The sequence below is a fragment of the Bactrocera neohumeralis genome, chromosome 2 (assembly GCF_024586455.1).
Source record: "Bactrocera neohumeralis isolate Rockhampton chromosome 2, APGP_CSIRO_Bneo_wtdbg2-racon-allhic-juicebox.fasta_v2, whole genome shotgun sequence".
NCBI lineage: Eukaryota > Metazoa > Arthropoda > Insecta > Diptera > Tephritidae > Bactrocera > Bactrocera neohumeralis.
Window position 1 is genome coordinate 11,073,283 of NC_065919.1, and position 72,089 is coordinate 11,145,371.

Consider the following 72,089-nt stretch of genomic DNA (forward strand, 5'->3'; position numbering starts at 1 on the left):
TTCGGCTACTAAATAAGACTGAGTCCAGCAACGAGTTTCGACATGAACAAGCTCTGATAGTGGTAATCAGGTTTCGGCGTCAAGCATCACGTACCATACCCCCAACTTGAGTCACAATTTGATTGCAAGCCCGCAGTATGTGTGTAAGCGTGTAGCCAATATAAGCGCCAATGCTCTGATAAGGATACCGTGAAGATAGGGATAGTCGCGCGAAGTCAATTGATACGACATCGGACACTGATGACGAACGAAGGCGTCGAGCGAGGCGAACATATGGTAGATTATAGTGGTTTTTTGTTGAAGTCGGCTGAAATTAGTGCAATCCCAGCGTAGTCCAGAGCATTTATCGCTGCGTTTTGACGCGACGCCTTGTCTGGGCATGCACACATAACAAGACGATGAGCCGGCAATAGGGCTTCCGGCAACTGATATCTTCCAATGGCCGATCAGTCAATAGGCCAACCACTATCGGCTGAACGGATGATAGGGCTGTGAAGTGTCAGCCAATGTTAGTTTGTTATTGGCTATAGCAAGTATGTATGTATGTATGTATAAATACATATTTATTTACTTTTTAAAGGTGATATGAACTTTTGTGATAAGTTTTAATCAGGAATTGAGCACTGCGGTTTTAACATTGGAATTTGTATTAGTTATTTTATTTCAATTCGTTATGTTGTGTGCGCTCCATCGTCACTTAGTTAGTTGTTTGTATGGATGATAAAAATGAAAACGTGCTCGTTTTTTATAGATTCTTTTCCCGGGTGGTAGGCGGTCATAAGTGTTTGCTGTTAGTCGTTGGCGTACAGTAAGCAAAGTGGGTAGCGTCGCGCCGTACTACCAAATAATTTAACTTGCATTTGTATGCGCTCGTACTCGTCGGTGATTCCGTTTAAGCAGACCAATCGCGTGTGTGAAGATTTATGTTGTTGTTGCGTATGCTGCAGCCAGCTACATATCCTCGTGCTGTTGGCATATGTGTTACTGATTTCGAGTGGGAATTCGTGAGTGTTTAATCCCGGTTAGCCGCATGATTATCGAGCACACCGGGGTGTGAATGCGGCTGGTTGGGCGTGATGCTGTAAAACCGAACCTAATTTGTGGGTGTGACGTGGAAAACGCCTTTGGGCTCATGTTTGCAATATTCATGCGAATATATCAAAGCACTTACATATCTGCACACATATGTTGTATACCTTGATACTTCGAGGCGTTGCATATGTAGTTGTATGTGTGTGAAGTTATGTTTCATTTTGCGTTGCACGTAACGCGGTGTATTGGAATTCAGTGGCGGCTAACGCTAACTCTAACTTTAACCCTTTATGAGGCACACGTTCACGTGGTTAGGTTGTACCAACACAGCTGTGGGGAAATGCCAATACGACAGCCAAGTCGAATATACTGACGATGCGCAACGAAGTGAGTTGACAATTATTGCCAATAAACACCGTGTACGCCTTCTAAATGCGTGTACATAAATGTAGAAATGAAAAAAAAAATGTGTGTTTGTACGTACATATGTATATATACATGTACATATGCGTATGTGTATATTTAAAGCGGCTAGTATTGTATTTAAGCACTTTTAAAAGTGTACACGTGAAATATTTTTTTGCTACGTTACTTGGTGCCACAGTCGTTCGGTTTTCTGCTTTGAGTCTCCAGATGCCCACTAAAATGCAATTACTTCGGAATTGTTGTGTCGACATGTGGTGGTGCTCAAGCCACAAAATTACCCGCAGACGCCCCCAATTATTGTGAAAAACGGAGAATTATGTGTAAATGTTTTGATTTAATGCATATAAATATGTCATACTTACATATATACATACATATGTATATAATAAAGTATGCACCTCTGTATGTACATATTGATATTGTAGTGTGTAAATATTAGTTCACTCGAACTTAAACTTGTGAATTTTGAAGCGATTTTAAGCAGTGGTTTCAGCTTTTTCCAAGCTTCTCAGCAGGGTAGCGAATTTTTTTAAAAAAAAATTGTTTAAAAAAAATTGTTTAAAACATTTTCTTAATTAAAAATTTGCAAAAAAAATTTAATTTTTAATTTCAAAATCAGAATTAAAAATTGACAACATAAAGTATTGAATATATGGGGTAGAACACGCAGTTCAAAAATTCAAATTCAAAAACTATTTTTTTATATTACTTTTAATTATAAATTTAGAATTGACATTTTTTTTTCCAATATAATATCTTGGTTGAAAATTTTAAAATAAATTTTCGGTATAATATTACAAAAATTGATCCCGTAGTCGATCTTCACTAGCACCTTGGAAAAAAGTGACTGAGAAGAAGAAGACTTTTCTGCTTCAAATTATGCCAATCTAAGGACTAAACAAATTATTATTACAATAGATTAATACAGGGAGAATGATCAAAGGATTAGTCAAAATTTTGGTTTTTGACAAAATCTTTCGCTTTCGCAATAAAAAGGCACTTAAGCCTTAAAGCTTCAATAGGGTTAAGAGGTCGATTCTAACCGAAACTGCTTAGAACGCCGGTACGTTGTGGTATCTTAAACTGCTATATAATAGATTTGAAGATCCTTGAAAATGGACAGGGTTCGCCGAAATACCGAGATTCGTCAACGTCATTTTTGCAAAGGCTGGACAATGAAGGAGAAAGTGTCTGGATGTTTCCAACTCAACCTACTCCTTACAACTTTTATAACTAGCCTCCGACAAGATTTTAAGCCTTAACTCATGAATGCCTATTGGACAGTGCTCTGTAAGAACTCCTACATTTGCGGCAAGATGAACTTTGCTCAAGGCATGAAGTACAGTAGATCTTGTGCGGGTCGTCAACCAGTGCCTGATAAGCACACGCGAGGTCCATAAGTCCAAACGCAAGGTGCCTCTATACCATTCTTATGTAAGCGGGGCCTGGTCACTCTACAGGCACTCTAAAGCTAAGATTGTCGGAGAGCTTCTTACAGAAAACTCCCCCTCTAACATTCCCTCCTAACTTTAACCTATCCTTGAAAAAGCGCACTTTTTTATTCCTATGAAATGTGCCTCAACTCTAGCGACCTCTCCCCATGCACATACCAGAGTAGGTTTATGTGTTACATGGGTTTCCTCGGGCAAAAAACAGCCTTTTTTTAACAATTTTTTTTCTCACAAAAATGAAATATTTTATTAGAGTTTTTTATTGTTACAAACATATACTATTAACAAAGAAATTCTGAAATTTTTGGAAAACAATACTTTAATCACGACCATTGCGACGCCATTTCCGGTGACCACTCGGAAAAAAGATGCTCCGCGTTGGCAGGATAACTACCTACTGGATCATCTAAAGTGAAAAAATACGTGTTAAGCCCTTAACTTAGAAGATAGACGAAGAAAAAAACAGAAAATTGGATTTTTGGCAAACATTTTTACAAAAAATTAAAATTTCTCGAAATTTTTTTTAAATAGACCTCTATAAAATTTCATGAAGATCGGTTAAGTAGTGCTCAAGAAATATAGCCAACCGACTTCAAAAACACAGTTTTGAGAAAAAGTTACGAGAAAAACGCGTTTAAAGCTAGGCTTAGTAGTTAGCCCCGAGCGCACAAGTTCTCAAGGCTGTATCTCTGAAACTACATATTAATCGGATCGACTTGAAAATTTAGGACAATATTCCAGAGAAGTTTGAAATTTTAATAAGATAATAAAAACAAATCCATTTTTTGAACCCCGTAAACCCATGTAACCCCTTAAAAAATCGAAAAATATTGTCAAAATCTTATTCTTTCCATCATTACCTGAAAATTTTGCCAATATCGAAGATGCTCATTAGAAAATTTCTAGTCTATCTTTCTAGACTTTTTGAGAAATTATTTTCACTGAGTCAGAAAACCAGTTTAAAGTTTTGGCAGCCGATTACACGAAGTTAAAAAGTTCTAAAAAATCGCTCATATCTCGAAAACTATTTGCCGGATCAAAATACATGTAAATTCCACATAAAGTTTTTTTTTTTGATTCACAAGTGGATAAATTAAAATGTTTTCTCGAGACCAATACATATTATGTAGATATTAATGTTTTCGGCAAGTGGAACATTTTCCTTGGCTCTGATTTGGATCTGGCTGTGATGTCTGCATTACCAAAGTTCATTAAAATAGAATTAATTGCATTTTCTGTTATATCTATGTATGTATGTATATATGTTTATGTATATTTTGACCTTGAACAACAGCGGAAGCATGGCGTTGTTTAAGAAAAGCACTCCAAATAGTGTTTATGTACCATATGGAGTAATATGCTAAATGTAAGGAACAACACAACTACAAAGAAACTGGCATGAAAGTAAAACAACAAATATGAAGGACATAGTGACTAAGCGAAAACATAAAACAAACGTCTTCTCGTCCGCATTTAATAAAACAAAAGATGTGAAAATATTGTACATATAACAATACAGCAGAAATCAAAAACATATACCGCAAAAACAAAAATGTTTAAATAAAACAGAAAATAAAGCCGAAAAATAGCATACAAATAGCTGAGTAAAAGTAAATTAATGAATCACAACATGAGGCATACACACGCTCCAACTATTTTGTGTGGATACGACTCGAGGGTGTTCGTCAAAGAAAAATAAAAAAAAAAACAAAACAAGAATCGTAACAACACCAAGGCAAACAAGAGCAAACCAAACCAAATAAACGAATTAATTGTAAGTGAAGTTCTACAAAAGAAGGAATGTGTTCATAAGCACGCTAGGCTGTGTTCACACACAAAGTGTTTATCGGGAACTTCTCTTCTACTGTTGCACATTGGCATTGTGTTTATACGAGCGATTTTTTGCATGCATTCTTCTAACAATTCTGAAAATTTTCTACGCTTTATATTACGTAACTCAAAAGTATCTTTCCTGTTTTCCTATACTTCATTTTCTAGAAGATTTCTGTTTTTGTATCCTGAACAGGGTAACATACATATATTAAGGGGTTACATGAGTTTCCTCGGGTAAAAAAATGCCTTTTTTCAAAAATTTTTTTCTCATATAAAAAATTAAATATTTTGTGAGAATTTTTTGTTGTTACAAACTTACACTATTAGTAAAGGAATTCTGAAATTTTTGGAAAAAAATATTTTAAACTCGGCCATTGGGATGCCATTTCCGGTGACCCCTCGGAAAAAAGATGCTCCCGCGTTGGCAGCATAACTCTTTACAGGATCATCTAAAGTGAAAAAAAATACGTATTTTAGTTAAAACCTTAACTTAGAATTTGTACGAAGCAAAAAAAAAAACATAAAAAGTGGACTTTTGGCAGACATTTAAAAAAACCAAAATTTCAGTGAAAATTTTTTTTCAAACAGTTGTAATCGAAAAAAATCCTTCGTCCAAATCTTTAAGAATTGTATCTCAAAGACCTGTGTAAAATTTCATGAAAATGGGTTGAGTAGTTAACGAGAAATCTTGCCAACCGACTTGTTGTGTACCAACGGTTTCGAGAAAAAAGCGTTTAAAAACGGCGCAATTAGCCTAGCTAGCCTCAAACGCACAAGTTCTCAAGGCTGTATCTCCGAAACTTTTACTCGCATCAACTTTAAAATTTAGGACAATATTCTTGCGGTGTTGTAGAATTTAATAAGATAATAAAAAAAATCGATTTATTGAAATCTTTAAACCTATGTAACCCCTTAAATTTTCGACGAAGATTCCAGAAGGTAATGTCGAAGAATCTGTATAAAATATAGGGTGACAAGCTCAGCCGATTTAGACATGTCCGAATATGCGCAAACTAGTCCCTTAATTATTGAGTTGTGGATCTGAAATTTTGCACACGTTACTTTATGCCTAAGAAGCTGCTTATTTGTCGGAATCACTGAAATCGGATCACTATAACATATAGCTGCCATACAAGCTGGCCGATGAAGTCCTTATATGAAAAACGTTTTTATTTGACGACATATCTTTCGCAGTCTTTCCTACAAACTGTGAGTTGCCGCAACAAACGTATCCTAGTATCAACCACCACTTATGTGTATTCATCCATATATACGTATGTATACTTATGTATAAGTGAACACACCTAAATATCTATAGGCATGTTTACTAATTTCGTATATATTCATTTACCAAGTGCGCATGCTTACACGCTTATATGTATGTATCTAGTGTCATGTATACGAATACATACATACATATGTACATAGGGATAACTAAGCAATTGAACATTTTATACGAAGAATTTTTAGGAACATTACTGAAGTAACCCCAACAACCACAATAATTAGCACATAGCGGACGCATACTTATGAACTCACGTACGCCTGCGCATTGGCTCAACGAGTATCGAGTGCGACGCCTGCACGTGTCGCCTCTACCTGTGGTCATTAACCATGTTTATCGCTTATTTGCCAGGATATGTCAGGTTCGCTTTCCATTTCATTTGTCCTCCGTCACTTGTGCCTATCTATTTGTCTGACCGTCACTGTGTTTGCTCACTAAACGTTCGCCCCGTCATAGTTAATTGACGTTTGTGTCTTGCAATGCGTTGTTTGTTGTTATTACTTAAACAAGACAACAAAAGCAGTGTCCTTTTTTTTTGCATGTAAGGGACCTGCTTGTGGCAAATGCAGGAAACAAGTAATAAACGGCAGAAATTAAGTGGTGAAGGCTTGGTTGAATGCAATGACCTAACTAGTATTTCATCTCATTGAAAAGTCAGTAGCTAATAAAACCCCAAATTGTTGTTAATTATAAAGGATTTGCCGTAAAGTCATTGCTTTTGGTACGGAAATAGTTTGTGACTGTTTTGTGAGGAAGTGTGTACAAAGTGTTCATATGAATCATGATCTTGGAATTTGTGAGTTGCACTATTAAAGCCCAGTTCCGATTTTCATGACTAATTTCCCATAATTTATTTTCTTTTTAAGTGGATATATGTACATATATTGAAACGTAGGCGTACTATTTATTCGTATGAAATAGAGAGCTCTTAATAAATATTCTTAGACACCATTTTCAGAATTTTCATTAACATTGCTACTGCTTAAGGCTTTATACTCACTTCTGGACTTCAAGAAATCGATTATTCTATTTGTATCGTTTACATGTTCCACGAAAATTTCAAGTAGATTCTTTAAAGTGTTTCGAAGATATGAGCGCATTCGTAAGAATTTTTCAATTCAGCGAAACCGATCAGTAAAATCGGCTCCAAAAATTATAAACGCGTTCTTCTATGGTTTTAGAGTCCACTCCAGCTCTGGAAGTATTCGACGCTGTACCCGCCGGGGAAGCAGAGGAAGAGGAAGACCTCCACTCCGTTGGAAGGACTGTTGGTTTTAGAGTCGGTGAATGGACGAAAGCACTCCAGCTCTGGAAGTATTCGACGCTGTACCCGCCGGGGGAAGCAGAGGAAGAGGAAGACCTCCACTCCGTTGGAAGGACCAAGTGGAGAAGGACCTGGCTACGCTTGGAATATCCAATTGGCGCCACGTAGCGAAAAGGAGAAACGACTGGCGCGCTGTTGTTAACTCGGCTATAATCGCGTAAGCGGTGTCTACGCCAATTAAGAACAAGAAGAGAAAATTTTCACCGAAAAGGGCTGAATCGATCGATAGATGTAAATTCGAAGAAATAATCTTTTCACAAAAAACGGCAAATACAAAAAAATCAAAATTTTATCAAATTCTTCGAGCATTGTCAGTATTAGTTTACTATAATAATACATTTCTTTTTGGTTTTTAGATAATTTTAAGAAAAAAAGTCTTTGTACCCTCAGATAACTTTTTTAGTACTATAGAAGGGCTACGGAAACAAGGATTCCAAAATATGGTACAAATGAAGGAAACGCAATTTTATTTTTAAAAATAAATGAAAGATTATTAAAGTAAATTCTGTAAAAGTGTATTATGTTTATTATGTCTGGTTAGCAGCCATCTATCGGTTAAGGGGTTACATGGGTTTACGGGTTTAAAAAATCAACTTTTTTATTATCTCATTACCTCTAGAATATTGTGCTAAATTGAGAAGTTGATCCGAGGAATAGTTTCGGAGATACAGCCTTGAGAACTTGTGCGCTCGAGGCTAGCTTGACTAAGTGCGCCGTCTTTAAACGCGTTTTTCTCGAAACTATGTTTTTGAAGTCAGTTGGCAAGATTTCTAGAGAAGTATTCAACCGATCTTCATGAAATTTTGCACAGGTCTTTGAGATATAATTCAATTTTTCCCTTCGTTTAAGTTCTAAGTTAAGATTTTAATTCAAATAAAATATTTCATTCTTTATGTGAGGAAAAAATGTTGAAAAAAAGGTTGTTTTTACCCGAGGAGACCTATGTAACCCCTTAAGTGTTAATGAAACCTCCTTCTTTCGGTAAGAAACTTTTTTTTTTGTAACCAGAACTTAACCGACAGATGGCTGCTAACCAGATATTGAGAAACGAACCTTAAATGATAAGCCGATATCTCAAATAGCTAGGGTGAAACCGCCCATTTCAATCAGATCCATAAGTTTAGTCTTTAAATGCTTTTCAATTAAATCCATCAGTTTTTCGAACGTTGTTCAAACGGCCATTTGCATAGAATTCTGTTTTAGACGTCACCATATTGTCAGATTAAGTTTTTCCACTGTTAGTCATTGTACCAACAATATGTATCTTCTGGAAAGGTTTCGGTTTTATCCACGACCGGAATCACTGAAGCAGTAGAGGAGCTTTGTTTTATGCGCACTCGAAAAATATTTAATTTCTTTCTTCAAAAATTTTACTACATTTAACTTAAAATATCTATAGATATACCTTTAAAAAATTGAAAGCAATTGATACAGTTATTTTTCAAATTAAGAAAAATAAGTTTTAGTTATGCTGTCTTTTGCCTTTTGTAAGGCAAACTGATCGAAATCGGCCAATTTATGATGAGGCTCGTTTCTGGCTGAATGGCTTCGTCAATAAGCAAAATATGCGTTATTGGTCAGGCAGCAATCCACACGTACTCCATGAGTCACCATTGCTGAATATAATTTTTGTTTGATTAAATCCTAATTTTCATTCGAGTATGTGTAATAGTGCGTATTACATAATGTTGGAAAAGGCTTACGGTGCTTTTGATTGATATACATAAATTACTCAAAGAGGGTCGAGAGCGCGTTGACGACGAACCACGTCCATTACGGTCATCAACGTCAACTGCTGATCAACACGACAATAAAACAAAGAAATTGGGGCTTGAGAATCGACGATTAACAATCAGCTTCTAGTGGCGTGGTTGGAATATCGGAAGGAACAGTGAAAACCATTTTGAAAGTTCATTTGGGTCTAGAAACAGTGAAAACACGATTGGTTCCAAAATCACCAAATTTTTTCGAAAAGCAGCGTTACGTTTACGTCAGTCAAAAAATGCTTTCCGTTTACCGAAATGTCATGGAACTATTATTACTGGCGATGAGCCTTAGAAAAAACGTTGCATCGAATGTATTAGGGTCAAGGGGGATTACTTTGAGGATACGACATAGATTTTGAAGCGTAAATTAAGAATTTTAAAAATATGAACAAAGTCTTACTACTTTTTGCTCATAGTAGTATTTACATACATACATATGTACATATAACTTATATTCAGAATTGAACTACTTTTACGATTATAGTACATTATGGCGTCGCCATTTTAAGAAATGGAAAAATATAATATATTATATACACACATGTACATACACATTATTTAAAAGTATTTCTTGCTTATATGCTGTTTTCAAGTGAATAATTGAAATAAATTCTTATTTGCGTGAAAAAAATTCTTAAAAAAATAACATTATATTATAAATCACTTTGTTTTGCAACAGCCAGTCGCCTGTTGCCTGCCTCTGCGCAGCTCGGCTTTTTAAAACGCTTACAGTTCAGTACAGTTCATTTCAAGCAACTAAATGCGAGTATTAAAATGAAATATAAAATACATATTCATGTTTTATTAAATATGAATATATTTTTTCAAGTAATTCTGTTTGCTTGTGTATTTAAAGGCAATTGTTTTTGTTGAACTTTGACAGGAAATCGCACGACAAATAAGTTTAATACGAAAGCAAGCGCCTTTAAGTGTATGTATGTACATATGTATATGTATACATACAAATATAGCAATGTACATACATAACTGTGTGTTTGCTTGCGGGTATACATATACAGCGCTAGTGGCAAGCGCAATGTTACAATTTCTTTTGTTTTCCAAACCCAACCGAAGCAAAAAGGCGAATCACTCAAGCTTCACTAAAGCCTGGACGGCTATGATTCTTTAAGAAATACTGTATTTATACACTTTGTGGTGATAAGCTGAAACTTGCGACCAGCAATTATTATATTGCGCTTATGTGTGTCTATACACACACATACCTACAGCTGCATTTACATATGTAGTGCACTTAAACTTACTAGACTATTTATATGTATGGTGGCAGTGACGTAGACGAAAGGAATAGGTGCTGTGAATTCCTCTCTAGGACCACTAGGAAGTCGAATAATACGTAAAATATAGATAAAAGCATGAACATTGATTACCGAAATACCGAAAATTATTCCTAAAAATCCATGGGCTTGGAATTAAGGGGTTACATGCGTTTACGGGTTTCAAAAATCGATTTTTTTTATTATGCTATTAAATTCTACAACACCTTTAGAATATTGTCCTAAATTTTCTAGTTGATCCGAGTAAAAGTTTCGGAGTTACAGCCTTGAGAACTTGTCCGCTAGAGGCTAGCGCCGTCTTTAAATCCGTTTCCTCGAAACAGTGTTTTTGAAGTCGGTAGGCAAGATTTATCGAGAACTACTCAACCGATCTTTATGAAATTTTTTTATCGATTACAACTATTTAAAAAAATATGTGTAAAAAATATACTGTAATTTTCATATTTTCGTAAAAATGTCTACCAAAAATCCAGTTTTCTGTTTTGTTTTTCCTTCGTCCAAGTTCTAATCTAAGTTAAGGTTTTAACTAAAACACGTATTTTTTCACTTTAGATGATCCAGTAAGGAGTTATGCTGCCAACGCGGGTGTATCTTTTTTCCGAGCGGTCACCGGAAATGGCATGGTTTAAAATATTTTTTTCCAAAAATTTGAGAATTTCTAATAATTCTAATAAAATATTTAATTTTTTATTCTTTTACTTATAAAAGTAACTGTTGTATATTGCCGATTGGCGTTAATTTGTTAAATAAATAAATAAATAAATAAGTAAAAAAATTGTTGAAAAAATACTGTTTTTTACCCGAGGAAACCAATGTAACCCCTTAAATACTTTTATGGGGATCAGTTCCATAGTCGGTTGAGAGGAATATTTTTTTTATTATAATTATGCATATATGTATATGTCATATTTATGCATATAGTATATTTTCCAATGTACATGCAAATATGTATGATTGGGCATTTGGTTGACTTGTTGCTGTGCACTGACCGTTGTAAAGCTACATATTGTAAATACATATGTAAAAGCGTGTATGTATATGGTATGTGTGGTTAATGCCTTGCGGTATTGTGACCGTCTTATGCGTTATTATTTACAAGTTTTCCATGCCATTATGGCACTGAACAAATGTTATAAATAAAAATATTAATTTTCATATTTAAATATAATATATATATGTGTATGCACCAAGGCGTGCTGTGGTTTATGGCAAATAAGTTGCTATGAAAAATATTACACCAACGGCGTTTTAGTTCTCAGTTAGTTGATATAATGACTGTATAATTTTCAAATTTTTCGAGAAAAAAATCTATTGCTTTCTTATTATATTGTACTATGGCTTTTCTAATGCATGCATGGATTTTTTCCTCCATCAACTAAGAATGCGTAGGGTATATGATTTATAAAGCTTTGTGGCCACATTTAATTTAAGATCATTAGCAATGCACTCAGAATTTATTGTAACTACGAACGTTTTGAAGTGGCTATTTATTATATTATTGTTATTACTACACACCAAGAGGAATATTTTCTAACTGCGTGTACATTTCAAAGACAATAAGTCAGTTTGACAAAAAAATATATACAATATTTTGAAGATGTAGGTTAATAGGGTTCGCTGTGAGAACTTGCTGTCCATTATATAAGCGCCATTCTTGTATAAATCAGTGACAAAGGAATTTTTGTTAAAGAAACAAATTTTATATAAAGCAACACCAAAAACTTTACTATATTTTCAAGTATAATGAATTTGGTTAACAGTTAAGGGATTTTAAATATAACATTCCTACGAAAAAATTTATATTAAAAAATTCTCCAGCGCAAAGCTACCTGTTATATACTAATGAAACGGATCATATATTTTTAAAAAACATAAAAACGGTTAAGGCGTTAGGTAGTTTCCTCGAGATAAAAAACGGCTTATTTTCAATATTTTTTTCATTTAAAAAATTAAATATTTTATTTAAACTTCCAAAAGAGAAATATTTCAAAACGATTTTGCGAAAAAAGGAAAATATTCAAAAAATTGTTCCTCCACGTTGACAGCAGAACTTCTTGGAGAGTTATCTGAAGTAAAGAGAAAAAATATAGGTTTTTGTTAAGACCATAAACTTGGTTTTGGACGAAGGAAAAACAAAAAGTGAAAATTGATTTGAAATTTTGGTTTCTTCGCACCAGAATCGACAGTTTTTTTTTTTTTGAAAGTGAGCCTCATCGAAGAAGCTGATTTTCTTCATTATTTGTTACTATTTTTATAATAAAATTTAATAATTTGTAAACGTTGTTCTTGCGTACATATGTATATCTTTCCATGAAATGAAATTGTAAACATTACTGAATACAACAAGAAAAATTATAGATCGTGGCATATTAAAAATGGCCGACACTTAGAAATCATATCTGCGCTATTGGAAAACTCGATAGCTGTATGTATTTCACCACAAAAATCCTTCGTTCGAGACCTTGTAAACTTTTGAGGTATAGTGTAAAACTTCATTAAGACCAGCTAAGTACTTCGCGAGAAATCTTGACAATCGACTTTCAAAACACAGTTTCGAGAAAACTTCTTCTAAAGTTTTAAGATTTTCAAGGCTATGTCTTCAAAAGTAGTGCTTGAATCAACTTGAGCATTCATGACAATATTCTGGAGATGTTATAGAATTAAATAAAGACTATAAGTTTTTTAAGCCGTGAAACGCATGTAACCCCTTTACTTCAAAGTGGAATAGAAAGTAAAATATTAGTGGGGCTTGTTCGATATTCTCCATTAACAAACAGATTTGGCTCAATAAGTTTAATGTGAGCAATTTAATAAATATATATCATGATATACAGTTTTAAGAACTTATATACACCTGTGAGTTAGAAAAAACGCATGTTTTGGTGAATGTTTTTGAAGAGAAATAAATTAAAAATATTGCACATTTACAAAATTGATTGTACTTAAGTAAGCGATGAGGAATTGAGAAAAATTTCGGATTCCCTTGATCTGGTAGCCAATCTAGAGGAAGATCTCCGGAAAAAGGAATATAAATTTGAAGAGACTTTTTTGCTTAAAATTATGTTAAACCCAAAAACAAAAAAAAACCATAGATGAATATATATGTATGTATTGATCGAATGAATAGTCAATATTTTGATTTTTGATACTATATAATGGTGGCTACCAAAAAAAAACAGCAATTTTTTTGGTAATGTTTTGAGTATGACTTGAATTCAACTCAAAAATTCTGCTTTTCGTTCAATATCAGACAAAAATATAAAAGACGATTGTGTGAAAATTTCAAGTTGCTCGGTTAAATCTTGCTCGCCGATTCTGAAACACCTTTTCGTGGAAAAACGCTTTTAAAGCTTTGGCAACTGATAGCACTAAATTTAAAAATTGTCATAAATACGCCCACGGTCGGAAACTTTTTGTCATATCAACTTCAAATTTTGGAGAATATTCTCAAATATGTGTACATTCGATATAAGTATATGCAAAAAAACTTGCTTTTTTCAAATTCACAGCTGGTTCTAATTTATTATGCTTAAGAAAACAAATAAAAATCTACAGCTTGTAATTGAGTGCTGCAAGCAAGTACATTAATTTTGCTGACCCACAGTCAATAAAAGTTGCCGACATACATAAGTACCTTCCGACCAGTATAAATATCCAGTATAATTAGAATTTAATGTCCCACAAACAAAGTTTTTAATACTCTATATATAAGACTGCACACTTGCAAAGTATTTTTCTCACCATTCTGTGGGGCCACCCAATGGTGCGCCACTTTGTTCAACAGCCATGACTTCAATTACCAAAAAGCATATAAAGTGCCCGCAATGGTTAACTGAGACAATACCTGTCCGAACTAATCGACTTACGGGCATTTTAAAGTCAATGGGACGCGCCTTTTGAAATGTTTACAACGAATGCGCAGAGTCAAGTGCTTCATGCTTGCCTACTTCTAGGCAGATAAGCATACATAATGTAAAGGCAGTTAGATGACATATCTAAGTACATATATACGCAAATACATAGTGTATTTAAGTGTGCGCTTTGAATGCGAATAGAACTTTATCAGCTTGGATATACATATGTAAACACGTTTATTTATGTAATGAGAACGTAGTCAAAACGGTAAATGACCTTTACCGTATGCGCTAATTTTATATGGAATGTTTTTATACTTATACGTAACCATGTGTGTATGTTTGTTTCTTGTGGTTTTTGATGTTGTGAAGGTTTATAGTTTGGAAGGCGGCATGAATTTCGAAAAATTGTAGCAAAATTTAAAACGAAAAGAAAAAAAAAACAAAAAATAAATTAAAAAAAAAAAATCTATAATTTCGGCTACACCGAAGCTATAATTACCTTCAGAGGTGCATTTTTTTTTTGCATAAAAGGGTATGAAAAAGTTTTTATATTCATTTGGAGCAGACAATTTGTATGACAGCTATATGCTATAGTGGTCCGATCTGAATAATATATTCAGGACTCATAAACATTTTTTGGACAATAAATTGTGCCAAATTTCGTGAAGATATCTTGTCAAATAAAAAAGTATTCTATATAAGCACTCGATTTCGAACGATTAATTTCTATGACGGCTATATGCTAAAGTGGTCTGATCTAAAAAATATTATAGGAGATTATAGCATGGTCTTGAAAAATAATCCGTGCCAAATTTCGTGAAGATATCTTGTCAAATAAAGAATATTCTCCATAAACAGTCGATTTCGACCGATTAATTTCTATGACAGCTATATGCTAGAGTGACCCGATTTAAAAAAAAAAATATTATCAGAGATTATAGCATTTATAATGATTTGAAATCGATAATTTTGACAAAATGAGCAGCTTCTTGAGGAGAAAAGAACGTGTGCGAAACTTCAGTTTGGCATCTCATCTTTGGCATATCTACGGACGTTCATGACTCAATCGACTCAGCTTGTAGAGCGTTCATTTAGGTTTATATTTATTTAATTTTTGGGGTCTCCGCTACTTCCTGCTAGCTGTTCCACGTTCAGTGGCCAACTTACTAAACGCAATAATATAATATTTTTCTAATTGCTAGTAAAATTTTTTGATTTTTTGTAGGAGAAAGTGTGAATAGCAAAAAATATGTTTTTAAAGCGCGCACAATAAATCATCAGTGACGCATGTTAAAGTGTCAACTACAGCAGGATACTCAAGAACATTTGTAGTTATGTCCATGTAAATGTATGCGCATGCGCAGACGCAGATTAGTCTCTCGAGATGTGCCTTGCATTGGTGCATGTTTGCCAGTCAATCGTTTGATTTATTATACGAAAGGATAATGTGCTGCTGTTGGTTGTTTGTTGTGGATTTGTTGTCGTTGGATTAGTTGTTTGTTTGGTTAGGTTAATTGTTGAACTTCACACTTGAGCTGAGATTATTGCTGAAGCATGGCAGTGGTCACATGGTCACATGGTCACACGATGGAATAATTATATACATATGACATATGCATATGACGAGTTTTAGATATATATATATATATATATATACACAAACAACAAACAACTGTGTACTATAAGTTATGTATTTGCAGTATGAAAATCTAGACCACAAAGTGTTGATATGCAAATACAGCTGTGTGTACCTCAATAGGTAAGTTGTATATTTGTATCTACATATTTACATATGTGAAAATTCTTCTACTGAGTTCTACAATTTTTTAATTTACATTTTAACGATTTTGTTTTAATTATGTAATACAAATCGTTTTTTATGCTGCATTTTTAAATCAACTCAAGATTTTTATATGTCCCCAGAGTGTGCCACATTTAATATTTTATGTGTACATATGCATACATACTTATACACATTCATGTGCTGATGTGCGTGCTCATATATGAACTGTGATTTTTTAACTTTTGCTCGCCTAACAAAATCTTACTGCAGTTCAGTAAGAGGATATATGTTTTGACATATTTATGGCTGAAGCCGGGCGTTAACGCCTCGTAGAAAGACACTTGATGAGTCTAGGAACATGTATGCGCACGCATATACATACAAACGTACATTCATACATACATACCGCTTCTAATTGTCTAAGAACTATACTTATACATGCTTATACACTTGCGTGCAGCGTCAGCTCCTTTGGACAACGAGGACGAGCTGTAAAGTGTCATTGGCGATATGCTTAAACGCTTGCTCATATCTCATGTCACGTTGACGTATTTATGCGTTTTCCAGTGATTGTATTTAGTACATATTGGAATTTTGGTTTTAGATTGCAAATGTAAACGCCAGTAAAACAAAAAATGAGCCTCAAATAAATACTCGTATTTATTATTTTATGAAGAGCTAAAAATTTTATATTGAGGTTTTTCAAACGAAACTGAAATTATGGGTTAATGCCGCGCGAATGGACAAAGAATTGAAAACCTGTGGTTTCAAATGAGATTATATTTATATTGTACAAGGACATTAGCCGCAAACATGCGGTTAAAAATTCGTAGTGCCATATGAAGAACGTGAAATGCACGGTACTTATATTAAAAACGGTACTTAAGAATGATATATCAGAGAAAATATATACGAAGCTCTCTGTTAAAGGATAGACATAAATTTGGAATATGAAATTAATACCAAATAATAATAAAGTCGTCGCCGACGTTCAAATCCAGCCTAATAAACAAAGCAAGTACAGCTTTTAGCTCACTGATAGGTGAAATCGATTTGAGTTCTCTGTCATAGGAACATTTTTGACAACGAAAACGCAGACGAGTTGGCTAAGTCAGGAGCCTCTCTAGACGAATCGGAAGCAGAGACAATAGCCGTAGCTGCAAACTCGAAGGAAGCAAGGAAACCATTCTACATTTTCTTTCTCAGTGCCAAGCTCTATCAAAATCAGACATCGAAGTTTTGGAGATCAGCAAAATCAGCCATCAGCAATACTTTGATTGTCTATCTACGAAAAAGATAACGAAGGTGGGTAAGGAGTTTCATTGAGAGCACCAAATGGTTTGAACACAACAATGGAATGTGATATTTGGTTAAAAGTCTTAAGGTATCAAAATGGCGTTTCTCCAGATAATATCTACCACTAATTAAGCACTAAGGGGCAGCACCTTTACTCTCCTTACCTATATTCATTTAGCCCAGAAAAGTTCACACTACAAGAATTGACCACAAAACCCTTATCGGAACCGATTAACAAAACTAACACTGATGCATCAGCGGATTCATCACTACAAGGATATGATGTAGTTGGACTCCCTTTGTCCCTTTGCGTCGGGTCACTCCACGATGGCCCTTCCTTTATCCAAAGTAACATAGCGAAGGTTGGCATAGGCGTGGTTGGATATCCATCCAATTTGGCGAAGAGCGCTTCAAGCGGCGTCAGATCCATAGCTTTCTTCTGCAGCTTAGTCTGCTCCGATTAATGTGGACATTGATTAGTTGCCTCTTGGCTTGCTCGGTGGTCGCTGCTGTGTTGCTGTTGGTGTAGGGGCAGAAAATATTCCTGGAGTAATTTCAAGGAATGGTACCGGATAACAATTCGGGTCCGTTCCGGTTCCTTTGATCCGACTACTGAGAATGGCTGGTCGCTGTCGTAATGAACGTGATATTCGTCGATATCCCTTTCGCTTCGATCGTTTATCTGGCTCTCAGATTCACTTTCAGCAGACAGCTGCCTTTTAAACACAATCTTCTCCGGGCGAATCTCGGATCCGTGGATGTAAATTGCAGTCGCGATGCATAGTAACCCCGTATTTTCTAATTTGTATCTGTAGCTCAAGTCAGCCTTTCCATGAAACACATATGACACTCTGCCCATGACACATCCACGTTGTAAAGCGGGTTTGGCAGTAGCACTATAACCAGTGAAAATTGCTCCCTTCACATCAGAGTTATAACCGCTGGTGACAAAGAAAGTAGGCTCACTGTGTTCGTAGGGGGGAGAAGTGGCTGCTATATTTTGGACTGATATTTCAGTCCGTTTTTTAAATCGTTTACTTCCATATTTAGTTTTATTTTCAGGGAGCTTCTACTTTATCTGTTTCATTAACAATGACAGATATAAATCCCAATTCCTCAGAATCGTATGCAAAGTATTACCAGGAAGAGAAAGTTCGCACCTCTTTGAGCAGATCCAGGGCCTTGCTCGGAGGCATACTCTTCTACTAGGTGCGATAGTCGAAAAGGAGGCAAACTCAACTTTCTGTCTTTCATCTTATATGATATTATATTTTTTGTACACAGAGGATAAGAAATGAGTCATATATGTAACCACTTATGTAGATGTCCTATTATGTCTGGTGGCATAAATGTACATACAATACACTTACACGTATGTATGTATGTTATCGTTTCAATTTATAATTATGGACTTGCTTTCTGTAAGTAAATTTATGTCTCTTTGTATTTTCTTATCAATTCGCGTTCAAGTATGCTTGGCAACACTTCAAGCACTCAGAAATCCTTTTCATTCAACATTAATATGCTGCAACTATGCCGTTATTTCCATATGCATTTAAGTACTAGTCGTAGCTCAAGGGCCTGCGGTTTGACGCCTTCTCACTAATAGCCGAGATGATTGAATGCAAGTATTCATAAATACTATTATCAGCATCGTTATCAAGTAGTAAATTAGCCAATTAACTCTACTGGTTTAAGATTTTTGATAACAATTTTCTCGCGCATTCAATCATTTGAAGTGAAAACAGTTATTGTTTGGAGAGGACAAGTGGATTTACTTCGGTTATATACATACATATGTACATAGTAAAGCTGTAAATATGTAAGAAGATATATGCTTCGTATATGTTAAGCAAAATGTTGATTTGTATGGTATTTTACTATATATGAATATAAATGTACTTGTATATACATATGTGGTGAATGCATAAGGGTTCATGCCACTTTCAAGTAAGAAACAATTTTTTTAATGAAATTTTTTTGAAAAGTCATTTTATTTTATACTTAAATAAAAATGTGAATTTACAGTATTTTATGTATTTTTGCATTTTTAAAACTTTTGGATTCCCTTGTTCCAGAAGTACTTCTGAAAAAAGTGCCTGGAGGTGGGAAAGATGTTTCTGATTAAAATTATTTGAAATCGGAAACAAAAGAAAATTATTAATAAAGATGTAGATGTAGATGTAGATGTACATCATAGTGGTATGAAACTCATTGAGAAGAGGAAGGGGTGGACCGTGCTTGAATTTTTAAGTGTTAAAACGGTCAAACTCAATTTCCGGCAAAATTAAGTGTCGTATAGAAGTAAGTTATATGAGAAAGTTGCTGGTAATAAAAATATCTACAACTTTGGTATTAACATCTTTTCCACATAACCTGAAAATGTATGTGAAAGATTCAAATATGCAAGTTTTTGCGCTTTTTATTTTTGTCGAGTACAAAAAAATTCTCTTTGATGTAGTTTTGAGTAAACTTACCTACCTATATCCCAAACATACTGAATTTTTCGGTTTAAAATATTCAGGAAGAAATCTTATTTCGACTTAAAATCGAAAAGACACCTAATAATAAGTTAAAATCATGTAAAAAACGTTCCGTTGAATATTTTCGAAGTTACACGCAAATTAGAAAAGGCTTTTCAGAGTGCTGGGAAGTGCACTGTAAACTTTAAACGCGATTTTCTCAAACTGGTGTTTTCAGAGTCGGTGACTAACATTACTCGAAAACGGCTAAACCAATTAGTCTCAAATTTTAACACGAGCTTCTTAAATATACTTTTTAGAAATTAATCGAAGATTTTTTCTCACGGAAAAATATTTTTTCTTTTAAATTTAAAGCCGAAATTTTGGCGAAAAATCGATTTATTTCAGAAACCACCATTTTGTAAAAAAAATTTATTTTACTAATTTCTTCGATTAATGACTAGATTCAACATTACTTCCACGAAATCTGTTTAGTTTTATAATTTCAAATGATCCAGTTTAGAGATATAGTGGTCACCGCAAAATGCCTTTTTTAAAAGGAGTTCAGCTGTAGCTCCTTTCCAAATAAATACTTTTGCTAATACTAAGTCTTAAAATACAGTTAGAAGGTACCACAGTATGTGTACAAGTTTTGGATCAATAACTTTAAAACTTTTCTAAGAAAAAATTCTAGAAAATTCGCTTTTTATCGGCCTACATTATACAGTTAGTATATAACCTCTTAAAAGTCGGTGGACTTCATGTTTGTTGTAATCTCTACTTTTTGTTGGTATAAAAAATATATGCGTTAATATGTTAAGTATTTTCAGAGAATGCGAAAAAAGACCCCACTGAACAGCTGAAAAACGAAGCAAACCTGCTTTTCGTCTTATCAATTCAACCATGTTCCTCCCCATTCTCTTCCCGACCGCAGATCGCGCGTAAAATATTTTTCCTTTAACACTTAATATATTATCTTTGATTTCCAGTAGGTTTCAACCAATTACGAATGTCTTTCACTTTTTACCATTTTCAAAGGCTTCTACGCTGGTTCATAAGGATGGCAAGAGTAGTCAGAATTTTGGTTTTTCAAAAAATTACTTCTTCTCAAAGAAAAAATTGTTATATGTGCAAAACTTATACTTCGGCGTGGCATAAAAAATGGAAATTATTAACAAAATCTTATTTCTTCGGTAGGATTATTCCTGAGATTTTAAGTTGAGTTGAGTATTTTCGCTAAAATTTTCATGCAAATAAACTATAAATGCGCGTGTGAAACAAAATAATTAATTGACTGCTGCAATTAGTTTCAAATTTGCTGCAGCCATTAGCAAAATTACATGCCTCCGCACTACTAATGAGATCGGTGAAAATTCATTTAATTTCATTTTAAGCATTAAGTAGCAGAAAATTAATTATGGAAATCGAAAACACACAAATATCTAAATAGTTAAAACGCTTCGTACACACGTTCGTCTAGCATTCCTTTGCATACATAGAAGCATTTTCATTTCGTAAAATTCTTACGCTCATCAAAAACGCATAAAATATTATGAGGCATTGAATTACATACAACGTTTCCAAGTCGCCAACAGTGGGCAGGCAGCGCGACCGCTGCGTCAAGGATATTCAAGCGTAACGCGAGTTTAAACCCGAAAAAGACGAAGCGTAGGCAAAGCGCTCAATGAAAAGTCACCAAAAACTCTGAAAAAGTGTGAGAAAGTAATTTTTATAGTTAATAGACGAAAATAGTGTGCCAGGATGCGGTAGCATTTAATGTGAGTATGTATGAAAACACACTTCTACTGCACATACAGTGATGTATTGGCATCATGTGGGTGCACTTGCTAGTCAGTTGTAAAAATTTTAGAAATTTCTTAGTGAAAAGTCGTAAAAAGTTTCTACTCTTTGTCTGAGAGGCTCATTGGTGGCGTCACTGGGCCATGAAAAAATGTCAAGTGGTCAAGTTACGTAAAACCATATTTTCATATAAACATGCATAAAAGTAGAAAAGTCGTAAAATCGTAAAATCGAAAGTTATAAATTATATATATTTACTATACATATATGTATGTACATCTGTAAACTGGCATGCTAAAATATCTGTCTGGCGACATAAAACGATATATTGTACAATATTTCATTATATTGACATGATTTTATTTCTAGTATTTCAATGCTCGCTGTGTCTATGCGAAAATGTGTTTTTCGGTCTCATGAAATGAAATTTCCGCCTTCGCATGTAAATATTGTAGCTTATTAAAGAACAGTTTAAGCATGAGGCGTGGCTGGAAATACTAAGTGCGTAGACTTTATAACTCATATAAAATGCTATTCGCTTACTACATAGTTGCAAAAGCACGCTGTTGAGGGCAGCCATCTTAAGTTCTTCTTTTCTTGTGCTCAATCGCACGTGTGTGTAGATTGAGCTTTTGGATTACTTGACCTTTGTCAGTTTGCTACAAATTTAGTTTAAAAATATATTGATAAGCATTTGACGTGCTAAGTTCAATGAGTGAATGAATAACGCTGGCGCTGATTTTGTGAAATCGTCGAATATAGATCGTCAGATCTGTTGATGCTCAAGTGATTATTATTTACATACCTACACATTATTTCATTTATTTTTTTTTTTAATTAATTTATTTTTATATTTTTTAATTAACATGCGCGCAAATAGACGATATTTATGTGAAAAATGTGTATATTCTTATATTGATGATTTTTCTTTATATTAAAAATTAAATTAAATGTTTGAAAGAATTTTTGTTCAGCCTAGAGAATATATTGAATAATGGGTACTTAAAATAAAGTCATAAATATTAGAATTTTCGGTTAAGAAATTATATGTTTAATGCATTAATACTTCTCATTAAAAAAAAGTTCGTAATTCAACATTTTTTTGAAACGTACTTGCATTTTCATTTTATTAAACTTCTCCAGCCAGGAAAATAGTTCATTTGGTTCTCTTTTAAGGGGTTACATGGGTTTCCTCGGGTAAAAAACAGCCTATTTCAACAATTTTTTTCTCATATAAAAAAAAATAAATATTTTATTAGAATTTTTTATTGTTACAAACATACACTATTAACAAAGAAATTCTGAAATTTTTGGAAAAAATATTATATATTGCGATGCCATTTCCGATGACCCCTCGGCAAAAGAAGAAGCCCGCTTCTGTTACTATTTCACCTTTAGTTCAATCAGTGAATATATAAATAAGTAGATTTCGCCGTTGGAACTGTGGATCAGAAAACTATTGGTTCATTCTTTTCTAGAGGAGTATGAAAACGTTGTGTTTACTATTTTCTTACTCCAATGAACTAAAATCATGAGTCGGCTGCTCGTAAGCATTGCCTCATATGGCATGGTAGGATGTCAGGAATAAGCTCCAGAGTCTTAGTTGGCGTAACATAGTAACAAAAATCTATAGTACATTTTTTTTATATAATATGTAATGTATATAATATAAATACATATTTAGGGGTTTCGCATAGGCTCATAAAGTTATAAGTTATAACGATCCAAAAACATAGCGTTCAGAGTTGTATTAGCGTAAACTTATTTTCGTATGCAATCCAACAACAAATTTTTTAAACTGGTATAAAAATTTATGATTTTATGATTTTACGATGCTTTATGACACGTTGTGAGTACCCCAATTATGTATGTATATATTTTTACGTCATCAGAGAGTAGTGATTTCAGTAAATAAAAAATACTAAAAAATTTATATTTTGATGTGAGAATTTTTGATTGAAGATTATCGATTTTTTCATTTTTATGTCGAAGAAAGGTTTCCTTCTTAATATTTTAAATAAAAAATACCTAAGAAGATAAGTTAAGTTTAAATCTCGTGAAAGATTTTTTTTGCATCAGTTAAAAATAAAAAATCCAAAAATTTTGAGGTTATATTGAAAAGTCGCTACTACAAATGTTGTAGATACTTTCATTACCAATAACTTTGCTATATAACTTTTTTGTATTGTATTCGAATTTCTTTCGAAAATCGAGGTAAGCCATTTTTAACTCTTAAAAATTCAACTACTTCCCTCCTTTTTCTCTTTCCGCCTCCTGCTTGCCCTTAAATTATTTTTCCTTTTTTCTATATGAAAAATGCTTTTTATAGGTTCATTCGTAGTTCTGCCAGAAATCGAGAAATACTGTTCTTAACCTTTAAAAATGCAATATCGTTCCCCTTTCTGTTCCCAGCTTCATATTGCGCTTGAATTAGTTTTCCTTTAAGTTTTGATTATTTTATATTTCATTTCCTAATGTGGAATTTTTTCACTTTTTTCAATATTTAAAGGCTTTTTGGTCTACTAAGAAAGATTAAACATTTTCTTTTAATGGAGTTCTGTGCCTGAGTTTTCTCGAAAAAAACTGTCTGTTTCAATTATTTCCAGATCTTCCTATCAACTAGCGAAAATGTTCGAATTTTACCAATGGCAAATCGACTGAGCTTATATATTCACTTATATAATCGTATAAGTTCAAAGCCACAACAGTATTTATTAATAAATTTACGTAAAAATTTCGCTTTTCCTTTATAAAAACCGCAAAACCTAAACAATTTTGCCCAATGCTTATTTGCATATTAATTAATTTTGTTACCATAAGAGTTAAGAAAATATACTAAATTTACGTAATATGTATTTACTGAAAGTAATTCAACGTTTGTTATTTGTTATTTGTTTTTCCAAAATTTAACAAAGTAAACAAGCGGTTCGGTACACCTCGGTAAACAACAAATATTTTCTTATATTGTTACGATGTCCTTGAAGGTGAGCACAGAAAGCAATGCGACCGAAAACACTTAAGAAATCATGCGTAAACAATGCCAATCGCCAGTCGAAAACAACTAGCGATGATCCCTTCAACACGTGCCGTGCAGGATGTTTCATGAAAATGTTGGATGTACGGCGGTTTTCGATTAGCCGCTTAAACTACAAAGAAAGGTAGAAAGCGACGCGTACGTAATTTCATTTAACAATACACGTTTGCACTATATGTATATGCATACAACTACACACACACACATACATGTGTAACTAGTTTGCGGCTTTTGAAGTGTTGCCAAAATATTTCTCATTTCCATCCTTTTGTATTTGCCTGTTGTTTGTTTGTCGTTCTCGACATATTGTAAGGAACAAATACACCATAACAAATGGCAGACATACGAGTGGAGGTATTTACATACATATGTACATATGCATGTATATGTATCTTAATTTAGATATTTATTTACATGTTTGCACGGATGTGTACACATATGGTTGGAGGACGAGGAAGTACGTCACTTATTATACGGACAATTTTAATGCCATGTCTAAATTATATTATTTAGTAACAGGGTTGGGAATATTTTAATTTAAGAAATTTGGCTATTAATTAGATTTTCAATATTTTATTTTGGGATTAAAGACGTATTCGTTGGAACCAAAAATTTAAAATTCAGTTATGGTATCGGTCAACACGATTTTGGGTCTAACTGCTGCATGTTACATTGCAGTTTCTCCGACAAAAAAAAAATAATAATAATAATGGGAAACGTGTTTTTTGATACAGTTTAATTTTGTAGAAACAAGCGCAATTTTTAAATTTTTAGTATCAAAAATAATTTAATATTTAATTTTATATATAATATTTTAATTTCAGATTTTATTTATAAATTTAAATATTATTTTTTCATATTTTTTTATTAATTTAATTATTATTATTATTATTTAATAATTATAATAAGAATATATTTTATCAGCGTTTTTTTTTAATTTTTGTAAAACAAAAAGCATCTAATTGTAAAATAAGTAGGACTTAATGTTTAAAAGTTAATATTTTTCGTATTTCTTTTATTATATGTATGTTCGTACGGACAAACCATACCCATTCGTATCAGGCAAAAGCACACTTTAAAAGCTAAATATACAAATTCCAATGTCTTGAATGAGAATTGGAGCATGAAAACAGAAACCCAAAAAAAAAACAGTTTTTTAGGTGTATATAATGGTTGTTCATGAATAATTTGTGGATTTTTTTCGTATCAAAATCGACAGTTTTTTTTTATTTACCGCGCCACTCAGATGAAAGTGAACCTCATCGGAGAGGAGGATTTTCTTAAAAAAACTCGTTATCGTTTTCAAGTTTTCCAAAAGCAAAATCAACGAACTCATGGCGTTTACGGTCATCCAATGGCTTTAGTTCTTGAGAACAATTTTATGCGAATGCAAGCTCAAATTCTTTCTCAAAAACCGACAGGTTTTGGTTCGAGACAGTCCCAATTCTTGGACGTCTTGGAATCGACAAACTGCAATCTTTAGTAACATTTGCCAGAGCAATATTTTCAATACTTCGTGCGGTTCTTTGACTTAATGGCACTTAAACATTATATAAAGAAAATGTACGCTCCAACTTTAGAACAATTCGACGACGTTTCCAACAATTCCACAAATATTTAGCACAACTGGACGATTACACGACCACAAAAAGGCCAAACCGCACGAAAAGTAGCAATTGGAGAACGTTTATTTTGATATACATACATATGTATGTTTATTCATATATCTTTCCATGATGAAATTGTAAACATTATTGAATACAATGAAGAAAAAAATACAGACCACGACATATTAAAAATGGCCGACACTTAGAAATTAATTATAAAATAAATTTCAAAGTCTAGTATATGCTTAAAATACTGCGAAAAATTTTATGATAGCTGGTTAAGTTTACTTACTATATACATATATACTATGTATACATATCACATCTTTTTCCACATAAAAACTCAAAATATCACCAATCTTTTTTGTTCTCGGAGACCACTTTGAATTGTTATATTGAATGATATGAGGAAGACCTATAAATCTCTTTTTCAATACGAATTATATTATATCTAATATTTTTAAGACCATAAAATATGTTTCTATCAGGAAGTTGCAATATTAGGCTTAAACTCCATGATTTTTCAAGCTAAAAATAATAACAGAAGGATGAAACCCATCAGAAAAGGATTCAATACAACTTAACAGAAATGAGAATAGAAGCTTTGAATCCTTCTTTGTCGTACTTCAAAAAATACAGATTTCAACTTAAGGGGTCAGTAGGGTAATCTGGCCTGTTTTTTTGACATTTTTTTTTCATAGACAATTTTTATTCTACAATAGAACTTTTTCACATATCATGAGGTTTATTGTGGAGTGTTTAAACAAATTTTTTTGGGAATTTTTTGATGACATCTGTCGGAGAAATGGCTGGGTGAATGAGATGCGTTTTGTTTTTACTGGCGGACACAATTTCTCATGTTTGGATCATCTGAAACACGAAAATCCAAATTATTCTTAAAAAGTACGTGAATGGTTATCGTCTCTATTAGAATCATGAAAAAATGTTGACAAATAAAAAAGTAATTAATGTTTTTTTTCTAATTTTCCCTTTGTTTTTTTTCATAAATTTTGTCATAACATTGTCAATAAATGATAAATTATAAAAAGGGACGATAGCCAGGCGTTTTGTGAACATTAAAAAAAAAAATTTAGCAAATCGGTTGAGTAGTTCGACCGGAATCATGTCCGCCAGTTTAAAAAGTGTGTTTTGAGAAAAACGCGTTTAAAGTTTGAGGTACTGAACTCCGAGCGCTCCGAACGAAGGAGCGGTATTATTATTTTTGGGTCTTTTTCGAAACCTTCCAATGGTAAAGTGGGTTTCTACATTAATTCTAAGGGCATAAGGGAACAGTAAATGCAAAAAACAAAAAAAAAAAAAAAAAAAAAAAAAACATTTGAAAAAGATTACCCTACTGACCCCTTAAAAAAAGCAGATATGTTGACGTGAGAATTTTCGATTAAAAACTGCGGTGCTTTTTCGATTTAAAGATTAATTTTTATTTTATTATAATATTTTGGTTTTTAATAATTTTTTATAGAAATATTTAATTAAAGTCAAAATATAGTGAAAAAAGAAAATATTTTGTACATATGTATATATACATGTATACTTTTTAATTTTTACACATAAATAATTATTTACCCTAAATTTCGTAAAATAATTGTAAAAAATAAAAGTAAGAAACTAAGACTGGTGATTTGAAATTTTCTCATAAATTTTAAGGTTATGTCAAACAAGTGTAACTACGAAAGTTTTAGCCATTTATATTGCCTACAGCTTTGTCATTACACTTTTTTCAGATGGATTTTGATCTAAATCGAGACAAAACGTTGTTTACCCTTAAATATTCAGCCACATGCCTCCGCTTCCACTTCCTGACCGCACATCGCTCTAATTATTTTCCCTTTCATTTTTGTTTATTATTTTTTCCAAGGTATTTCATTCTGCGACTACTATTATTTTTTACTTTTTTAGCATTTTCTGGACTGGCCTATATTGGGTGAATACAAGGCGTATGGTTTGAAGAATGTTGTTCAAAAACTAAAAGTTCTAGGTATTGTAATTGTTTTTGAATTAAATTATATATTTTTTTATTATTAATATTATAAAGTAAACGTAAAGACATTTTTCTGAATATACACGCTTATGTGTAAGTAAATTGTAGAATAATATTTTTTGCTTGTCATTTTAGTAACTTGTTTTAAACAAAAGATTATTTACATACATATGTACATACATATGTATGTACAAATAACCACATTGAAAGGGGCGTAGACTCAGTGTGCTGAACAGCCATTGCCATTTGCATGAGCGGGATAGCGCATTAATGCGAATAACGGAAACAGTAGCCATCAATAAATCTGAGTGGTGGTGAGTTTCACCCAAGCAATAGTATAGCGGTTGTAGAAATGGCTGAGGTGGATTAACAAGTGCCGCCTTAACAACAACAAGCAGTATTTTAATTGAACATATAAGCAGCAAGTGTAGTGAGACGTTGAGCGTAGAGCTTGAGTGCGCGAGAGAGAGGGAGAGCGCATTGTGGTTGAAATAATAAGTTTGTGTGACTTTAGCTTTGCTCTAGCGGTTAATGGAATTTGAGTGCAAATAGTGCTGTGCTTATGATTGTATAAATGTTGCCACATATGGTTCTATGTTTTCTGGAAGCTGTTTGTTTGTACACATGCTAAAGCTGACGCCTAAGCGTGCGCGAGAGGCTTTTTATTTCGCATAGCCGCTTTGTGTGTGTGTATAGGCTCTCCTTAATGTATGATGGTGTGGTGTATACTGGCAATCCGCTGGAAGCTGCTGCTGCTGTGTTTTGTGTTCTTGTTTTTGTGTTTTTGAGATTTTTAACGCTCTTTGTTTTCGCTGCTTTCGTTTCTATATTCATATTTTATTTATTTATTTGGTGAAAACACATTCATTTGAGATTTTTCGTTTGAATGTGCGACAGATTTTCATTAGCAACAGTTTAAATAAAAAACTCGTACATATCAGCCGAGAAGGCGCGTGAATTGACGGCAAGTGTGCAGCAGAGTGTTCTAATAGAAAATCAAATTAAACGTTTTCAGATTGCATATGCGCGTACCTACAATTAAAATGTTTTTAAATTATCTTTAAAAGACGGTATTGAGATTTAACTGACAAAAAAGCTTAAAAAATTCTTTACGGAAAAAAGTTTGTGTGCAATTGTCTACAACAAAAACGTGTACAAATGAAAAGTCGCAGTGAAAAATAATGAAATTCCCTTCGCGTGGTAATAGCAAAAGCTCGACAATAATAGCTACAGTGCAAAACGCTGGCGCCAGTAGCGGCATGCGTGCCTCAAAATATGTAAACGTGCACAAGGACACCAATAAGGACACTGGCAAGGATCGGCGCATGCCTAGTCTGTTAGCGAATGCAGTGAAAATGAAGATTACAAAGTGTAATGCCACCAAGTTGGCCAACTCCAACAATGGAAATAAAGGCTTAGCCGCGACGACTATGTCGAATACAACAACAAATGCATTTTACAATAATATGTGCAGATCATTGAATGAGAATCACAGAATGGCACAGCCAACGAATTTTCAAAATTCTGAAGAATCAAAAGGATTAGACACATTAAATGGATTTTATTCAACAACAACAACAACAACACAACAGCACAAAACAAGTGGTGAATGTGACGAAATGCTGTGCCAACCGATACAAGAACAAACACAATATTACGGACAGCAGGATCAGCTATTGGTGGAAGATATGTCAGCTTGTATGGCGAAAACAAAAACAACAGAAACAGCAGACGAACGGCATGATCACTTCAATCTGCTGCCCAACAACGACACAAGAGTGACAGGGAACGGCGGCATATTAAAGGAAGGGCAAAGCCAATCACCACCACAGCCAATGCTGAGCGAGCGTGCAAGGATCGAACTTACAACAATGAAACTGACTGCGTCCAAAGCTGACGCAGCCGAACACTCAATACAGTCAGCACAGCAACAACAACAGAAGGTACAGACAGTGCAGCACACAGAGGAGAATTGTACGGAGGCGAGAAACACGAGCATATCTCAAACAACAACAACAAATGCAATGCGCTCGCCTTGTACATTTGTAAACTCACACACGCACAACCGATCGACGACACCACCGCTACCACAAGCGCACACAAAACCAACACAACTACAAGCCGAACAACAACAACAACAAAAACCTCCTGCGTCATTGTCAACGTCGTCTTCGGCCGCTATACCGTCGCATTCGTCTTCGTCTTCGTCTTCGCATTTGGCTTCGTTGCTGGCACAGCCTGCTGCTACACTGGCGTTGACGTCGTCTTCGGCGGCAGCGACGACTGTGTCCGCGTCGCCAATAAGGTCCGCAACACCAAAACTCATATCAGTTGTCAACGAAACATCAAAGCAAACGGTGTTACGTACGATCGGTGAAGCCCGAAACACATCATCAACAACAGTGAAATCAACAGCAGTGAACGCTTTAGAGCAAACGGCTAATGTTACACAAATAAAAACTCCCACAACACTTGCAACGAATGCTTATTTTGAAGTGAAATTAGAGACGACGAGTCAAGTCGAAGACGAAACGGCGATTCAGCAACAGCAGCAGCAAACGAGCGGTGACGTTGTTGTTAGAGATAGTGTCGTCAACACGGATCCACAACAAATACAACAACAGTTAGTGACGCGAGATAAAAATGCCAAAAACGTTGATAAGTTTCGTAATGCGATAACAACGTCTACGACGTTAACAAAAACAAAACAAACACTAATACCGACTGCTGCCGTGGCGCCGGTTGTAACCGCAAATGTCGCACAAATATCCGTTATCAACAGTAACAACAATAATAATAATAATAACGGTAAATTAAGTGTTAGTGTAAACAATGCGAATGTGAGTGAAATCAGAAATGCCAAAATTAGTGATAAACAACAAGAACAAATACCTGTAGAACCACAACAAGACGAACTACTGCCACTTAACTATCGCGGTGCAAACAATTCGGTGATTATAGCTAATTTTAATAGCAACAGCAACAACAACAACAGCCACAACGCAATTAACACGTCGCACTACGCACCAGTGGAGGCACCAGCAACAGCATCAACAACAACAACAGTTCAAATATTAACAGGTGAGCAACATTTGGCTGAACCGCAGTATTTGCGCTACACTCAGCAATTGTCGCAGGATAGTATTGGTGAGGTGCAACACCAACATCAGCAACAACAGCAATTGCTGCAACTCACATCGAATATACTCAACGGTGCTGATCCCAATTTAAATTTGGCTGTCGCCACTGAACTGCAACAACAGCAGCAACAACAACATCACCAACATTTTTTCACCCCTTACAATAGTTGTGCCTACGATCTGTCGCGTCATAATCAGCAACAGTTGCTACAACTTGATCACCAGCAGCAGCAACATCAATCACAACAACAGCTCACAAAAGAGTTGCTCGATAAACCCGACTTAATTGCTTTACATCCCTCACATTTACTATTTACTCAACATCTGTCGACGGCATCGCCGTACGTACACTCCCCACCGTCGCATTTGCATCCGCACGCGCACCCGCACCCGCACGCACATCATCCACAATTCATTGACGACAATATGCGCAACAATTTCAGTCTATACACCTACGGTGGCAATCCACATGATCATCTGCAGCATCACTCAAGCACTGGCGCCGCCCCCAGCAGCATTGACGAGGTCATACAGGACACGCTGAAAGATGAGTGTCTCGAGGATCATCACACAGGTGTCAGTTACTGTACGTTGACCACCGTGCCCGACCTTAAGGATGCCTATCATCACACGCATATGCTGGGTGCAGCGGAGCAACAGGTGCTGACACCCACTCAGCTGCATCAGCTGCATGTGAACACACATCAACATCACAACAATTCAGTGAGTTCGGGTGGCGGTTCACCGTCGCCCACATCACTTTCGCACGGCGGTACGGCTGGAGACGTCTCCAGCTTTACACAATTAACCAATGCGACGGCCTACCGAGACGTGTATGGTGGCTTTGCCACCGATCCGACTGTTATATCACTGTTTCCGTCCCCGCTGAGTCCAGTTCTAACAAGGTGAGTCAATTACTATACTATATAATTTGCTTTTAACTAGTTTAATGAGAGCAGTGTAGATTTATGCATACTTTTTAAATAATCTAATCCAAAAGGATTAGTGTTATGTTAGCTTGGAGGTTAGAGCAAATAAGCGTAGAAAAAAGAAAGAAAAAAACATAGTGAATTTATATTTATGTTCAAATATATTTCTAGGGATTTCGCTTTTCCTATTTCTTCATTTACGTTTCAGATCCTTGTTTTAACTGGATCAGGGTACACAGGGTATTTTAAGAGGTTACATGGGTTTCCATGAGTAAAACACAACTTTTTTTCAACAATTTTTTTCTCATATAAAAATTAAATGTTTTATTAAAATTTTTAATTTTTACAAACATACACTATTCACAAAGAAATTCTGAAACTTTAAAAAAAAAAAAATATTTTAAACTCGTCCATTGCGACACCATTTGCGGTGACTCCTCAAAAAAAAGGTGCGTGCGATCATGAAGATCGGTTGAGTAGTTCTTGAGAAATCTTGCCAACCGACTTCAAAAACACAGTTTCGAAAAAACGTTTAAAGACGGCGCACTTAGCCTAGCTAGCCTCGAGCGCACAAATTCTCAAGGCTATATCTCCGAAACTATTACTCGAATCAACTTGATACTTTAGAACAATATTCTAGAGGTGCTGTAGAATTTAATAAGACAATAAAAAAAGTCGATTTTTTGAAACCCGTAAACCCATGTAACCCCTTAAATCAGCTCACTATAGCATATAGCAGCCATACAAAGCGAACGAACAAAATTTAGTTCATGTATGAAAAACTCTTTTATTTGACACGATATATTCGTGAAACTTGGTATAGTTTATTTTCTAAAGCCAGGCTATAATATCAGAAAAAAAATTTAGATCGGACTACTACAACATATATGTAGCTACCATACAAACTGAATGCTCAAAATTAAGTTCTTGTATGAAAAAAAAAAATTGCATATATTCGTACAAAATCGTTCAAAAAGTTTCTGTATTACTGAAATTTAGCATGTAAATATCCGAAAAATTTTCACTAAAATATTACATAGAAACTGATCGTTCAAAATCGAGTTTCTGTATGGAAAACTTTTTTAGTTGACGAGTTATCTTCGTGAAATTTGGCATGTATTTTTATACAAGTCAATGGTACAATCTTCCGAAAAATTTTCACTAAAATATATACATAACAGAATTTATCGTTTTTCTTGTATTTATTCATAATATAAATCTGCTCCAAATAAATATTGGGTAGTCGAAAAAATCTTTTCGTATTTTGAATATGTGTTGGACACAGCAACAAATAATTTACATATTTTCTTTACCGAATTCACTTTGGATAGTTAAAAAGTAAGCGTTCAGTTAGAATAGTGCTGCAAGATCAAAAAAGTATTTATTCGGATTTTTTAAGTTTATCTTAGTCATTCATATTGTAAAATGCGGACAGGTCAATTTTATTTAATTGAGCGTTCTTTTGAACCTCGCTAACAAAATATTTTTTTTTACATCACAAATCAATATCTGAGTAATGAAATGAATTTACTACTTTTTCTACATTTTTTATTCAAGGCACTTGACAAATTTCTAATAGTACGGACTAGGGACTTTTCATGGTAGCAATTTTTGCTTAGCTTAGACTTTTGTTTGTACAATTTATTAATTACGGGCTTATGTCCCGACTTTGTTACTAATTAGTCAAAAAATTTAAGTAATATACAAAGAGTCTAAAACAAATCGAGTTTCACTAATTGACTCGCAACTTGGCTAAATCTAGTTATGAGGAGCAAAACACATTTTCGTACGCTAATTTCGGTTTAAAATCGCAGTTTACGACACTTACGATATTTCCGGGAAGCACAGTGAAATTTTGTTTGTAAGTGAATTTGTATTAGTTTTACATGAGTGATTGATGAAATCATTAAATTTTTGTACTTTGAAATGAACTGGCGGTGGAAGGAAGCAAAAGCACAAAAGTAAAGCATGAATACACGAAAAAACGGCGTGTAATAGTAAATGCAAAATAAAAGTTAAAAAACAACTTTAAAATAATAAAAGAAAACGAGTAAATAAATAAATATTTTTTTATTCACAATGCATATTTATATATATAATATGCATATATACAGTCACACATATGTATGTATGTATGTATTTTGAAAAAGTAGAGTGGTTACTTTTTTCTTTGATATGCGCGCAAAACGCACGTGCTTTTTTGCTTATTTCACCCAACGGCCAGTAATTTGATTGTTTTCGCTTGCACGTCAAGTGACAAGTCAGTGCCAGTGCAAACGCTTGCCGACTCACATTCACCTGTCTGCTCACAAACTACTCCTACATATCATATATGACGATGACTAATTCTATTATGATCGTTGATTGATTCGTAATTTTTAAGTTGTCATGCAAAAAAAAAAAAAAATAAAAATTCTAAGATATAAAAAAACTTCATACTATATAAATATATAAACTTATAAGTATGTATATATAACTATATAAATATTTGGGGAAATACATCAAGAAGTACTTACGAATAAGTAGACATTTTGCATTGTCTTTCCTCACACCAGCTAAGCACAAAATACAATACTCCTGTCTTGCTTTGTAGCTTTGACTTCATTCAACAGACAATGGGATATACATATATGTATAGCTGTTTTTATACCCTGAACGAGGACTCTATAAAGTACCTACCTGTGTATATACATACAGGTAAATACTCAGCGTGCGAGGTGGATCCATTTCGCCTTAACGATATGTGTCTTTGAATAAACGCGCACGATTCGCTCAGTTTACAAGATATCAAACTGAAAATTTGCAAAAGTTATTTTCTCCTCAAAAAGCTGCTGATTTGTTGGAATCGTCGATATTGGATCATTATAGCATATAGCTGTCATACAACCAAAAGTACTTGTATGGAAAACTTTTTTTCATTGCAAGATATCTTCACAAACTTTGGCTCAAAAAATTACTCAAAGTAACACTATAATCTCCAAAGAAATTGTTGAGATCGGATTACTATAGCATATAGCTGCCGTACAAACTGAGCGCTCAAAACCAAGTAATTATATGGAAAACTTTTTTATTTGATAAGTTATCTTCACCAAATTTGGTACCGATTATTTTCTAAGACCAGGTTATAATATCTGAGAAAAATTTTTAGATCGGACCACTATAGCATATAGCTGCCATATAAAGCGAACGAACAAAATTAAGTTCTTGTATGAAAAACTTTTTTATTTGAGATAATGTATTCATGAAATTTAGTATAAATTATTTTTCAAAATAATGCTACAATATCCGAGAATTTTTTCTAGATCGGCCTACTATAGCATATAGCTGCCATACTAAGTAATCGTCCTTGTATGCACTTTGTTATTTGTGCAGGGTATTGTAGCCACGTTACAAACCGAAGTTAACTATTTTTTATACATATATACATCTGTCTATGTGTACATGTATTTGTTTGTCGTCTTCATATAAATATTTTCATTATTGCCGTGTGCGTATCGTGTTTCCATTAAATAATATAATAATGTCATAACAATAATAAGTCAGTAAGCAGAAAAACTGAGGTGTAAAAATACAGTAGTACGCTTATACATACATACATATATGTATATACAACTATACAACTTTATATACTCGTATATGTATAAATATGTGTATGCATTGGTGGGAGTGTGCTTGCTTGTTATTGAAAAGGTATGACGACTAAAGGAAAATAAAAAAAGTCGAGCAGCACAAAACATGCATCATTTTCTATGCAAACATGCCAACTCATGTGTTTTCAGTGCCACCTCATGCTCCTGCCACCGACCACCCTTTCAATAACCACCTGCTGCTGCCACTGCTTACTGCGCCTTTCTGTGCCGTGGCGACTTAGCATAGCGAATGCGACGCATAGCGCTGACTGTGGACAGAAGTTGGTGCGCGCCTAATAATAAAATTTTAAAATTACTTTAAATTTTTATATACTTATGTATATACATATATTTTTTTATATACAAATATATTTTTTTTATTGTGCAATATTTTGTTTTATTAACACATAGCTTTCTAGCTAAATTGTTATAAAATTATTAATATTTTAAGTTTTCCCCGAAATATTCTCAGTTTTTAACAATTCGCTTGAGTACAGTATTGAAAATAAAATGGCACACTGAGTATTAGTTATTTTAAAAGATATTTGCAAGGAAATTTTGGCCTTTAAGTCAAATAAAAGTAAGATTATAAGAAAACAAGTTTTTTAATTTGATTTTGTTCGGTTCTTTGGTATAACCGCTATAAGCTTTAGTGATCCGATCTGTATGATTTGTTCAAATATTACAGCGCTGCTTTCCAAAATAATCTATGTTGAATTTTGTGCAAATATATTGTCAAATAAAAAAATTTTCTATACTAGAACTTAATTTTAACCATTCAGTTTGTATGACAGCTGTATGTAGTAGTAGTCCGATCTAAAAAATTTTTACAGATATTATAGCCTGACTTTAGAAAATAGTCTATACCAAATTTCGTGAATATATCATTTCAACTAAAAAAGTTTTTCATATAATAACTTAATTTTTACCACTCAGTTTGTATGGCAGCTATATGCTATAATGATCCGATTTAAAAACATTCTTCAGAGATTATAGCTTGGTTTTGAAAAATAATTTGTACCAAATTTCGTGATGATATCTTGTCAAATAAAAAAGTTTTTCATATAAGAATTTGATTTGGATCGTTCAGTTTGTATGACAGCTATATGCTATAGTGGTACGATATCGGCGAATTCAACAAATAAGCAGCTGGTTGGGAAGAAAATTAGGTGTGCAAAATTTCAGTTCGGTATCTCAAACATTGAAGGAGTAGATCGCGCTTAAACAGATGGTGTGCATTTTGGTGGCAACATAATCCTGTTCAGTGTATAATTAAACAGTTTACTGGGCAATGCGGGCAAGCAGCCAATTAAAAAACCCTCCTCTTATGAAAAAAGTTACAAAGCTACACACGTGTTACACGTGCCATGGCAGTGAAGTGTGACCGACTTCCGGTGGTGAGGCTAAAGAGTTAATGATAACTTTGGTAGGATATTAAGGCGTACCGCTAGTTTTTATATTTTAACAAATATATGGTAGAGTTTGAAGCAATATTATGTCTATATATTTAGAATATATATTGTCTATAGCTAAATATTTTTACATTAATACATTCACTAGCATGAGCATTGGTATGCGCACCAAAACTGGCAGTTAGACTTGAAGGCTTGCGTCTTGTAATAAACAAATTTTCACGAACGCAGCTGTAGAAAAGGCGATACACACATAGACACACTACACATGCACATATATGTATGTATACAGGCAACTACTATGTCTAAATTACCATCCTATTCGTATGTATATACATATGTATGCAGTAAATGTGGGTGAAACCGCGTTTTTTACGGTTTTGTGTAATGAGCGCCCGCAGCTTTATGACGAAAATTTGTCACTGCCACACAGTAGTTCACACAATTTGCGCAAACTTGAGCGAGCGGCGCACATTTGGTCTGACATTTTAATTTTACATTTCCACTATTACACGTATGTAAATTTGCGCCGCATGTGTGTGTAAGCATTGGGTACTTTTAACTATTTTCTTTAACTATTTTCCAATACTCACTTACTACACGCACATACAGACACACTCACATACATTTGTTTGTGGCAGTGTGCATGTGTCTGCAGTTTTGCGCGCTGTTCTAAATATTTAAGTATTTGTTGGGGCTTTTACATTTTCCTTGTACGAGTAATTTTAATTAGAAACGTGTTTTGCATAGTGAATAATCGTTTATAGTTTTCGTCGTCGAATTTCAGGGTAAATAACGTGTGCAGGTTTGTTTTCAAGTCAAGTTGTTTTGTTTTGTTTTTTGTTTTTTTAAGGAAGGGGTAAGGTAGTGGAAATACTGGAATAGTAAATAACTAAAAAATGTGCATATATCACGTGATCAAATTTGACCCGGACTGTCAAAAAAAAACAAAAATACGGTGCCTTCAGCGATATTTTTAATGTGCTCACGGGACTCATGGAGTCAGATTTTTCAGTTTCGAAAACAGAGAAAATGCAGAGTGAGCCAAATCTGACGAATACGGTGGCTGGGCGATGACTCTCGTTTCTTGTTAGACCAAAAAGTCAGTCACAATAATGCTAAAATTTCGCGATGAAAAAGCAATGCATTTCCTGCCCACAAATCCGGTCGTTTATCACAAATTGCTGCGCGTAGACACCTGAAAATGAATGATGAACATGAAATAAACCGCATGCGCAATTTTAGTTGAAATGGACCAGTCCGGGTCAAATTTGATCACTTGATTTATTCAAACAATTCGGTGAATTACGAAACTGCAGCGTGATAGAAGACGATACGGTTTGCGCTCGCAGTTTAGGGTGACCAGTCCGGGTCAAATCTGATCAGTTGATTTATTCGAACAACTCGGTGAAGGACGAAACTGCAGCGTGATAGAAGACGATACGGTTTGCGCTCGCAGTTTAAGTAGACCAGTCCGGGTCAAATGTGATCAGTTGATTTATTCCAACAATTCGGTCAGGACGAAACTGTAGCGTGATAGAAGTTGATACAGTTTGCGCGCGCAGTTTAAATGGACCAGTCCGGGTCAAATTTGATCAGTTCATTTATTTGAACAATTCGATGAAAGACGTAACTGTAGCGTGATAGGGGTCGATACGGTTTGCGCGCGCAGTTTAAATGGATCAGTCCGGGTCATATTTGATCAGTTGACTTATTCGAACAATTCAGTCAGGACGATACTGTAGCGTGATAGAAATGAATATATACACATATGTACATATGTTATTTATTTGAGTAATTAAAAAAATATAAATTTAGTTCTGAAATATTATTTACCTTGTTAATAGGTGAACACGTATTGGTAAAAGCATTGAATTTAAAATTAGCGCTTGTTTTCAAGTAGTCACTATTTCTTACAAGCACTGACAGTTTAAACACTTTTCACTACCCAAATTCTAACCATCGAAGCATAATATACATAAATATGAAATACGATGATAGTAAAAGAACGCTAACAACCACAACAACAACAACAGCATATGTGCATTACTACCTATTCATCACTTCCTATATAACGCCGAGTAAACTGCAGCGCGTACGAGTACATAAAGCAGCAAGCACATATGTTTTATATATCTATAGCTGCAATGGTAACAGAACCCATGCATACTAACCACTTCTTGAGATACGTAAATTGTTTATATGTACATATGAAAAAAACTGCTATGCAGTGCAATAAAGTGCAAACGGCACACACTCGCACGCTGCGCTAACGCTGAGATAATTTCCAGCGCACGTTCAAGTGATCAACCGTTGCAGCCATCAATTGACGTACCGCACGACAATGGCAGCAGCGACACCAGCTACTGACCACAAGAATAGCGCCAGCCAAGGGGCGGCATGGTGGACGCCAGCCAGCTACACACCTGCTTATCAGCCGAAGACGCTGCACAGGCATGCATGCGATGTGACACTTTGTCGAGCGCTTAGATTTGGTTAGCCGATTGCAGCTAACTGAAATGCTGCATATTGGCGCGTTCGCGGTGTCAACGAAATTTTCAACGTTCTTATATTTGTTATATTTGTTGTTGTTGTTGTTTGTGTGTTGCTGTTGATTGTTTTTGCACAGCTTTGTTTAGCTTGTGGGCAGTGTGGTATAAGATTTTTGTTTTTCCGCATTTGCAGCTTCATTATGCAAAGACGCGTGCCGTGTATCAGACGTTCCGCTTTGACTATTGCAATTGTGCTTGTTATTGCTTTGTTGTTGTTTTGGTTATCCATTTATTTATTTTTTTTTTTTTTTGGATTTTAGTGCTCTACTAAGTCAATTTATGCTTGTCATTGTTAATACTTGCAACTAAACGACGGTGTTTAGTTCATGGTAGTGTTGATTTTCCCATTGAAGTGAAACGTGTTTGAGCGAAATTGGCGGCGCGCAAGCAATTTTCATAGCGTGTCACATTTGCACAGCAACGGTATACGATTTGATCTTATTTAACGGATTAATATTATTTAACGGATGAAAGTAAAAAAAAAGTGAAATAATTTAAATATGCAAATTAAGATTTGTGAAATATTAACAATAAAAAAAAATAATACAAATGATCTGATAAATTTGGAAAATTATATAATTGCAAAAAAAGAAAAATCGGAAAAAATATTAAAAGAAAAAAACCGTTAACTTTTGTTGCACCGAAACTATGATATCCTTCACAGTTGCATTTTTTATGACAGAAAAGAGTTAAAAAAAATCTTTATCGTGCTCTTGAACAATCAGTTTGTATGACAGCTATAAACTACAGTGGTCCGCTCTGAACAATATTTTGGCAGTCAGTAGTGTTTTCTTGAAAAATAATTTAAGCGAAATTTCGTGATGTTTTTTTCTCAAATCAAAAAGTTTTCCATACAAGAACTTTTTCAGGAACGGTTAGTTTGTATGGCAGCAATATGATAGAGTTATCCGCTCTGAACAATATATTCAGATATTGTGCCGTTATATTGGACAATAATACTTCTTGAATTTCGACAAGATATCTTTTCTAATAAAAAAGTTTGCCATACAAAAACGTTATTTTGATCAGTCAGTTTGTATGGGAGCTATATGCTATAGTGCTTCGATCTCACTAATTTATTGAGAAACGATGTCATTATCTTGAACAATAATCTATGCCAACTTTTGTTAAAATACCTCGTTAAATAAAAAAGTTTTTCATACAAGAACTTGATTTTAATGGTTCAGTTTGTATGGGAGCTATATGTTACGGTCGTCCGATCTGATTATTCCGATGAGAGATTGTAGCGTTTCTTCAGGTAATAATCTGTACCAAATTTCGTGCAGATATCTTGTCAAATAAAAAAGTTTTCGTACAAGGGTTTGAGTTTTCCTATCGGTTTGTGTGGCAGCCATATGTTTTAGTGATCCAATCTAAACAATTTGTTCGGAGATTGTAGTGTTGTTTTGGACAATAGCCCATGCCGAATTTCGTTAAGATATCTTGACAAATAAAAAAAGTTTTCAATATAAAAACTGGATTTTTATTATCGATCAGATGCTCCTTGGAACCATTGACTCTATATGTACATAAGTCCAAAGTGTGATCAGCGCGATCTATGACTTGCAGCAATGCACACCGAAGCATACATACCCATATACCGTTTTACATATTCACTCGCATGTCAGAGTATCGATTTTCATTGCCGCAATGTCTGTTGTTTTTTGTTTTGAGTCGATTGTGAGTAGGAAAATACTGAATTTGACTACCAGTCTTTTCATTCAACTCGAGATGACGCTCATAAATGCTTGTATAAACAAAACAACAAATATCCATTGAGCTGCTGATTTATATACGAGTACACACATACACACATAACAATGATCAATGATCGGCGAACAAACGTAGGCAAATTTATTTGAATGACTGTCGGTTATTATTTGCAGTGTTCGGTTATATTTAAAGCTTCGTTTAAATATTTCAGGCATTGCAAATAAAAATTAACTGTATAGTAAATATGTATGTATGCATGTCAGTATGCCCGTTGGATTCTTGCTGCAAATGTTATGATCAGCAACAAATAAATTTTACATTGCAAATTTTATGGTTTTAAGTCAAAATCCAGAGATTCGTCTACTTAAGCCCGTATAAATTGGAAATTCCCTTCTTTAAAAAATTTAATTAAAATCTTGTTTTTATTTTGCAACAGAAATTTTGCCTGAGACACTTTGTATAATAAAATATTTTTTTTTTGTATTCACACACCGTGCTTAGACTGAGTTCACACACAAGAACTTTTGTCGACAATCCTGCTCATTTCGAAATTCTCTCCATTGTTGTAATTGCCCAAGGTTTCGCATGAATATTTACAATATTTTCTGAATCTTGAATTTTATTTACTATTTTTATTTAGAAAAGAGAATTTATTTTTATTTAAATTAAAAATTAGCAAATAAAAAAATATTTTTGATCACCAGAATTTGAGAATATAACACGAAAGGGAATGCAGCAAATTGTCCCACTCCAGTTGGCGGCCTCGTGTCGCTCATGCGAATACTATAGGCAACACCAAAAGTGCATTTCCGGATATCGAGCGACATAAGTTATCGTGTGTAAACCCAGTCTTAGTCTCGTGGCATTTTTTTTGCAAGCAATACTGTTGGTGTTTACTTGGTTTTGCTTTTGGCTGTGGGTGGTCCGATCTACAAGTTAGTGTCGTATGCAGAATTGCTGCAGTTATGAAAACACTTCTTGTATAAACAATATCCCTGAGTTGTATGTTTTATAAGCACACTGAGGATGTCATGCATATGTATGTGTATGTATTATGTAAGAATAAAAGTTGAAATAGGTCAGGAGTTGGAAGTTTATCAAAAGTTGCCAACTTCGTATAGCAATATAAATTCCTTCATTTTTACGGTATATATATAAACGCAACTCGATATCTGTAGAACAGATATTTTGTCAAATTATTTGAATAAAATAATCATGGCACGAAAAATAAGATTTACTCAATGTAAACATAACAAATAGGCTAAAAATGCATATGAAAAATCTTTATTACAAAACAGTTTTAGAAATTAATTACGAAATATTAAAGAATACAAATTAAATAAAAAAGTGCGGAGCAATAAACAATTTAGGTGTTAAATATATTATTTTGCGTGGAAATGATTTTATAAAAAATTCTTTATAAAAAAAATTAATTCAGAAATTCAAACTCTACGAAAATAAACTGAAACAATGTTTTTCCCGAACTACAACAATATGTACTTCAAGAGCTACTGCTATGGGTAAATATTACTAAAATACCACCTACATACCATCTGATCAAATTTGAACCGGACTGATCATATTTGAACCGGACTGGTTTTTTCCACAGATTGTTACAACCGTTTTTTAAAATAGGTGTAAAGTTCGATATCCATATGCCAATTATCTTTTATCTCTGGAAAAAAATAGAACAGCAAGTTTGCTTGAACATTTTTTCCATTGACATCCGGCTACGAAAAGAACGCAAGATATTGCGGAAGTGTTTTAGGGTGTCTACTTTATCAGGAACATAAGTATTTGAGTGACACAAAGCTTGCGGTGAAGATCGTGAAGTAATCGAAGACTTGCTTTAAGCGAGTCGTCCATCTACCACTATCAGGGCCGGGTCCAGAGTAGAATTTTGGGGGAGGGGAGAACGATATAATTACTACTTCTTGTTCTATGATGATTTTTGTGGTTCACTGGAAATAATGTATAACTTTTAATTTTTTAATGGATCCGCCCTGAGCACTGTTAATGACGACAACTTTGAAAAGTTAAGAAAACAATGCTTGCAAATCGTCGTGTTGGCATCAGTGAGATATCATATCTCTCAACATCTCTTATGGAACAACCTAACACATTTTGATTGATGTTTTGGTTATGAAACCTGTTAATGATAGACTCGTAACACAAGACTTGTATATTTTGCGAAAACGACGTTGAGTAGAGGTCACAGAAGAGACATAAGAGGTCAGTTTGACAATGTAGCAGAGGTCTCTACATTAATCAAACGCATCATTCCTGTTGACGAGATGTAGATTTATGAATACGACATGGAAATTGTCCAACAATCTAGTGAATGACGCTCCAAGAATGAGCTGAATGCGAAAAACCGAAATTCACTGAATCCACTGAAGGCCATGCCAACCGCGGACGCAAGTGTATGAGAAATTGGATTAATCGTTGACATGCTAGGATTGACGCAGAAAGCTATTTTGAAGGCGTTAATAAAGTTGTATATTAAAATACGTGAACAATTAAAATCCGGGTCAAATTTGATGAGGGTTGAACAAAATGAAATATCTTTTACCACAGTATCCTATTTAAGGGCATTTATAAAGATAAATAAAATTTAGAGTCCGGGTCAAAATTGATCAGATGTTACATATGTATATTCATATGAAGGTTGAACAAAACGGAATATCTCTTACCGCAGTATCCTATTCAAGGACATTTATAAAGATAAATAAAATTTAGAGTCCGGGTCAAATTTGATCAGATGTTACATAAATTCATATGAAGGTTGAACAAAACGAAATATCTCTTACTACAGTATCCTATTTAAGGGCATTTATAAAGATAAATAAAATTTAGAGTCCGGGTCAAATTTGATCAGATGTTACATACATTCATATAAAGGTTGAACAAAACGAATTATGTCTAACCATAATCATGTATATTTAATTATTTTAAATAATTGAATTTGAAATAATAGGTATTCACTTAAGTGTTAATAACCGTTCCAGATTCTAGAAATATATATTTACATGTATTTAAATAGATGTACATATGCGTATGTAAGTTTAGTAAAATATAATGATATAAAAATATTTATTACTTAAATTCTTTGCGATGATAAATAGTTAAAGTTCATTGTGTATATACATATATAGAAATGTGCTTACTATAAATTTTGTATGCTCATAAGCAGACGCTCTGCCGTTTGATATCATTACTAATCAAGTACTCTCTTTGTTTCTTCCACTGCATATGCGTTTTACATTTACATTCGCATTTTGTACGCCCTATTGATGATCAATCGCCGTCTTGTGATCGCCCAAATTCCAAATTCCAATAAACGCTACGACGACGTATTGACTCGATGCAGCAGTTATCCCGGATCCCTCTTGACATCGGCCACCAATGGTATACAACAGTATGGCATGCAACCGAGCAGCGCAATCAGCGCCGTCTCGTCCGCCTCGCCATCCCATCAGCCAGCACATTCGGCCGCTTCCACGCCTGGCGCACATGCAACCCACTCTGTAGTGGTAGCGGGCACCGGTTCCGGTTCAAATTCCATCAACAACGATGACTACGGCTCGCCGAAGAGCAATACCAGTAGTAATGGTGGTGGTGCTGGCAGTGGAGCGACCAACAACCAGTCTATTGCTGGTGGCAGTGGACGTTTGCCTGCATTTCAACGCATTTCCAGTTATGTTGGTGGTGCGGGCGGTGCAGCTGGTGTCGGCGGTGTGGCGAATGTCAGCGTCGCAGCTGGCGGCGCCGATCGTTACACATCGTTGACAAATTATCGCACAGTGAGTATATTACCTAAATGCATACAAAATAATATTGGGGCGAGTTTACTGCTTGAAATACAGTGTGTGTTCATTACATGCATAAACATGCATATATACATAAGCACTTGCTTACTCAAGCATATGTAAATGCGTGTGTAATGCACTAACTAAATGTGTATTGCGACAAGTAAAGCTCACGCCGTTGCGCTTAGTTATCTGCACTTATTCTTCACTGCACACAGTGCGATATTTTCACAAATATTATAAATTCTAATTTTTGTTCCGTTTTTGTTTGGCTTTTTTCGCTTTAGAACGACACATGGGCAGGCCATTATGAGGCAATTGGTTACGCGCCCACTTCGGTCGTAACGAGCGCTGCCGGCCTAGTTGGAAACACGAATGTCATACGCAGCTGCAATGGACGTGCGGGTCCGGGCGTTGGCGTGGTTGGTGTTGGTGTGGAGGGCTCCGCATCAGCCAATTTGGCGGCCGCTGCGGCACATTTGACTGCATCCGCATCGTTGTCAGCAAGTGAGTAGTCGAAAAAGTCGAAAACAAATTGAAAAAAAAAAAAATCAAAATAGGTAGTCCTAAGCTTTGTGGAAATTAACATACTAACTGTACAATGTATTTTTTTTACTAACACCGTTAATTATTAATACTATTTTGTTGTTATTTAGTTATTCATTAGCCGTATGTTTTAAAGACATTTAATTATGCACCATATTAAAGAAAATCATTAACATTTTTTGTTGCAAATTTCAACTTTAAACTTAGGTTAGCTTAGCTTAGACATTTGATCGCTCAGCATGGCAGAGGGATCCCTCTGACTTAGACTGTTATGACGGTCCTTTGTGAAGCCAGGCGAGATAACTACTGTCTTTGGGTATTAGTTATCGGCAAAGCGCCCTGAACCTATTACAATTATTCAAACTGAATGTCTAAATGTATGAGATCCGAGTTCTGGCAAAAGCGTGACATTCGAGCATAAGCTGTTGAGATGAATCTATCCCATCTTCTTCCAAACAGCTGGTGCTGGAATCCGGCAAGTTGTTCAATCTTACTGTATGAATACCGATTGAACCGTATCTAGTTAGAACTCATACAACTATTAAAAGGTACTGAGAGTGAAGAGCCCCCTAGACCTTTTCCGATTTACCCCGGACCAGAAGGATCTTGTGACTGCGCAGCTGCTGGTAGTTGAGCAATGCTTGCTGGGCTGGTCTGAGTCTCAATAGTTCAGTAGTAAACCAGAACTTTAAACTTGTAGAATCAATATTTTGTATATTCTTCTAATATTTCGTTAACATAACTTGAGTAGTTAATATTTTGGCTCATATTGATAGCTGTCAATAGAGGAAATGCAGGGTTGCGAATATTTAAACAAAATTTTGAATGAAGCTTTAAAAAAAATTTATCCCAAAATCGAAATTAAAAATTGCAATTTAAATTACTTAATCCGAAAATCGAAATCAAAAAGTGGAAATTTAATTTTTGATCTCAAAATCAGAACTAAAAATTTTAAAAATTAATTTATTAATACTATACGTTAACTAAAAATATTTTTAACTAAATTAAATTATTTAAATCTTAATATTAATTTAAAATTTAATATAATTAAATTACTTAAATTAATTTAATTAAATTAAATTTTAAAAAATTATATTACTTATACTAAATTTAATTTAAAAAAATTTAAATTAACTTAATTAAATTTAAAATGAAAAAAATTAAATTAATTTAATGAAATATTTAATTAAAAATCTTGATATGAAAAATAATGTTTTTTTGTTACTTTAATTTTGGAATTAAAAGTTGTGTCAAATTTTTATCCGATTTCCGAATTAAAAATTAAAGATCCAAAATTTATTTTTACATTAACTAAATGAAATTTTAAATCTGATTTGAGGGTTAAAATTAAATTTAATTTAAAATTTTTAATTAAATTAAATTAATTTAAATTGTTTTAATTTTTTTGATGTAATTCAATTTTATTAAAATAATTTAAATTAATTTAATTAAATTAAAATTTTTTTAACTAAATTAAATTAATTTAAATTGTTTTAATTTTTTTAATGTAATTAAATCTTGATATTCTTTTTTTTAATTTAATTCAATTTTATTAAAATAATTTAAATTAATTTAATTTAATTAAAAATTTTAAATTTAATTTAATTTTTAATTCAAAAATCAGCATTAAAAACTGGAAAATTTATTTTTAATTTTTCAATACGGTGCTTTTGTATTAGAAATTTTTTAAAACTATCTTTAATAACGATTTTCGGGATTTAATAAAAAATTAAAAATTAAATTAATTTTAGTATCAATTCAATTGTCTTCTTAATGTATTACCTGCAACCCTGCTTCTATTTATGTATATACATACATATATGTATATTTAAATATTTCGTAAATGTGTTAGTTAGGCGCTTATTCGTTCTATGCAGTTTAGTTAGGTCGCTGTATGCCATGTATTGTGATAGCTGCTTACATATTATGTACATCCAGACATTTAAACATACATACATATGTATGTAAATATGTATTTATTCATATGTACTTGCTATATTTACGCAAGTGTGTATGCTTCCAAGCACTGTTTAATGTGTTATGCGATTGTGGCCTTTTTGCTCTGCATGCTAGTGTGCATAAGTGTGTAAATATGTTTAAACATACACACAAACTTAAAACAAATTGGGGAAGCTGTTGGAAATTCCAATAGTGGTGTGATTTTCACCGCAAATTGTGCAGCAACAAAGCATATGCATGCGTATTTGGTTATGTACAAATATATGTATGTATGTATGTATGTACATAACTAAAATTCTTTAATATTTTATTTTCTTTAATTTTGGTAATATTTCATGTCAAATTTCGCCAAGATATCTTGCCAAATAAAAATGTTTTTCATACAAGCACTTCATTTTGATCGTTCAGTTTGTATGACAGCTATATGCTATTGTGGTCCGATATCAGCGATTCCCACAAATAAGCAGCTGCTTGGAAAGAAAAGAACGTGTTAAAAATTTCGGAACGATATCTGAAAAAATGAGGGACTTGTTCGCGTATATAGAGACAGGCATCATATATACTTATGTACATACATACATATGTACATACATATGTATTTATATATTTTATAGGGTGTCCAGTGTTTCTCCTGAGTGTTCGTAGCAAACTAAATATACCCTCCTCAGGGTATTAGTACTAAACTATAATGTTAATTTTTATTACGTAACTAACATCTACACTAAAAAAAATTAATTTATTTACTAGATATAGCATAAGATCGATGGTAGTCAAAATTATTATACTAATACCAAGCTTCATACATGCAATCGTAACAAAATTGTTTTAAATGCATTCAACTAATAATTTATATAAATTTTAAATTAACATCTAAATTTATTAAAGCATTTTACGATGCCGATTTTATCACCGACGGGCGAGAATGTGTCAATTGTGGTGCGGTTTCAACTCCATTGTGGCGCCGTGATAATACCGGACATTATTTGTGCAATGCGTGCGGTCTTTATAATAAAACGAACGGCATGAATCGCCCCTTAATAAAACAGCCTAGACGATTGGTAAACTTTAATGAAAACTTTCAAGAAAAAAAAGCAATTAAAGTGTAACAAGTGTACACCGTTATACTCTTTACACTTTACTCAGTCATTACACATATTAAACAAAGCAAAAATATTGAACAATAAAAACTGTTGCAAAGTACATATATACAAACTACATATTAAACACTTGAACAGTACTTACAAAAACATTGTATTTTGCGACACAGAATTTAGCAAATATCCTTACTCTATTCTAACGGAAGTGATTTAAGCTTCTTGATAAAAGAAAAAGTATTAAAAAAAATGCAAATTCAAATGAACCTTATAGAAATCCGCCTCCGCTTTTGCCTATAACGCCATTCACCAACACCATCATTGCCGCTGTACATACTTACATACATACATCCCTTGCCGTTGTTATGTAAACGTTCTCGCTTCCTTTGTTGATGAAATCCGTTTCGAAAAAGCAAACTAAAAACAAACTATTTTCAATTCCAACAATAACATTGCAATTGAGTATTTAGTATTGTAATTGCCGAATGCGTAATGGAAATTAGAAGTAATTAATGCACGTTTTACTTAGAAAGGCATTAGCAATTTAGGTTTTTGCCTTGCTTCGCTACATACGCTCAATTTAATTGTGTTCATGTAGTTTGCGTATGAATAATAATAAAGAAAGAAAAAAAAAGAAAGAAAGAAAAAAATATTGGAAAAAATGCAAAACTAATTTTTTGTCTTCTCATAATAAATTCATAATTATTGCAGTGGCCGCAGAGTCAAGCGCGGATTTCTATAAGGGCTTTTCGTATAACATGCCGAGTCGGACGGCAACAGCGTCTGCCGAGGAACATTCGAACACTCGTTCAAGTTCGCGCCGGATGGTAGGTGACACAAACCAACATACTTACATGCATACTTACATTATTACACAAAAACAAAAAAAAAATTATATAAAAACGAAAAAGCATAAAATTGAAAGTAAAAGCAAATTGCAGTTTTTAAAGTAAAAAATAGTTTTGAAGATTTAAAAGGTTTTAATAACGAAATTTTTTTTGAGATTTGAAAGATTTTAATAAATAATTTTAAATTTAAAAGCAAATTTTTTTGAGATTTGAAAGATTTAAATAACAATTTTTGTTTTTGAGATTTGGAAGATTTTAATAAATAATTTTAAATTTAAAAGCAATTTTTTTTGATATTTGAAAGACTTAAACAACGATTTTTTTTTGAGATTTGGAAGATTTTAATAAATAATTTTAAATTTAAAAGCAAATTTTTTTGAGATTTGAAAGATTTAAATAACGAATATTTTTTTTCGAGATTTAAAACATTTTAATAAAGAAAAATTTTTTTAGATTTAAAAGATTTTATTAATGAAATATTTTTTCTAAGAATTTTTTCAAACAATTTTTTTAAGATTTAAAAAATGTTAATAACGATTTTATTTTTTTTTTTGAGATTTTGAAAATTTTAATAAAGAAACAATTTATTTTAAGATTTAAAACACTTTATAAATTAAGTAGTTTTTCTTAGAATTAAAATATTTAAATAAAGATACCATTCTTTTAATTAAACAAATTTTTCAAAGAAATTTTTTAATAGTGAACAATTTTTATGAACACTTAAAATATTTGAAAAACGTAACGATTTTGTTTAAAGAATTAAAAGATTTTCGCAAAGAAACAAATTTTTAAGATTTAGAAGAAAAAAGATTAAATAGATTTCTTTTAAAATTAAGCAAGATTCTTTTTTTTAAATTAGAAAATTTTACAAATTTTTTTTTTTTTATGAATTAAAAGATTTTGAAGACAATTTTTTAAGTTTTAAAAAAATTTTTGAAAGTTTTTTTTTAAGAATTGAAAGATTTTAATAAACAAACAATTTTTTTTTTAATTAGAAGATTTTTGTAAAAATTTTTAAGAAAGATTTTATTAAAGAAACAAATTTTGGTTTAAGAATTAAATAAAGGAACTTTTTTTTAAGAATTAAAAAATTTTATTAACGAAACATTTTTTGATATTTGAAAGATTTTAATAACGAAACCTTGTTCGAAGGTTTTTTAAGATTTAAAAGTTTTTATTTTTTTGTTTTTTGATATTTAAATAAAGCAACAAATTTTTTTTTTGGAAAATTAAAAGGTTTTAAAAACGTAACGATTTTTTTAGAATTAAGAAATTTTATAAAAGAAAATTTGTTTTAAAGACTTAAAAGATTTTACTGAAGAAAGAAGATTTTTTTAAGAATTACAAGATTCTAATAAACAAACAGTTTTTTAAGAATCAAAAGATTTTTTTAAGATTTAAAAGAATTTATTAAAGAAACATTTTTTTAGTAATAAAAAAAATATTTTTTATTTATTATTTTTTTTTTTGAAGATTTTAAAATTTTAAATATAATAAAATAATATTTTTTTTTTTTAATTTAATACAAAAATTTATAAAATATTTTTAATAATTTGCAATTGTTTAATATATGCATTGATTAAAGTAATTGTTTTGAGTATATACATATGTACATATTTGTATACTTCATATTATTCCTTTTACTAATTTCACTTTTCATATTTAGAGTGCATCCCGTCGCGTTGGTCTTTCCTGCTCGAATTGTCTCACAACACACACCTCGCTCTGGCGCCGCAATCCCAGCGGTGAGCCCGTTTGCAATGCCTGCGGACTGTACTTCAAATTGCACAGCGTGAAGCGGCCCTTGAACATGAAGAAGGACACTATACAGGTATGCTGACGATTGCCTCTTTCATGTTATGCTGCAAAGCAAACGAAAAGAGAATTTAATTTTTAGAGAAATCTAAGTAAAAGTTTAATTTTTCAACAATAAAAACAATTACAAACATTAACTTCGGTTGCTTTTCCAAACAAAAACTTGATTTTGATCAGTTAGTTTGTATGACAGTTATATGTTATAGTGATCCGATCTGAACATTTTTTTCGGAGATGATAGCGCGACTTTGAATAATAATCTGTGCCAAATTTCGTGACGATATCTAGTCAAATAAAACAGTTTCCCATACAAAAAAACTTGATTTTGATTGATCAGTTCGTATGGCAGCTATATGCTATAGTAGTCCGATGTCTGCAATTCTAACAAAAGAGCAGCTCCTTGAAAAGAAAATATTGCATGCAAAATATCAGCTTAATTAACTCAGCTCGTCAGGCTGATTATGTACATATACTTATACATATATGTATATATAGATCTTAAAGGGTCTCCGACATTTAGTTCTGGGCGCAAAAGTATTAGAGACCTGTGCAAGCAGAGACTGTAGTCGCTTATACAATTCAATTCATTAACTAATACACAATATTATTAAATACGTTTTTTCAAAATACTAATTTTTCTTTCAAAATCGCATTGCAGACACGCAAGCGCAAAGCCAAGGGCGCCAAGGGTGAAAAGTCCAGCAAAAGCAGCAAAGCAAATGCGAACGCCAATCCGGCCGCTGTTGCCAATAACGGTAAGTGTAACGACATTTTCTCTTTTACTTGTATTGGTTTTTTGGTTAAAGCATGCGAAATTAATTGTTTTTGTTTTGTCTCCTTTGCTTCTTCCTCTCTTTCACATGTGCGCCTCATCGCTTGTACATCGTCCATCCATCGATCATCGCTCTAATAACGCACTCTCTGTCACTGTCTCTATGTGTCTGTGTTGCATGTGCGCTCTCGGTGGTGACACTCATCTAATCAACTGTACTCATTCACCTAAATAACTCGTATCACAATCAGAACTAAAACAATTAACAACTAACTTGCAACAACAACAGCAAAAGCAACAGCAGCAGCAGCTGCAGCAACAAACGCCGCAAATGCAAGTGAAACAGGAGTCACAAAGCAACAACAACAACAACAACAACACTGTATTGACGCACACGGCGCGTTTGTCACCAACAACAAATGATGGCAGCATCTCACCGACAGACACCAAATCACCACTTATGGCCTTGTTGCCATCATCACCGCTAACGCAAATGGAAAATGTTGCTACAATGCAAGAACAACAACAGCTACAACAAACATACAATCAGAAAATGTCACCAATGCCGCATGCAAACTCACCGACAATGTTCTCATATACATCACCGACACATAACGGGCATTTGAATAACAATAACCGTTCATATAACAACAACAACAACAATAATAATAATAATAACAACAATACGTTAAATCTTATGCAGAAACAACTGCAGACTCACCAAACGCAACAATTACAGAATATGCAACAACAGCAACAACAGCATGCAGCACAATCGCCGCGTCAGCAACAACAGCAACAATTGATGACACAGCAACTTATGCAGCTGATGCCGCCACATTCGTCCCCCTCCACATCGGTATCGATGCCACCAACGCCTACTACACCAACCACACCGACGACGCCAACCACGCATCACCAACAGCAGCCATTGCATCAGCAATTGTCACCACTGCAGGAGCAGCAGCAGCAACAGCAGCTCCAGCAACAGCAACAACAACAGCTATTTCAACATTTGGTGCACCAACATCAGCTGCAACATGACCAACAACAGGCACACTTGGACAACATGTCGCTACACTATCACCAACAATATCTGCAGCAACAACAACAGCAACAGCATCAGCAACACTCAATTGCGCCACAAAGTCCCGCTGGTTCAGTGTCGCCGGCGCATTCGAATTTCGGTGAACTGTTGCCGCTGCACGATTCGGCCATCAAAATGGAGCAACAACATCGTCCAAATCATCAACAACACCACCACACACACAACTCGCATTTGATTACACAAGATGTGGCGCTCAGTCGCAGTCCCTCACTGGAGGATGACGAACTGATGCTGGAGTTGCAGCATCATCACCAGCAACACGCCCAATCGATTGCGTTGAATTTGCAGCACCAACAAAATCTCTTCGAATTGCATGAATACGAGCGTAAATACGAACGGGGCACTGTGGTGAAGTCGGAGTGAGGGCGCTGCAAATGGAGAGCGTTCGTTAATTGGTGGCGTTAGCAGCAAAGAGAAACCAAAGAGTGGATTTTTATCATTTATATATGATATACATGTGTGCGTGAGTGTGTGGGTGTGTATGTGTGCAATAAGCATGACCAGTAATTGTATGGATGTGTGTACTTATATTTTAGTGCAAATTTTATTAGATTTTTTAGCGTAAATTTGTGAAAACCAATTCTCCAAAGAGCGCAGTGGTCGTGCAAATAATTATGAAACGGTACAATAATCATTATTTTAATTTAAAATTAATTAATTTTGAACAAAAGAAAAAAAAACTGAAAATATATTTTTAAACACATTTATAATGGACTAAAAGGGGTATGCTTGCCTAGTTGTACCCCAATATATGTATGTACCCAAATATGTAGGTATGTATATTGCTAATTAAACTAACAAAAATTGGATTTCACTCAAAGTCTGACGAATATGTGTATATATATTATTATATGCACAGAAAATTGTTAAGCCAATATTAACTTGAAGTTATCTTTAAACAAGTTTTGTATATTAAAGCATTCCAAAACAAAAAAAAAAACAAATATTTCTAGCATACCAAAATATAGTTATATGAATTTCTAGTTGTAAGCTCGTTTTGCAAAATTGCTTTGAGATTTATTTAAAAACAAAATTAAAAAAAAAAAATATTTGTATAAACAATTGACATTCTATTTCTAAAAAAATTAATAATGTTTATAACCCATATTTTAGTTAATTATAAGTATCATATATGTATGTATGTATATTCGAGTCCTAATTTTGTAAAATTAATTTTCTTAATATTTTAATTTTTACCAAAATCTCATTTACTCTTAGAATCAATACTTCTTTTTTAAATACAAATGTATACAAATAAATATTTTTTAATTAAAATTTATTGTTAAATAACTGTTTTCAATTGAGTTTTTGAAAATTATCAAGTGCAATGGTGCAAACAATGTGGAAGATTAGGTTTGATGGCCAAAGATCCAAAGATCGTACTTGATTGTGCAGTTGTTGTTTCAGCGGGTGCATAGTTCCCGTTAGGATGGTAAGGATTAGCTAATTTGTCTTCGACATCAACTAATGGAATACCCAAGAAACGTGCTGTTTCGACGGGGTTGGACCAAAGGGAGAGGGGTGTCAAATGATTAGGGTTGGTGGAAGATGCAAAGAGCTGTCATGCGGAGACTCATTGCACGCAAGACATATGCATATTGGCTATGTCGGGGTCTGGATAGACAGGAGTTTAACCTGCTAAAGTATCCAGCACGAAGCTGCGCAAGGGTCACTCTCGTTTCTCGCGTTAGCTCGAGCTCTTCGTCTGCAATGTGTGGTTGTTTGACTCCGAGTACGCCATTCATTGGAAGGGAGTCGGTGCAGGGAGTGATCCCGTTTAGATCCGTAAGCTTTTGGTTGACACGTGTGATGTTATATCCCAAGGCCTAAATCGAAGCGGGATTGTACACATAGACTTTAGACTTTACATATCCACACAGAAAAAGGTCTAACGATGTTATATTACACGATCTTGGTGGCCAATCGACCGGCTCAAAACGTGAAATTATCTGCTCACTGAAGTGTTCTCTCAATAAATCCATTGATTGATGCGATGTGTGGGAAGTGGTGCCGTCTTGTTGAAACCAAATGTCGCCGAGATCACGAACTTCAATTTTAGGCATTAAATAGTCGGTAATCATGGCGCGATAACGGTCGCCATTGACGGTTACGTCCTCACCGGCATCATTTTTGAAGAAATATGGATCGATGACTCCACCGCCCATCAAAACAAACCAAACTGATGTTTTTTTTTTCTGGATAAAATGTCAGCTCTTGCATCTCTTCAGTTCAAGCAATCTGCTTGTTTAAAGATATCAACCGAAATGGGCCTCATGTAAATAATGTCATTCGGATCTTCGAATATTTGTGTGAAGGGAAAAATAAGAAAGCAAAAACTTGCCTTGTGCAAAGTGGGTGAAAATCAACCGTAAAGATCTATGTTTAGACGTGGTGATATGAGAACCGTGTTTGGAGATGTTCAAGCGTAATAAACCCGATATGAAACAATGGATGAAACATGGCTCATCATTTTACTCCGAAATTCAATCGACAGTCATCCGAGTGGACCGCACACGATGAACCCAAGGCATAAGTCATATTCATACATAAGTCTGTAAAAACGATGGTAAAAACACATGCATTAGGCATCGAATTGATTCCGCATCCATCGTATTCTCCATATCTGCCCCCACTGCCACTATTGCCTATTCTCAGATATCAAAACAATGTTCGCTGGTAAGGTATTTTCGTCGAATGAAATGGTGATCGCCGAAACTGAGACCTATTTTGAAGCAAAAAAGTTTGAGGATCGCTCTGATTAGCGTATCACCCTTAAAGGGAACTGCATACATTATGTTGAATAAAAAAAAGTTTTGTCAAAAAAATATGTTTTACTATGTTAGGCCAGGAACTTTTCAATTGACCTGTTATGGATAGCAAACATGCTTTGTTTGTGATTGATAATTCAAAATCTAGTGATAAATTCGTATTTTGAGTAGTGCAACGCTGGCGAAACTTTCGTTGAACAACGCATTTACTGCCAGAGTTGGTCCGAACTTTGAAAATTAAACAAAATTACTTTTCACTTAGAATTTGTACATAAAATAGTGAGAATTTAAAAATTGTTGATGTTTACCTGTAAAAGTTGGTTGTTTAATATCTCATCATTAGCAACAGCTACACCGAGCAGAGAACGTATATTACGGAGAATTTACGTTCTCTGCTTTCAATAGCGCACGTTTTTTACGCTCTTTAATTATTGCAAATATCGTACGTTCTCCAGAGAACGTCTCTAAACGATAATAATTAATTTAGCAAAGTCACAAACCATTTATTGAATAAATTATTTTTCTTTAACACCCTGTTTGGAATGCAACTGTTTGGAACAAAAAACCAATATTTCAGCAAAGTGTTCCCAGTTTTCAGTTGAGAAATAATCAAAGGTTTTTGTATCAGCTAAGTCAAGACACTATTTCGTCAACAAATTAATTCTGCGTTATATGACACATGCTGTTGAAGCAATTGCAAAATAAAGACCTGCTTCTGATTATGCCCTGAACATGTTAAATTAAGATTGTAACAGCCAGAATGAAACGCCGAAGACCGTATAGAATATATATATATGTATATAAATGTTTAGCGTGACGAGCTGAGTCGATTTAGCCATGTCCGTCTGTATGTCTCTCTGTCTATATATACGCAAACTAGTCACCCAGTTTTTGAGTTATCGGTTTAAAATTTTTACACCTGCTTTTCTTCCCAAAAGCTGTTCATTTGTCAGAATCACGAATATCGGACTTCTATAGCATTATAGCATATAGCCAGCCATACAAACTGACCGATCAAAATCATGTTATTTATTGTATAGAAAACTTTTTTATTTGACAAGATATCGTCACGAAATCCGGCACAAATTATTTTTTACACCAGCGCTACAAACTCTGAACATATTTTTCAGATCGGACAACTATAGCATATCCGGCATATAAACTGATCGCTCGAAATCACTTTAATGATATTTTCATATCTTTTTATGCCATAAAAAATGCAACTGTGAAGGGTATTAGAGGTTCGATGCAGCAGTAGTTAACGGTTTTTCTTGTTTTTTTATTTTTAGCTTAATTGCAATTGGAAATTTTGTACATACATACATACAATTTGAGGAAGAAAATTTATGCTTTCAGAAATCGGTTTAAGAACTTTTTTAAATTTAATAAAAATATGGAGTTTCTCTTGTGCACTTGTACCGCCTAGCAAGGCTACGCTCTAAGCATTTGGTGGCTCCTTGGTATGAGACACTGGCAGAGGTATCGATAGTGAGTCCACAGAGTCTATTGAAACACGCATCCTAACGGCTGACTACTCCTCATGGAAATCGTAACTGAACAACATCTGATAAATAAAAGGACCAAAACTAGACCAAGGAGCCATGCATTGTCTACCAACCTACCAGACTAACCTAACCTTAAAAAAGGTAAATTAAATTGTATTCGTTTCCCAAATAGATAATTGTGTGCCATGAAGCGTGTGATTGTTGTGTGAATAATATAATATTGGCTTGTCGAAAAAGTCTTTTCGTATTTTGTCAATAGATGTCGTTGCAGGCGTATATCTCTGGAGCTACCAATCACATTGTGTCATACTATGTATATAGAAATGGAAAGGTGAGATTTTAAGCTTCATTTAACAAAAAAAAAAAAAAAATAAATTCGAGAAAGTTGAAAAAAAAGTTACAATTGTTCAAAAATGAGTGAAAATAATGAAGAAATTCGCTATATTTTGAAATTTTTGTACAAAAAAAGGGAAGAATGGCACGCAAGCCAACAATGAAATTTGTGAAGTTTACGGAGACGATGCTGTATCAGTTCGTGTAGCACAACAATGATTCGCTCGCTTCTGTGCTGGAAATTTTGAAATTTCGATTTACACTGATGAGAATTTTACACTGATGGAATAATGTCTCTAGCGGAAAAATGGCAAAAAGTGGTCTACCAAAATGGTACATTTGTTTATTCAGTTATTATTATAAATATAAAAAAAATAAGTTGAAGTTTGATTAGTGATACGAAAAGACATTTTCGACTACCCAATATATAACCTATCTTAAAATTTTTTTTTTTCAACACATCAAATCAAGTGAAGAATGTCTCTCCTTAAAACCATTTTTTTACAATTACGTTTTAAGATGCCACTTTTTTGTTTACCAATCTCAAGCACATGCTGCGTCCATATGTACATGTATGTATACATATGTATGTATGTATGTATGTATGTACACAGGTAAAGTGCGAGCAATGCCTGAAATTAACGTTCCGAGCATGAATTAAATTCGTATAAAACTAGAGCTCTTCCAATAGATATGGCACATTTACACACACACACACATATACATATATGCAGACGCATGTGCTTTTTACACAAATTAACACACACACACACACACATTTGTCGGTATGTAAGTACAGGTAAGTATTTGTGTTCTCGGCGTATATTTTAGGGTTCTATTTGCTGAATAATATTTACGCAATCAACAAACGGTTTCTTTGATAAGATAAGCAACTCTGCTTTATTGAGTTGTATGTGGTTTTTGTTTGTTGATTTTACCATTGGCACAATAGTTTATTAAGGTGCATTTTGTCGGGCGAAAATGTAACAAACTATGTACACATACATACATACATGCCATACATATGTATGAATAAATGCCTATATACATACATACATGTATGCATACGTGTGTATAACGACAAACACCGCAAGTATTAATTTGTACAATCACGCATGCATACATACAAACATATACTTATACATATGTGGTTGTATATGTACTATTGTATGTGCTAGTTATATTTTATACGGCCTAAACATAAGCATTCGCATGTACATATTTACTTTGTGGCTATAAAAATAGAGGTATGTATGTCACCACAGACAAGTTTTATTTTCATATCATAAAAATAATAGAGCACTATATTAAATATACATAAATGTGCACTTATAAATACTTATATATGGTACATTGTGAGAAAAAAGTGACCGGAAATTGTAAATACAACGCAAAATATTTAATTGTTCATCAATATTTTTTTTGTCGCCTTCAAAGCAATCCCCACCAAATGTAACACACTTTGATTTGCCCAAACCTCGAAACACTTTTCATAAGCACATTTTTTTGAGATGGACTTCAGCTCCTTCAGTGAATTTTATTTTATCGCTTCGGTTGATCGAAAACGGGTACAACGGAGCGGCAATTTCAGTTTGGGGCACAAGAAAAATTCACACCGAGCCAAATCTAGTCAATACGGTGGTTGATTGTTGGTATTTATTGCGTTTTTGGCTTTAAATTAGGTCACAAGCGGGCTCAATGCGATGGTGCATTGTCATCGTGTAAAATCCTTGAATTGTTCTTCCACAACTTCGGCCGTTTGCGACAGATGTTCTCACGGCAAGGCCTCAATACAGCCAAATAGAACTTCTTATTGACCGTCTGTCCCTTCGGCACAAACTCATGATGCACAAAACCACGAATATCAAAAAAAAAAAAAAACAATGAGCATCACCTTGATTTTTGAGCGCCTTTGACGTGCTTTTTTTTGATTTCGCCTCGTTTTTTCCCTTTATTCCGATAATTGTTGACTTGTTTGCATATCAAACTCATAAACCAGTGGCTCATCGGCAGTTATAATGCTCTTCATGAATGTGGGATCGGAATTCGCGCGATCAAGCATGTCTAAAGAGGTCTGTTTACGGTACTCTTTCTGAAGAAAACTCAGCTTTATCGAAGAGAGTCGAGCAAGAACGCATTTCATACCTAAAATATACACCAAAATCATTTGAACGAACTCGCGAGAGATGCCAACCTCTCTTGCCATCTGCCTAACACTTGCCTGACGATTTTCATGCCTTACTCCTTTACTTTTTTAATATTTTCATCAATTGAAGAGGTTGACGGTCGTCCAGAACGAAGTACATATATCTTCAACGATCTCTCAACCGTCTTTGACGGCTTTATACCACTAGGCTTGTGGTTTTTTTTTTATAAAACTGAATGACCGGAAGCATTTTCCAACATTCGCAACGATTCCGCTCCCGAAATTTGCTTAGAAATACAAAATTTGAGATAAATTCTTTGTTTCATATTTTTATCCATTGGAAAAATTGCAACACACTGCTGAGGTGTACCGACTTAAGCAGCTGCTGTAAAAAAACTGGTTGACAGATTGCGCTCATATTTGGGATAGTAATTTAGGACAGTCCCACGAACTTAGCAAAATACAATGTTTTGAAATATCATTTAACTGGAGAGTTGAAATTACAATTTCCGGGTACTTGGAATTCGTATGTATGTTTCAGAGTGCTTATTTTCATCAAAGCAACTAAGTGATAAAATCATGTCAGTTCAAGAAAAAAACTGTTAAGCCTATCAAATAAAAAAGAGACTGTTGATAACTACATATACTATTCGTTCTTTTTTTTCAAGATTAGAACGTTTATTTAGGAAAAACATTACAAAACAATATTACGTTGTTTACTAAGTAAGTAATTTGATTTGATAACAACAGCTGATCTTATTGCATTTTTTTGCAGCCAACTTCACACTTAACCGCTTTACTATTATATATTTGAACAGCTGGTAAGGATTGTTTGTATAAAATGTTCGTAAATGTTTTGAAATAGCATTTGTTTGGTGCCCTATAGAAGCTGGAAGATTGAAAATAGCATTTTCCGCTTATTTTTATTATTTTTTTATTTTTCCATCAAATGGGTAAAAATGCAGTTCAAGCAAGGCGAAAACTATGTGATGTCTGCGAAGAAGATGTGATCATCAAACGGCAATACCAAAATTCGTTTGTAAAATTGCGTGCCGGCAAGTTAGATCTCGACCAAGTACATAGAACGTCTTGGAAGGACTCTTGAAGCCGATGTGTATAAAATAAACTAGTTTAGTTGATCGATGCAAATCGACGAACAGCAACTCGAGATTGCTGAAACATTAAATTTGTTTGACGCGACCGTTCAGAAGCACATGAAACATCTACGATTAATTTCGAAGCTCGATATATGGGTTCCTCATGCTTTAGAAAACGAAGTTTGTGTCATCGCATTAATGAGTGTGATTTGCTTATCAAACGTCAAAGAAGTGATTCATTTTCGAAGCGCATTGTTACAGGCGACGAAAACTGAGTTGTTTACATGAATGTAAAGCGCAAGAGATCGTGGTATAAAAAGGATAAGGTTAAGGTTAAGGATAAAGCAGAAAATGTTATGTTGTCTGTTTGGTGGAATTTCAAAGGGATCTGAGCTTTTGTCCCCGAATACTACGTTTAATTCCAAAGTGTATTGTGATAAGCTGGACAAATTGAGTCACGCACGCACATAAACAGAAGAGGCCAGCATTGAACAATAGATTAGGTGTAGTGCTCCACCAGGATAATGCGAGACGCCATACTTGTTTGATGACTCGCCAACAGCTTTTGCATTTGAATGGAATGTGCTATAAAGCCACCACATTTTCCAAACATTGTTAGTAACCTTATTTTCATTGAAGGAGTTCTGTGAAGAATGGACAACTTAGTAATATTAAAAATAATTTGGTTTCCTCAGTGGCTAAAATCAATTTAAATGGTGGCTGATGCTTTATTGAGGATAACTGACTGAACTTACACAAAATTTGGTGCATTCTATGTATGAATAAAAGACCGTGAACCAGGGAGCAATTGTGTACATGCAAAGTATTATTTTCCTTAAAGGGTGCTAAAATATCAATTTATGTAAAATGGAAAAGTTTTTTTTTTTGTTTTCGAAAATGGAGTTATTTTAAATTTTCTGATTTTGTGGAGCGAAGTGAATTCTTAAGATATGTATGTATATTTCAATTACATATCGAAAATTAATTAAAAAAAAATTTTTAATGATTTTGGAGAAAAGTAACTTCAAAGTCCAACCATCTCCATGAGCAAGTATTTTTTGGTCCCTTGTAGTTTCAAGTTATTTTGTTCATATCAAACATTGGTTAATTGAAAAAAATTTCGTACTCCTTCGTTTTTTATGTTGAGCGCAAAGGCTATTTTTCTCTTCCCTCTCTATAGTGTGTTAAAACATACTACATATACTATACATACATACAAGGGGACACCCACTACACCACTATTAAAAAAAAAATCGTTGGATTTAGCGATATTTCATTTAGCTGAAATAAAATATAACAATTTTTAATTATTACTCATTTGAACCGATAAGTGATACTTTTGCGTCAAAATAAGTAAACAGCAGTTCTATCAATATTAAAGTGTTTTTAACAACGCAGTGTTTAATGCAACAATAAAAAGTTGTATTACAGAATTCAAGGCTTATATTATAAGAGTTTAACTTAGTATAAATAATAAACAAAAACTAAACACAGCCAAAAATAATTCACATAAACTAAAAATACTCTCATTGTTCGTCGTTGCTTGTTTTCAATATTTATTTCGGGGAAGCGCCAAATATCCTTTGGAAACAGTTATTATTCAATTAAGTGCAGTAAAACATATTTTTTATATCATTATGTTTTTTTTTTGAAGTTAAGTTGCTAAAATATCAATATTTGTAATAGGTAAGCGAACGACCACTGAAACGGTTGAAAACTCATATTAGACTTGCATAAAAAAGATAAATCTTTGCGCGAAATTGGAGAAATAGTTGGAAGACACTATTGCACAATAAAAAAAATTATTGATAAACATGGTACACATCAGACTGTTGAAAATTTGTCACGGCCGAGACGACCAAAGCGCCTTACTGACACTGAAGCGCGATAAATAGTACGGGAAGTAAAAACAAATCTAGCTTCAAACGCTGCTCAAATATCAAAAGATATAGCGGAGACATCGAGTAAACCAGTAAGTGCCAGTACAATCAGGATAACTTTGCACAAAAGCGGTTTGCATGGACGAGCACCACGCCGAATGGCCTATACATCAAAGACGAATAACAGATGAACTTGGAATTTTCAAAAAAGTATACAAATCAGGCAAAAAATTTCTGGGAAAACATTTTTTATGCAGACGAAAGCAAATTCGAAATATTTGAATCGAAAAAGTCTCCCAAAAGATAAGTGATAAGTGTGTTACCCACACCGTAAAGCACGGTGGAGGATCGCTTATGGTCTGGGGCTGTATGGCAGCATCTGATGTTGCGAATTTGGTTTTTATTGAGCCCACGATTAACACATTGGATTATTTCAACATTTAAAAAAAAAATTTTGCTCAAAGCATTGAAAAATTAGGCCTATCAGGAAACTGGATCTTTCAACAGGACAACGATCCTAAACACAAGTCCAAATTTGTTAGTGAGTGGCTGTTATATCAAACACCAAAACTCTGGATAACCCTCCTCAGACCCCAGACATTAATAATATTCAAGCATCTGTAGGAGCACCTTGACCGAAAAATCAGGCAGAAGGACATTTCAAGCAAGGACGACCTAAATAAGGCTTTGATTGAAGAATCTCCCCAGAATTTACAAAAAAAATTTGCAGAATACATGCCCAGAAGAGTAAGTGATGTCCAGAAGTCCAAAGGAAAGTAAACAAAATACTAGAATAAATATTAATTTAGTTTACGTACATAGATTTTAACTTTACAGAACTCTGTTTACTTTTTTTTGACGCGAAAAAATGAGAATATTTTTAGTTTATGTCAATTATTTTTAGCTGTGTTTAGTTTTTGTTTAATATTTATACTAAGTTAAACTCTTATAATATAAGCCTTGAATTCTGCAATACAACTTTTTATTGTTGCAATAAAGACTGCGTTGTTATAAACACTTTAATATTGATAAAACTGCTGTTTACTTATTTTTGACGCTCACAGTATGTAGAGAACAAAAATTGAGCGGAAGTTATTCAAAAACTCCCACAAAAACTTGATTTGGGCTTATTAGTCAAAAATATGAATCACATTAGTTCATATCCAAATTCTTTAGGATTGAGAATTGCAGAGTGCGGTAACTGTATTGTTCTCGATTACAGTTATAATAGTAGTTCTTCTGTCAATATTAATGCTACACATGTTGTTTATAATTATATGTACATATATACCATTAATATATATGTACATATGTGTGCTATAAAAGCTTTATCAAAATTGGGTACAAATGAAAAAATTTGTATGCCTAAAAACCAGAAAAAATTTGTGTGTGCTCATTTAAGTTGGTAGATTTGTGGATTTCACAAGAAGTGATTTAGTTTTGTTTATTTAAAATGTAGTCTATAATAATGGGATTATTCAAAAATTCTCCGAAATGAGTACTGACACACATTACAAACTTATTAACCAGACCACAAACAGTCTTAAATCAGTCCTTAACTGAATAAGAAATACAACTGATAGGAACCAATTTTGAGTCGAGACTAGTAAGAATTTGTTCATAATTTTAAAATTCTTTAAAATCTATGTCATCCTCCTCAAAGGGCGACTTTTGCTAAACTTTTTTTCCAATTCCTCCAATTCAGGTAGCGATTCACCTTTAATGTCTTCAATTGACTCAAAACGCTGCCTTCGGAGCGGTCGTTTGAGCTTGCTGCATAGCCAGCTAAATCGAGCGAATACGGTGATTGCGGCACAATATCGATTGAAAATTTGGTGAAAAATTGACGAAGAATCAATGTAGTATGCGACGGTACAAACTCATGGTGCAAAAATCAAGAGTTGGCGGCCCATAATTCCGGCTTCTTTTTACAAATAGCTTCGCGCAAACGATGCATAACACTGAAATAGGATTCCTTGTTAAGAGTTTGACCAGTCGGCAGGAATTCGGAGCGCACCAAAACTCGATAATCGAAGAAAGCTGTCAACATAGTCTTAATTTTTGACCTGCGTTGACGTGTTTTTTCGCCTTCTGCTCACTTTTGCCACGATATTCGGCTGATTGATCGTCTGTTTCCAAGTCGTAAACATAGATCCAAGGCTCAACGCCGGTAATAATACGTTTCATGACATGCTGGTAGTCGGAACGTCGTCAACGCATTCTAGACACTCTCAACTTGCTAGCGACAAACAATTATTGCTGAAGGCCTTTTCCAACATTCTGAACGTTTTCGCCGAAATTTAAATTAAAACGTTTTACTATTTTTTACTCACAGCATTACATACATTTTTGCCTATAAATGTACACACTTAGTACTGCATGTACTTAGAGATCGAGAGATTGATGAGAAAATTTCTGAAACATGTCTTTCTTATGACGTGTTTTGCCGGAGGAAAATCTTCAATCACATGAAGAACGCTCAAATATGTTAATACAAACTTTATTATTTTGGTTTTCACATTGCAAGGTCTGTTCTATTTGAATCAACATTTTGAGACATGGTATTCGGTTCTAGTATTCTATTCCGATGTATTGACAAAAGTTGACATAAAAAAAAAACCATCCGCAGGTATACTTTTTAAATTTAAATGCATATTATTTATTAAATCTGGTCCAATTAAGGAGCACTTTAGTGCCATAGCCTTAAAACAGACAATTTTTGAGAATCTGTATCAAATGTTTTACAATTTAATTATAAATTTTATAATAAATTAGAATAAAAACTGAATAATTTTCGATTTATTGTTATTTTTTGTCACACAGGGCCTTAATAAATAACTCTCACGCTGCGACAGTGACTTTGGCTGCAAAACCTAAAAACAAATCCCGACTAGAACATATTGTTCGTGCAATGATCTACGGTAGAAAACCAAAGTAAAAAGCTGACAAAATGGAGGCATTTGATAGGTAGGTAGGTAGAGTAACTATCTAACGACGCACCTTAGCTTTTAGCAGAGCCCCTTGTTAATCACCGGTTAACCCCTCCTCTATTGTCTAATCTCTGAACCACCCCGTGCTTCTGATGAAGTTCATCAGTACGATAAGTTATATCTTGCGTCGTCAAGAACCCCTCAACCGATAGTTGCGATTCTTTTTCTATAACTATTAGCTTTGTATGTTGTCACTTCTACTAGAGTTCTTTTAATAGTCGGCATGTGAGGCCCACATTTCATTCTCGCCCACGCTTGTTAAGTTTTTTGAAAAATTTAGTAATTGATTCTTTCGAAACTCAGCTAAATAAATAACATGTTTGTCGATTAAGCATCTGCAAATAGCCAGAGCCATATAAAATCCTTCTTTTTTGAAGTCTAATTGTGTGGTGGTGCCTGTTCTGTGTAGTTCATCTGCTTCACAGTTACCCGGAATATCTATATGTGTTGGAACCCAGTATAGGGTATCGGAAATAATCATTTCAAATTTTAGTTTATTAGTTTTGTTGGTATAGACTATCGGTATATACAAAATTTCACAATATGTGTGCAGCTTAAGGTGTTCCTTCGGTTTTACTGTTTCAAAAAATATTTGTTTTCATTATATTATTTAGTTCTATAACATCTCTAGAATATTTTCCAACATTCTCAAGTTCATCCGAGCACTAGTTTTGTAGATACAGCCTTGAAAAGTTGAGCGTATGCAACCATTGTCACTTAAAACTTTAAGCGGCTTTTTCTCGAAACCGTGTTTTCAAAGTCGGTTGTCAAGATTACTCCGAAATTACTTAACCGATTCTAATTAAATTTTATACAGGTCTTCGAGATATAATTCACAAGAGCCACCCCTTAAACGCTCTAAGGACCGCTTTCTCAAGGACTGGCTAGCAGTCATCTGTTAGTTAGGATTTACATGGGTTTACGGGTTTTTTCGATTTTTTTTATTATTTTATTAAATTCTACAACATCTACAATATTGTCCTAAATTTTCAAGTTGTTCCGAGTAATATTTTCGGAGTTATAGCCTTGAGAACTTGTGCGCTCGAGGCTAGCTAGGCTAAGTGCGCCGTCTTTCAACGCGTTTTTCTCGAAACCGTGATTTTGAAGTTTCCACTTTGAATGCTCCTCTGAAGAGTTTTCCTGCCAACGCGGGTACATCTTTTTCCGAGGGATTACCGGAAATGGTATCGCATTGATTTTACATATATAAATATTTCCAAAAATTTCAGAATATCTTTGTTAATAGTGTATGTTTAGAACAATAAAAAATGTTAATAAAATATTTAATTTTTTATATAAGAAAAAAATTGTTAAAAAAAACTGTTTTTCTACTCGAGAAAAACTATCTAACCCCTTAAACATTATAAAGGCGGTTTTCTCAAGAACTGGTTAGCAGCCATTTGTTAGTTAGGTTCTGTTAAAAAAAAAGGTTCCTTACCGAAAGAAGGAGTCTTGGGTAAGTTAACCAGAACTATATGATATACATATGGCTGCCAACTACCCCCAAACGTGAAGAGTGTAACTGTACTTGCCAATATTTTATTTCGTTAATTTTTTTTACTTAAGTGTACATTGTTACATGTACATACATGTGTACATACATACATTCAAAGCTACGTGCATACCTGTTCATAAGCTGAATTTTATACAAATATTTTATAATAGTTTCACTTACCTTCCCTAGAATTTGGTTAATTCCACCCCATTGCCCGCGTACTCTATATTATTTCCGCAATAATTCTAAAGAAAATTCCATTTGCCGATTTTTTTTTAAGAATTTATAACAGAAATGCCATAATTCCATAATGTAATAAGTCCGTTAGTGCTTTGTGACAGCAATAAACTCTTTCAATTATTGCCGCACACTCAAGCAACAGCACGTCGTGCAGGATGAGGGGATCGGCCGCCAGCCGCCAGCCGCCAACATACGTAAACGCCTACCAACGGCACAACTATGGTACACCATCCACAAAGCAACGAAGCAGGTATTTGCAGAGCTTACATTGGCAGCTACGCATTTGGGGTTGGTTGCCATTTGAAGTGGTGCTTTGCTGAGCACATAAATTTCTCAAACCTATTGGCGTGCATGTGTGTGTGTGTGTTTGTGTGTCGGTTGTTGGCTGGCACGTAGGGCGTTGGTTGGGCGCGGTAGGACGTCATGCTCTCGTGTTGTTGTCATCGTTAACGAGCTGTCACTTGAACTGGCTATGGCGCAAAGCAGAGGTGGCCGTCATGTACGAAAGCGATTGCGGCAACAGTAGTCACAATATTTCATTTTTTATTTGATTTCATATATTATTTTTTCTCCTTTTTTTGGTATTCTTTTCTTTTTTTTTTTGTTATATTGTTTGTTTCAGCTGTTGGTGTACGCGTATGTCATGCACGTACATATATTTTGTTGGCTTTATTACTTAGGTCTTTTTTACTTGTGATTGTTATTTATTCTGCCTTATCGCGACCATCTTTGTTTTATTTTACAAAATGGAGTCGCATGTCGAATGCTTGGCGATAGCGTAAACGGCAGCTAGCTTGTATATACTATATGTGCATGCATATGTATGTATATATGATATGGCTGCTAGATTTTAACGATATTTCAAGATTTTTTCAATATAATTTTTTTTTTAATTTTTTTCATAAAGAAATTTTTTCAATATATATTTTTTAACTTCTTTCATAAAGAAAACTATTTTTCGTTATTAAATTTTTTTGGTTAATTGAAAGCCTAAAAATATTATTTTATGTATTTATATAAGTGAATGTTTTATTATTTAAGAAGCTTTTTTATTTGATCTTAAGGTGCATTTCGCGCTTTAATATTTCCATTATCACATGACAAACACTTTTCGAATCGCTTTTAGAATATACATATGTATGTATACATATATTGGGTGGTCGAATAAGTCTTTTCGCATTTCTAATCAAACTTCAACTTATTTTTTTATATTTATACTAATAAATAAATAAACAAATATGTAATTTTTTTCAACTTCCCCGAATTTAATTTTAAATGAAGCTTAAAATCTCACCTTTCCAACACTGTATAGTATGACACTGGATAATGGAGATACATATATGACTGCAACGATATCTATTGTCAAAATACGAAAAGACTTTTTCGACTGCCCAATATGCATATGTACATACGTTTATATACATATCTACATAATTACATACATATGTAAATAGAATCATGAGATTTGCTATGAAGTTTACCAACACAATTTTTTGTTTTTATAAAAACTTCGTTAAATAAATTATAAATATTTATTTTTTATTTATTTTAAAATTTTTAAAAGCTTTTCATCGTTAGTCTGCACATATTTCCATCACACTGCACATATACATATGAATGTTTTTGAAAGCAGCCTTCTTAGCAGAGAATTTACGAGCTGCTCTAACTTTTCAAAGCACATTTTTTCACTTGTGTAGCACATATACACCGTTATATGCATGTAATAACACAATTTACTTGAATTTGCTTGAGTATTTCAAATGTTTGCTTAATATTAGTATTGTCATGTGACATTTGGCTTAAACTTTGTTTGATTTTTTATTGCGTTTTTCTTGTTGTTCGTTTGCAAAAATTGTTGCGCCACTTTAAGCAACACCCTTTCTTGGCATTCTCGGCATTCTCAGCACTTAAGGCAATTCCTACACTTTCTCTACTAAAACCACAACTGCATGATAACTGAAATTTTAATGAAAATTTCTGTGTTTCTGATGTTGCTGTTGTGTGTTAAGTAAAATTTTCATAGATAGGGAGAGGGAAACCTTAAAAAAAAAACATAATAATAATCAGCAAGTAAAAGAACACACGGTACGATAATGCTTATAAATAAGATAATATGTTTGATAAAGTTATTTACTGTATTTCTGGGCGACTTTTCTCACAAAACGCAGCTGCGCATACACCCACGTGCATATAAGTACAGATATATGTATATAAATATGTATGTAAAAGATATACTCGTATCTATGCGCTTGTAAGACAAGCAAGTAGATAATGACGCAAAAATGCAAGTGCAACATGCCACACACAAGCTGCTGAGTGCGTTCTACTACGCATTTATACAAAGTAAATGCAAGTGCGAAAGGGGTTGTAAGTATAAAATGAATTTTCATCCCTACCTTTCGTACGAAGTTGAAAAGGTTATCAATTATCTAGTTGTTAAGTTGTGAAGCTGTGTCGTATGTCTATATTTACATGCTTTTCCTTACGTGCTTAACAAATGCATGCATGCTACACATGTCTTTTAGTGACATTTCGCCTGTGCCTATGTCTCTCCCTTAAGAAAAATGCATTTTACTTATATACGTGGCTTAATTGCTACGTTTTTCCACTGCATTTCTTCAAAACTGAATGTTAATTAAGTGAATCCTTGTTAAATTAGGCAGACAACCCTTAAAATAGTCGCCTGTTTTTGGCGTCCAACTAAGCATTTGGCCTTCACGAGTCATATTGTTAGTATTTCAAAAATATTCAAGCCTTCCTCCCGCTCTCTTTGAGCACGCACGTCTATTTCTCGTTATACCCTTATCTAAAATACCTTGTATTTCTTGACTTATTTTCTTTCTTTCTTTCTTCATTGACTTTCAGATAAGGCTGTAAGTCTTTAAATATCTAGCATTATGTGCTTCATTTCTCGATTTTTTTTTTCTGGAAATATAGTATGTATATGTATGTGTAGCATATGCTTGCGTTATTCTGCAGACAAATGAAATTTATTGCTGATTTTATTTCATAAAGCCACTTGAATTAATTGCCTTAAATCTACTTATTGCAAACTGACAAAAATTATTATTGGAAATTTTAGAGGAAAGGAAGCTAATAGAGAAATCTAAAAATTATTGAAAAAAAATTAAGAAAATTGTGTTAACTTCAGCCGTACTGAAGCTAGAATAGCCATCACTAATAAAGAAGTGAAGAAATTTATTTTGTTTGTTCACTTTGTATGGCAGCTATATGCTATAGTGCTCCGATCCAAAAAATGTTTTCAGATATTATAGCCTTACTTTAGAAAATAATCTGTACCAAATTTTGTAAATACATATTTCCAAATAAAAAGTTTTTCATACACGAAGTTGGTTTTGTTCGTTCACTTCAATTTTATATACTGTAGTAGTTCGATCTAAAAAATTTCTTCAGATATTATAGCCTGGCTTTAGAAAAGATATGTACCAGTTTTCGTAAATATATAATTTCAAATAAAAAAGTTTTTCATACAAGAACTTAATTTTGTTCGGTGAATTTGTATGACAGCTATATGCTATAGTGGTCCGATTCAAAAAATTTCTTGCGATATTATAGTCTGACTTTAGAAAAGAATATGTACCAGTTTTCGAAAATATATCATCTCAAATAAAAAAGTTTTTCATACAAGAACTTAATTTTGTTCGTTCACTTTGTATGACAGCTATATGCTATAGTGGTCCGATTCAAAAAATTTCTTGCGATATTATAGTCTGACTTTAGAAAATAATCTCTACCAAATTTCGTAAATATATCATCTCAAATAAAAAAGTTTTTCATACAAGAACTTAATTTTTTCGCTTACTTTGTATGACACCTATAAGCTATAATAGTCCGATATCGGCAATTCCGACAAATGAGCAGCATCTTGAGTGTAAAAGAGTGTGTGCAAACTTTCAGTTCGATATCTCAAAAACTGCCGAAACGCCTCTGTTGTTTATGAGGTGATTTTTAACCCTCAAATATTGTAGCTCAAATTAAGTTTTTTTCTATTGTTTTTTTTTGGCACATGAAATTACATTTAATATAATATTCCTATAC

The 72,089-nt window shown here is 33.7% G+C and overlaps 1 protein-coding gene across 6 annotated transcripts; it reads left to right on the plus strand.

Annotated features, from left to right (window-relative positions):
• Nucleotides 1-696: 696 nt before the first annotated feature.
• Nucleotides 697-54,726, plus strand: LOC126751421 (box A-binding factor). 6 transcript variants are annotated; one of them, XM_050461672.1, is made up of 9 exons: nucleotides 697-1,419; nucleotides 28,169-28,247; nucleotides 28,386-32,295; nucleotides 44,996-45,428; nucleotides 45,722-45,941; nucleotides 48,825-48,997; nucleotides 51,548-51,712; nucleotides 52,355-52,451; nucleotides 53,172-53,597. In XM_050461672.1, exons 3-9 carry the CDS (start codon nucleotides 29,432-29,434, stop codon nucleotides 53,510-53,512), a joined length of 4,293 nt encoding a protein of 1,430 aa, XP_050317629.1. In that variant the 5' UTR covers nucleotides 697-1,419; nucleotides 28,169-28,247; nucleotides 28,386-29,431; the 3' UTR covers nucleotides 53,513-53,597. The 6 variants fall into 6 exon arrangements, with proteins under 6 accessions (XP_050317629.1, XP_050317630.1, XP_050317627.1 ...); XM_050461673.1 differs by having other exon boundaries at nucleotides 53,208-53,597; XM_050461670.1 differs by having other exon boundaries at nucleotides 702-1,419; nucleotides 44,999-45,428; nucleotides 52,720-54,726.
• The last annotated feature ends 17,363 nt before the right edge of the window (nucleotides 54,727-72,089 follow it).

Bases quoted from the DNA above. Each gene is read 5' to 3' on its own strand.
- LOC126751421 (XM_050461668.1), top strand. From the start codon at position 29,432: ATGAAATTCCCTTCGCGTGGTAATAGCAAAAGCTCGACAATAATAGCT. The intron at 45,429-45,721 runs GTGAGTATATTA...TTTTCGCTTTAG, and splicing joins CGTTGACAAATTATCGCACA to AACGACACATGGGCAGGCCA. The intron at 45,942-48,824 runs GTGAGTAGTCGA...AATTTATTAAAG, and splicing joins ATCCGCATCGTTGTCAGCAA to CATTTTACGATGCCGATTTT.